At 32.4% G+C, this 54,925-nt stretch overlaps 1 protein-coding gene and 1 long non-coding RNA gene across 2 annotated transcripts; one reads left to right on the top strand and one right to left on the bottom strand.

Moving 5' to 3' along the window:
• Positions 1-7,954: 7,954 nt before the first annotated feature.
• Positions 7,955-11,823, top strand: LOC143075043 (uncharacterized). The gene is made up of 3 exons (XR_012978218.1): positions 7,955-7,978; positions 8,350-8,442; positions 10,352-11,823. It is a non-coding gene; the product is annotated as an uncharacterized LOC143075043 (long non-coding RNA).
• Positions 11,824-12,485: 662 nt separating this feature from the next.
• LOC143075042 (uncharacterized) lies at positions 12,486-50,125 on the bottom strand. The gene is made up of 20 exons (XM_076250280.1): positions 50,083-50,125; positions 49,028-49,066; positions 44,814-45,083; positions 39,784-39,909; positions 39,010-39,132; positions 31,577-31,846; positions 30,782-30,905; positions 29,158-30,325; positions 27,534-28,734; positions 24,730-26,108; positions 23,593-24,256; positions 23,035-23,151; positions 21,721-22,025; positions 20,620-20,745; positions 19,798-19,954; positions 19,463-19,646; positions 16,235-17,814; positions 14,224-15,489; positions 13,351-13,857; positions 12,486-12,877 (listed from the first exon to the last, which is right to left on the bottom strand). Exons 1-20 carry the CDS (start codon positions 50,114-50,116, stop codon positions 12,630-12,632), a joined length of 9,888 nt encoding a protein of 3,295 aa, XP_076106395.1. The 5' UTR covers positions 50,117-50,125; the 3' UTR covers positions 12,486-12,629.
• Positions 50,126-54,925: the final 4,800 nt, after the last annotated feature.

Genomic DNA, 54,925 nt, shown 5'->3' with positions numbered 1-54,925 from the left:
AGACCCAGCAATATACCGTTGGTTGTAAGGACACTTATGTAGTTTAGGTATCCAATACGGTGATAGAAGATCAAGTTCGGCATCTTTGTTTGCATTAAATCATTGAATATGATAAAAAGTCTGTGAATAATAATATATGAAAAAGGTGACCTTGTATGATTTCCAATGAGAGAACTATCCAAATTATGCAATTATATGAAACAGTATTTGTAGCACTATTAAACTCAATGGGTAATTTAGAAAGAATTTTGTTTACGATAGGTACTTAATTTTAGAAAGCCCAAAGCCAAAAATCATATTATTCTAAATAGTGACCATTACTTTTGGTCCCATACACTTAACGGTAGGTTAATTAAAGCAAACCTTTTATGTGTTACATATTTGTTTGTCGTTAATTTTTTTTACATAAATAAGGCCGTTAGTTTTCTCGTTTGAATTGTTTTACATTGTCTTATCTGGGCCTATTATAGCTGACTATGCGGTATGGGCTTTGCTCATTGTTGAAGGCCGTATGGTGTCCTATAGTTGTTAATGTCTGTGTCATTTTGGTCTTTTGTGGATAGTTGTCTCATTGGCAATCATACCACATCTTCTTTTTTATACTATTTATTAAAGTTAAATTGCCACAACACGATGACCACCTGTGACCCAAAATGTGGCACTATTAAACTCAATGGCTAGGAGGAACTGTTTTATTCAGTGTCTTATTACAATCTGAACTATCTTTTAAAGAACAGTTCTTTTTTATAGAACTACGAACGTGATTTTAGTTTAGAAAGAATTTTGTTTATGATAGGTACTTTATTTTACAAAGCACAAAGCTACAAATCAAATTATTCTAAATAGTGACCATTACTTTTGGTCCCATATACTTAATGTTAGGTTAATTAAAGCAATAAAATTGAGAATGGAAATGGGGAATGTGCCAAAGAGACAACAACCCGACCATAGAAAAAACAACAGCAGAAGGTCACCAACAGGTCTTCAATGTAGCGAGAAATTCCCGCACCCGGAGCCGTCCTTCAGCTGCCCCCTAAACAAATATATACTAGTTCAGTGATAATGAACGCCATACTAATTTCCAAATTGTGCACAAGAAACTAAAATTAAAATAATACAAGACTAACAAAGGCCAGAGGCGCCTGACTTGGGACAGGCGCAAAAAAGCGGCGGGGTTAAACATGTTTGTAAATCTCAACCCTCCCCCTATACCTCTAGCCAATTTAGAAAAGTAAACCTATTAAAGTTAAATTAACTGGTCACAACACGATGACCACCTGTGACCCAAAATGTGGCACTATTTAACTCAATGGCTAGGAGGAACTGTTTTATTCAGTGTCTAATTACAATCTGGACTGTCTTTTAAGGAACAGTTCTTTTTATGTAACTACGAACGTGACTTTAATTTAGAAAGAAATTCGTTTATGATAGGTACTTTATTTTACAAATCCAAAAGCCACAAATAAAATTGTTCTAAATAGTGACCTCTGGTCACATATACCTAAAGTTAGGTTAATCAAAGCAAACCTATTAAAGTTAAATTAACTGGCCACAACACGATGACCACCTGTAACTGAATGAAAAAGCAATTGTTATAAATTTGAACATCCCTAAAGCCAAAACATGTACATATAGGAAGTCACGTTTTACATTGTTATTTCGAGGCATTTTATAGCTGACTTTGCAGTAAGGGCTTTGTCCATTGTTGAAGGCCGTAAAGTGACCTATAGTTTTAAGGACATTGACTGGCTATACAGCCCTTGCACGGTCGGTAATTCATTTAAAATGTTCATGTCGGAGTCTTTTATAACCTACAATACGGTATAGAATTTTTTCATTATTGAAGGCAATATGTAACACTTTGCAGTGATCGAAAGAATTGCAATTATTATTGTGTCATTTTGGTGTCTTGTGGAGAGTTGTCTCATTGGAAATCATACCACGTCTTCTTTTTATATTTGTAGATAAACAATAATACATACTTTGATTTTATGATTATAAATAAACTTTACCAGATATATTTAATAATTGAAATTCTTTCGATCACTGCATAGTGTTACATATTGCCTTCAATAATGAAAAAATTCTATACCGTATTGTAGGTTATAAAAGACTCCGACATGAACATTTTAAATGAATTACCGACCGTGCAAGGGCTGTATAGCCAGTCAATGTCCTTAAAAACTTCCATTTGTTGTTTTAAATGTAACAGATGAGAAACTAACGCCCTAATATTAACAAAATCAATTTACGAAAACCAAATACAACAGACAGGAACAACGACAACCATTAACATGTAAGCTCCTGAATTTGAACGGTTACTTAAAGAATATCGCGAAGTTTAATAAGTAAAACGACGCCAATTCTTTTCATAACTTGGGACAATGGTGCAAGACTAAAACAAAACAAAAAAAAACACACAAAACAATAAAGAAAAAGAACCAACAATAAACGATCACTACTAAATTATCCTGCCTAAGAACAGGCACATGAAAAATGGGGCAGAGTTAAACATACTCTAAGCCGCCATTGCTCCCCCCTCCCTAATTCGAACCTGGGGATAGTGGTTTAACAGTACACTACAAGAATAAACTATGAAAATCGGGTGAAAAGGACTGAACTCAAATTATCAATAAAAATCAGAAAAAAACATCATTAAAACACGCACCGAATGTGGCATGTAACAAATTAATACAAAAATAAGAAAATGCCTGTATCTATTCAGGAATATGACAGTTGTAATTCATTCATTTGATGTGTTAAGCTTTTTTTTTGCTATTTGAATACGGAGTTCGGTATTTTTATTGTAATATTACTTTTTTGCAAGTAAATTACATGGTTTGTTCTAAACTAGTTCTTTTGTTTGACACTCTAGAGTTTAATTTAAAAAAGAAGATGTGATATAATTGCAATTAAGACAACTCTCCACAAAAGACCAGATGACACAGAAATTAATAAATATAGTTCAACTTCAACTTCGTACTGTATTTGACCTTTTTAACTTTTTTAAATTCGAATACACTTAATCCCCTTTTCTGGATGTTTAATACAGATAACAATATAGATGAATAACTATCCACCAATGTTAAAATAAAGTTAATTTTAGTAGTTATAGTTAACCGTGCTTCCATATTTTTCTTGAAGCTACGTCTGCACTCCGAAATCGTATTGTGTTAAAATATTGCTAGATATGTGCTTGTATAATTATACCGTTGGGTTTCCCGTTTGAATGGTTTTACACTCGTAATTTTGGGGCCCTTTATAGCTTATTGTTCGGTGTGAGCCAAGGCTCCGTGTTGATTGTTATTTGGATTGAGAGTTGTTTCATTGGCACTCACACCACATCTTCCTATATCTATTGATTAGAAATTAATTAATAGTTTGTTTTGGAGTTTTTATACTTACAAGACGATTTTAGAAATGCACGAGTTCTAGTTTTATTTCTAGAATTCTTATAGATTTCTGAAAAATTAAATTAACCCCGTAAAGCCTTTTCTGCAAGTTTTGCTTATCTTTGTTGAGCATGTGTCATGAGTGGTAAGACCTTGCGAATATAGATTCTGTTTGTATTTGTTAAGTTTATTTACAATTTTGTTTAAAAATGTATGGTTAGGAGCTAGCTTTCTTTTTTAATCTTTAAATTGTGTATTTTATGTTATATAAAAAAATGAAAAAAGTTGCAGAAAACAATTTTTTAAAAGGACCATTTGGTGTATTTTGTTCGTTTTTGTTGATTATTTGCTACGTACAATGTAGCTATTAGTTCAACTAACATGTAATATAAATATTTCCCCTGCGAAAAACGCAATGGAGCAGGTATTTTTATTTAAATTTGCACCACTAGCTCTCAAGATACTTGCTTAAAATCTGATCAAAATATACATGTACGAAATTAAAATCTGATAAAACATACAGGTATTTTAGTACATGAATGAAATAATAATTAGATTTGTATCAGGGCAGAAATCTTCCAACATATGTAAAACGTAATGGATTGCCAAATAAAGGCTCAGAAAAATTAAAACATTAAACGATGACATCGATAAAACATGGATATATGCAAAATCTTTACGTATACTGTACATTCAGAAACTATTGCGTATATTTCATTATTGTGATTTTGCCTTTTAACAGACTAAACTGCGATTTTGATTTTTGAGATTTTGAGAACAATCCTTTTTAATTCATATAATAAATTTAAAAATGCGACTTAAAATTATAACGATTATATTGGGTGAAAAAACAAAACATTCAGAATTTCACCAATAGAGTAGGTCCAGTAAGACCCCTTTTTGGCCCCAAAATATAGCAGTTTTACAAAATTGTTAAAATGTTAACTTTCACTTATGTATTGGAAAGTAGAATGCTTCTGCCACATGAATATGGGCTGTTTTTGAAAAGACAATGCACATATATCGGGAACTAGCATCATTAACTCATGCTAAATTACTGAAATCTTTACAATTGTAGCATTTTAGCTAAATTTTAGACGGTTTCCGTCTAAAATGAAAGTGGCCGCATTCGTGTTCATTCTTAATATTGAAATGATGTATTTGATGATAATACATAACATATATAAAGGTTGAGGATGAACACGGATGCGGCGACTTTCATTTTTGACAAAAACCATCTGAAAAGTGACTTTTTTTGGCATATTTGATAGATTTTTCATATTTAAGCTTGAATCGGAGCGTTTTTAATGACAAAATCAGTTAACATCTTTCACATAGATTAATTGAATCAACTGAAATAGACACTTCTTTGGTTAATCTAAGAGATTTTTTGAAATTAGCTCTAATATGAAGTTTTATAATTATTTCATGAAGATTGGAAAATCCTGGGCCTTAAATATGATGATTCAGCATAAGTATACAGTTGACAGTATGCAGTTTACTTCATGTCCTGAATGCAAAATAAATTCATAGTATATGGATATTTGAAATTTATATTCATTACAACATGTACAAGTGCTGATATTTACTCTTTAATCGCACTGATTGAAACTCATAAATTCTTCCTGAGTATTCTATGTGTTATGATTTTGTACTTTCCATAACCCAAAAGTAATCCGTATCACTTTTTGGGAGCACGGCGTAAAAAGACACAAACTGGAAATACAATAAAAACGTCAATAAAACCTCAATAAAACTTACAATAGTGTGTTCTATCCTAAATATGTACTAAATATTCCATATTGAAACAGCATAATAATAAAGGAAATTTGAGGCCCAGGGGCAACAAACAAATGAAAAATGCCTACCCGCTAGGTCATAAAAAAATAATTAAACTTGTAAATGCTATGATTTTATTATCTTAATCTTTCGTATAACAAAAATAATAGCTGTGCTAGGAAGTCATGCACAAATCAGTGGTTAACAGACATTTCTCTAAAACTTTTAGAGAATGCACACTTTAAACTAGTATCTTTATACATGGAAATATGGTTGGTTTATACACTTTCAGTTCATTTATCAGTTAAATTGTGTTAAGAATATGACTAGAGATGAGACTGTTGTGACAAGATATCTGAACGGACTTTTCAGGCAGAGATTGTGAACAGCTGAAGGACTCCTCCGGGTGCGGGAGTTTCTCGCTACATTGAAGACCCATTGGTGGCCTTCGGCTGTTGTCTGCATTATGGTCGGGTTCTTGTCTCTTTGACACATTTCCCATTTCCAATCTCAATTTTATTTCATAGGCGTACAGTAACATGAGTAAGATGTTGACTAGAGACAGAGGCAGGATTGGTTACTTTACATAATCTTGAATGTTGAAATGATTCACTGCTAAATATTACATTTATAGTATTCTAAAATGCTTTCAATTTGTTATCAGAACAACATGCACATAGAGTAAGCCGGAAATGATTGAAGTCTTGTTTTCAAATTCTTAAAAAAAAAAAAAAAAACAGGGTTGGGGGTATAAAATGTACTGTACAAGAAAACTTATTATCTAGTATATGCAGTGATTTCTTTAAGGCTATAATCTAAAATATGTATATGTCGGGTACATAGGAAAAAACCGGAGACATCAGAAATACATGTTCCATTCTTTAAAATAGTGTGCTTTTAAAGAATGAATTAAGCTTCTAAACCATTTAAGATTGGAACAGTCCGTGAAACAAATTTCTGTGATGGATTGCAGCTGATGCTGATGTTACCTCTTTGTATGTTGGTATTTCATATGTGTATGTTTATATCTTTCGTGTAGTGTGGGTATTGTTTGTGTGAATTGTCTCGTACTTTTTATGAAGTCGACTAAAAACTCTGCAGAACTTGCCATTTTGTACGGACGCTGCTTTGTGTCAGGATTGAATTTTATTTTTAATTCGTTATAACGTCTCAGCTGACTTGTTATAACGACTAAGCTTATCTAACGTCTTATCAAAAGTAAGCTAACTCGTAATTACGACTTATATGACTCGTTTAAACAACTAAACTAACTTGTTTAAACATCTTAACTAACTCGTTTAAACAACTAAGCTAACTCGATAAAATGACCCGGCTAACACGTTTAAGTGACTAAGTTAATTCGTTATAACGACTCAGCTCATCTAACCTAAAATAAGAAATCAATCAGACCTAGAAAAATCCAGTTGCACGAGTTAGATATTTATTTATATAGATGTTTATATTTAAAACGGGTTGTATAAAAGTGGGTTGGCTTCGGAAGGTCACAATGCTGGTTAATTAGATGGCGTCTAGACTAAAATACTCACGACATCTTAATACATAACGTCGAGTGTATGCCTCGTAAACTGTTTTTTTTAGACTTTTTATTTATTTGGTTATACATTTTAGTATGTTATAAGTCGATTATGAGAATTTGAGTCAAATAGGTTTACATGAGTTTGACAGCTAGTGCCCCTTTAAACTAATGATAATAATTTTAATTATGGGGCAGTGTTTTCGAGAGCGACTATCTGGAAGGCTTACATGTAAGTGATAAGCGTGCGTATATATGATTGACATTCCTAGGCTACAGAATGTACTTGATAAACGACCAAGATACAATATAGCACATGATATATCGGTGCGATAATCTTGACCATATGTACGGTCAGTTTTCTATTGCTTACCATCTGTTTCATTTACTATAAAACCGTATAGTTGTAAAATAGAATATCATTTACCTAGAACCATGTTGATGTACATTCTACTCATCGTTGTTTCTGTTATTGAAATTCAGTTGATTTTAACTATTATTCCAAAATTTAATTCTTTGAAGATAATGATGATGTGTGTTGTTTTTTCTTTTACTTTTTTTTCTTTGTGTATTGTTTTGTTTGAGTTTTTTGTTGTATTTTTGTTGTTGTATTTTTTTTGTGGATGGGGATCCTTGTTGTTTTCATTCACTGGTAATATTTAGATAAATATGGCCGAATCAGCATGAATCTATTTAGAATCATACTAGTCACCACCTCATGCTAGTAATGTCAATAAGCGCTATATGAGTCGTTGGACTTATTTCAGTTTATGAATAGTAGTATCTTTGGTCGGTTTGTTGTCTCTTAGACACATTCCCCATTTCTATTCTCAATTTCGTTTATTTTTCTATTAATCTGGGGACATGTGTAGGGACTTTGTCTTTATTGTTATGTTATGACAGATGCTTTTAAATTAAAATAACAGAGGTGGAAGATTGAAAAGGAAAGATATAATGCTAACCCGAAATTTTATCGAAATTACAAATATAGACTCAATTTTCTTTTCTTCAGATACAAATTAATTATGATACTGTGTGATATCCTTCGAATGAAATGTTTTAGAAGAAGATGTGAAATTTGAAATATTTTATCGAACGTGCAATACGGGGTCTGCGATACGGGTTTAGCCATGCGATACAGGGTAGGTGATACAGACTGGGGAAAAGAACCTTTATTAGATATAATAATAGATATTGCTGTAATTTGTACTAAACATAGAATAAAATATCTTATTTTTTTTCTTCCATTTTTAGGCTAAGTCAACACCAATGAGTAAGTAAAATTATATGTATAGAGATTAAATCGGGTCTTCATTGATGCATATTCTTAACTTACTAGCTGACTTTTTTTACATACGACTAGAAATACACATATACTTATTCGAGATATGATGAGGTGATTGAATCTGTTAATTTCCTCCTTGAAAGTATTTATGTACGTTTCGACAACAATGTTTATCGACATGTTGTAGGTAATCATATGGCTACTAATTGCGCCTCTTTAATAACACAAAAAAACAAATAAATACTGAACCCCGACGAAAATTCAAAACGGAATGTACCTAATCATATATCAAATGCAAAAAATACAAATTGGATGTTTAATTGTAAGAAAACTAAGAAATATATGCTTTATCGTTGCAGCCAAAGGTCCTGATTTGGTTTGCAATAAAAAATGTAAATATGGGTTCAAAGTTCGTGCTGATGGATGTGAGAAATGTAAATGCAACAAAAAACGTGAGTCTGTACTAAAATTAAAGTGATGGGATGACACATCTTCATTTTTATGGAGATGTTGTTTACCAAGCACGTGCACGGAAATTTAGAAACGATCGTGGTAAAGTTTATCGATCCGTTACAATGATTGATAATTTAGCTTATTTATTAGTTGTTATTGGCTTTTAACTTGCTGTTAACTACTGCGAGTACTCCCAGATCTGTACTTAGTGTCTTCATGCGATGTACAAGTACTCGGCCACGTCCACCCTCATGTGTTTGATAGATGTATTTCTAATTGTATCCATCGGAGGAGTTGAACCTTTCTATTTTTTTTATTTCGTTCTTGTGTTTTACTGTTACACAACTATCCAATTGAAGGGAGGGTTGGGATCCCGCTAACACGTTTGACACCGACAAATTATTTACGTATGTGCCTGTCCCAAGTCAGAAGTCTTTAATTTAGTGGTTGTTATTTGTTTCTGTGCTACATAGTTGTTTTTCGTTCATTTTTATGTACAAAAAATAGGTCGTTAGTTTTATCGCTTGAATAGTTTTACATTTGTTATTTCGGGGACTGTTGGAGCTGACTATCCAGTGTGGGGTTTACTCATTGTTGAAAGCAGTATAGTGACCTATAGTTGTTAATTTTTGTGTGATTTGGTCACTTGTGAAGAGTTTCCTTATTGGCAATCATACTCATCTTCTTTTTTATATATACATGCTATAAATTGTGCAGCTAAAGACATGTGTGAGTATCTTTCTTAATTTCTTCAATATTTAATTTTTAAATTAACCCTTTAACGCAATATTATATGCAGCATTAAATATCAAAATATCATTAAACTGAAGGTTCTACAATGTCCACTTAAGAATGTAAAATAATGTATAATATAATTTGAGATCTAAACTATTAGAATACAATATACCTAACAGGTACACTCAAGACTAACAATAATGTTAATATTATCGTAATATAAATGAGTTGTTGCATATTCAACGGTGTCATGCGGGTAATGCAAATTTTGTCATTTATTATAAGATGTGTCTTTACATCAATTTGACCTAAATTAGTAATCATTTAACAATCACAGTTCCCTAGTTCCACATGATTATTACACAAGTAAGTCGTGCGAGCAGCTGAAATCTTGTTTATTGTTGGTTTTAATGTAGTGACTGAACTTGAACATCGATTGACAAGATGTACATAATAAAATGTCATTTTGTTATTTTGTGTCCAATGTTAGGGAAGGTTCGGCATCAACACACTTTTTTAACAGAACATATCATAGTTGTAAGCCGTAAGTTTTCTCTTTTAAAATGTTTAACAATATTGATTTCTCGGACTTTTATAGCTGTGTGGTGAGGGTGTTGTACTGCAAGTCTGTGTAATGGAAGGTTAACATTTGTTTAAATATCGTCTAATAATCATTAGAGAAACAGATATCACACTTTATATCGTGTGTCACGATTATTCTCCACTCAATATTTAAAATGATCGGTAAACTTTGCGTTTCAAATTTTAAAGTCAAATAGTATCGATTGGAGAAATATCGTAAAATATTTGAAGGGTTTGTGAAATATTATTCTACGTTTGAACTTTCTATCCTTATGATTCTTTATAATCGTATCATGTAAGATACAGGTATATACTTTTTAAAAGTATTTTCAATTCCGTACCATTTTGGGATTTTTTTATCCTATATACAAATTTAACTCAAAAAGATACTTTTAATTTATGCGTGCATGCAACTGCAAACCGATTTGCCATTTATAAATGAGTTTGATTGCATTGTTTATTCGCAAATTTTCTCGAAATTATTTTTGCAATATGCATTTTCACAATATCTTTCTATCCTTTTCGAATTAACGTATGTATACATATATTAATACTTTGGTGGTGTCTTTTTACTGCGACATTCTGTTTCAGCTCCAGTTGACTACTGGTCCAAACGAACATAAGCAAGATCTGCAGCAACTGCCAACCTATACCTGCGGAATTTTTTTTCCAAAAAATCTTAATTAACCGTTAACATTCCTACTCGTATGAGTTGTCTACCTTTTTCAATATATTTAGTTATGTTTATATTGTGTTTTCGGTTGAAAATTGTGTTCTGTCTTATCGTTTCTTGTATGAATTCTGTATTTTCGGTTAATTCTAATTATGTTTTATTTGTAACTATTTTAAAGATATTTTCATTTTTCGTGGATAAAGAATTGTGTTAGTTCAAGTAATTGTGACGACGTTACACCATTATTTTAAAATCGCCTTTCGAGACCGACATAGTCATGATAATTATTTGGATTCCTTTTGTAAAAATAAATGTTAATGTCTGAATCTCATTTCTCATAAAGGTATCCATTTCAGGATAATATATACGTCACAAAAATACGTCGCTGTTTGTTGTGTTCTGTTGTTAAAGGAAGATGACCGTTGCTACTCTGCGGTTTACATGTTGAATTATAAAAATATATTATTTAATTATGCGATTATCTGTGCTGAGTGTTCTTGTGTGTGTTGTTTCTATGTATAAAATTGAGAATAGAAATGGGGAATGTGCCAAAGAGACAACAACCCGACCATAGAAAAAAACAACAGCAGAAGGTCACCAACAGGTCTTCAATGTAGCAGAAATTCCCGCACCCGGAGGCGGCCTTCAACTGGCCCCTAAACAAATATATATATGCTTGCGTTGTTTCTGTTGTTCCGTCTTTTCCTCTTATAGTTGATGTGTTTCCCTCGGTTTAAGCTTGTAACTCGGACTTTTTCCTCTCAATCAATTGATGACTTTTGAACAGTGGTACATGTATACTAGCGTTAATTTTATTCATACGCAACACAAGCTGTAACACATAAAAAAGAAATGTGTTCATGCGTCAACGAACTAGTATAACAAAAATAACAAAAAACCGAGCTCCAAGGCTAATTCAAAAAAAGGAGAAGCACATACAAACGGACAAAATCAAACCCTCTCAATCAACGGATCAAGTAATGAGCAAATGACAAAAAGAAGTAAAAAATTAACACGTCATCATAAACTTTATCAACTGCTACTGATGGGCTATTAGTCCCCGATTGTAACATCAGCCTATCCTTCGCTCATACTTCTTTACTAACATTGTTTCTATGATGTTTTTTTTTCTTATATTCCTTATTGACCAATAAAAACATTGTGAATGTAGATTAGGCTATTCTTTCAGGTCTCAATTGATTATATAATAGTAGCTCCTCATGTATTTAAAAATGTATCAAATTTGGCTTTTGGTATCTATTATCTAAACTGGTCCTCATAAAGGTAAATAAAATATATTTTGGGACGCACCAAAGTCATTCATTTATTGTTAAATAAAAATTGTTAAAACAAAGCAGAATATTGTAAAATATAGTTAACATATCAGAAAAAGCACTGCACACAACACAAAACAAAATTGCGAGTCTACAGTATATACAATGTGACGCAGATAACACAGTGGAGAGCTGTTAGAAACTAAAACACAAGAAAAAATTATAAAAATAAGTTGAAAAGGGTTCCATTCATTAGATCGATTTAAAGTAGAAAAACACAGACCAGACGTGGGAGGTTATTTATACAACCTTAAAAAACAAAACAGACAAATAACAAAATGAATAACACAAGTTTCAGATAAACTACTCAAGACTACAACAAAAAAAACATCAGATTCGGACTTCTCTTGAACTGAATTTTAATGTGCATATTGTTATGCGTTTACTTTTCTACATTGGCTAGAGGTAAGGGGGAGGGTTGAGATCTCATAAACATGTTCAACCCCGCCGCATGTTTGAGCCTGTCCCAAGTCAGGAGCCTCTAGCTGGCTTTTGTTAGTCTTGTATTTTTTTTTTTTATTTTAGTTTCTTGTGTACAATTTGGAGTTTAGTATGGCGTTTATTATCACTTAACTAGTAAATATATTTGTTTAGGGGCCAGCTGAAGGACGCACCAGGGTGCGGGAATTTCTCGCAGCATTGAAAACCGTTTCTGAAACAATAGTATTTCATCACAACAAAGAAAAACACACTATAAAATATCAATTGGAAAGCTTAACTCAATAAATAACCTGTTTATTGCATAAGCGAATGGACGGAACTATGAACTACATCAAATGTTAAGCAACAAATTGTTCATTAACCATAAGCACTAATTTGTATGTGAATGGGTTATTCTAAACCTGTTCATTTGTTTGACTTTCTAGAGTTTAATAATTTGTGTATATGTGGTTGACATTCCAGTGATCGATGTGGCAGTCACAACAGCAATTATTTCATGATATTCTCGCGGTATATCAATGGTGATTCTGGGTCTGGTCGTTGTAGTTGGCATAATTATATCAGTCATTCCTTTTGAAGAGCCTATTGCCACCTGGAACGAACTGATATCTGTTGACGTAAACACCTCTCTCCAGTCTATATAGTTGACGCCATGGTCAAACCTTTTCCCTGCAATGAAAAATATATATAAGCCTATATTCCAACAGTATCAAACAAAATTGTGCAACTTTCTTAGTTTATATTAGTCATAGGTAGCTGCAATTTTTGTTTCATCTTCAATTTACTATATGAACAACAAATTAAGACTATGGTATCATTTAAATAAGGTAGCATACGCTTATCTAACGGATTTTACTCTTTCGACTGATAAGGTACCAGCAATCGTTATTCGTCAGCGATCCTAAATGCACGTAAACATATTTTTCTCCTATGCTTTTTTTTTTTTGGTATGACTGCCAATGAGACAACTCTTAACCGAAGTTGAAATGAAGTGGATGTAAGCTCTTCATCTTTTTTATCGTTTTTTTTTATTCTAAAAGATGTTTGCCTCGAGAATCACAGCAGATACATTTTTTTTACATGCTCATCTCGTGCAAGAAAATTGGTACCGTTGATGTCATTTACATATTCATATGCCTTACCTGATAATGATGGTTTAGTATAATCACATCTAACTGATGCGTGTTTGGCCTTGCTAGATATATTTCCAACATTTGTTCCTATGACGTCCACTTTGTATGTCTCCTTGTTTTTTGAGTGAAGATTTTTAATTCGAATGTAATTCTTGTTAGGGATTTGAATGTCCGAGACCAGAGTATTGTTGGTTGACACTCGAGGGAAATACGACTTCATCCCTGAAAGATCATTAAAATAATCCCATCGGAAAGCTAGTGTGCTCAGGTCTCCCGTGACATTATTGATTCCAGTGTCAGTTAGAAACTGTATTTTTGAACCAATGTTTTCTGGTGAATTGTAAGAGACCACTAACGGCCCGCTGTGGGTATATCCACATAGTTGAACACCATTGATACAGCGAAGTTGAAGGAATATTCTGCTTCCATGTTGGACTCTAAAATGATTTGACTGAGATACTGATAACGACGATGTAGCTGTCCAACCTATGATATCGCACGATGATTCTGAAAAGCCTGAAATTAAAAAGGAAAAAAAAATGTCAGAAATGCAGTACAGTTTAAGCATTATATGAATATGACCAAATTTCATTGTTTTAAACACTGCATTCTCTACCGACAAAAATTATTATCATATTTTATCGTAAAGATGCACTGCTGACTGAGATATAAGTCATACGTTTGTATTATTCAGAAAAAAAGGACGAGAGTATCTTTCAAAACAAGAATACATAAATCCTTTCTGTCATGTAGACAACTCAAAATTAGTAGCTTATTCATATAAATATAAATATTTATTATTTCATTAACGGTCTCTCTTGTAATATAACAGTGAACAGTTAAATTGTCTGGCAATTTACATTATATCAATTAATTACGTACCAATACAATATTCACAAAACTTAACATCACTTTCGTCGTCAATAACTTGCCATCTGGAATGTACACTGGTGGTTGTGTCATTCTGGACATCAGGTACATACAAAAGTGACGACTCTAAACTTTGAATTATTGGAGGAGTATGATCGACAACGAATGGATGCGACGTGAATTCAGATTGTAATCCCGCATGGTTTATAATCACAGTTCGAACATAAACACGTTCACCATGTGTCAGGTTGGCCTCTACAATATCATGCAAACGATGTGATGATGACACTGCTGACTTCATTGCTTGTAGTTCGAAACCCCCGTTGACGCTTCCGATTCCTATGGTGACTTGCTTAATGCCACTGTCTAGATCAATAGCTCGGACACAAACGGACATTCCATTTGATGAAATTTGTTGGGTACTAACGGTATTATTATCCTGTGCTTCTGTATTTATTGCGGAACATCTTGATACACTTATCAACATTGCTGTTGATTGTAAAGCTCCATAAATATCCAAGGAAAAATGTTTTAATGCCGTTTCAAATGAAAAGAAGTTGTACTCTGTTACCAAAGAACCATCTGAATTACGAGCGAAAGGTAGAACCATTGACATATCATCAACTGCCAGTAAAGCTTTAAAGTCAAATGTCACATCTGTTACAGAGACTTTAATCTTATAAACACTGTTTTTATGACATGTTCTTTGTTCTAACCACCTAGCTTTGCCCGTTATGTGTTTTTCATATATTTTCTCAAAATGTGTACAGTCAAATGATTGAGGCGGTGTATTGTCAATCAATAATGGTAATGACATCACAATAGGACTTTCATGGCCAGCCTTGTCAATAGCCTTTACCATGGCTGCAATCGTGTCTCCGTGGTTGAGATTCCCATTGTAAACTATGTGGTCGTGAATATCTATCTTTTTAAAACTAAAGGAATCATTAGCCAATGAACCTTCGCCATTAAAAATAAATCCTACGTAATATGAATCAATGAAAGAATGTTCGTCCGCAAATCCATGCCAGGAAAACTGAACTGGTTGATTAATAGATTGGTAGATGGCGTCCCTGTGGTGTCTAGTATTGTAAACTATTCCAGTAATGGGTGCGATATCATCAATCAGAAACCCATCGGAGCATAGTTCGGTTTGTAGACCAATTTTATTGATTGCTCTAACAGTCGTGAAATATCTAGTTCCAGGTTCAAAAGAAAGGCCTGTCCAGTCTGATCTTGTCTTGTGACCAACATCATGCATGCGCACTATATCATCCGCTGAGAAAAAACAAATGGTGTTTATAAATTTTATAACCTTTCTAAAAATGATTAATACAAAATAAAATAAACGAAATTAAAGAAAATAATAATAATAATAATAATAATAATAATAATAATAATAATAATAATAATAATAGAAAAAAAAATAATAAAAATCATAATAATAATAAAAAAAATAGTAATAATAATAATAAAAATAATAGTAATAATAATAATAAAAATAATAGTAATAATAATAATAAAATTGAGAATGGAAATGGGGAATGTGTCAAAGAGACAACAACCCTACCAAATAAAAAACAACAGCAGAGGGTCACCAACAGGTCTTCAATGTAGCGAGAAACTCCCGCACCCGGAGGCGTCCCTCAGCCGGCCCGCAAACAAATATACACCAGTTCAGTGACAATGAACGGCATACTAATTTCCAAATTGTACACAAGAAACTAAAATTAAAATAATACAAGACTAACAAAGGCCAGAGGCTCCTGACTTGGGACAGGCGCAAAAATGCGGCGGGGTTAAACATGTTTGTGAGATCTCAACCCTCCCCCTATACCTCTAACCAATGTAGAAAAGTAAACGCATAACAATACGCACATTAAAATTCAGTTCAAGAGAAGTGCGAGTCTGATGTCAGAAGATGTAACCAAAGAAAAATATCTTTATTTAGAGAGTGATAATTTGAATAACATCAATTTTCAAATATCTTTCTCAAAAAAAAAGAAATGAAATATAAACTTACCATACGGAGAAGTTCCAACTGATACCATGAAACTTTCGATTCCACTTTCGTCATCATAAAATACACCATCCCAACAGGATAATACAGAATCTGTTGATAGAATATAATCCGCATCCTCCTCACAGTTTGATATGGAATCGATAACAAAATATCGCTTGTGTATATCCGGTGACATGTGATCGACCAGGACTGGTTCCGATTGGAATATCTTATATAATGTAAACGAGTACCATGCTTTGACGTATGCAACATAGTTCGTTTTATGTTCCAGTTGATGTTTTGGAGACAAACAATGAAGGGCTTTTGTCTCCTTTCCGACATCTCGCCAAGGGTTTTCATTTGCTAAATCAAAAATACCACTACCTGCCTCACTGTCCTGTATACCAAATGTGTATTCAAAACGCCATATTGTTACGTTTAGGTTGTCTGTCCATTCAGACCTTAGGCATGACGAAGATCCGACTATAGATATATCGGTGTTCGGCACAATCATTCGTACCCGTATGGAACTTTTATCATTGTTTTCAAATTTACTTAAACACTTCTGTTGTGAATCGGCTTTACATTTATGTCCAACAACAGCACACGTGCAGTCGTTATTGCAGTATTCCGCGACACAAGAATGTTTCTGTATAACGAGGTTTCCCTTGGTATGATTCCGGTTAAAACTTACTACATCAGTTGTTATTTTGCTCTGAGAACTTAAAATACCAGCATAATTTTCTGCCCAGATAGTAAAAACTAGCTTTTCAGGAAGATTTTTGGTAGTATCGATGTTTATGGTTGTATGTTGCATACGTCCCTCGTCTTGATGAGTGGGTTTAACTTTATACGCACCAACGATGTCAATGCCACTGTAATCATAGCCTATTGATATATAATAAGTTTTAATTTTGGACTCTACATCACTAAATCCATACCATGATAGATCAAATCTTATAAAGTTAGAAGCCCCAGGAATCACTTCCCAACTTAAAGGCGGCATAAATCCTCCGATTTGAGGAGGAGAATAATCGAGCATAACTTCCTCGCTATATGCAGTGCTACAAAGTAATGCGGCGTTGCAAGCTGTCACCTTAATAACATAAATGTCTCCTAAACGAAGTTGATTATCTTTAACCAATTTCACAGTAAAGACAATTTCATTTGATATAACAGTGTCCGACATTGGAATATGGGTGTCTAACATGCTTTGGATTGCAATAGTAGTTTTTACAATAGGACTTCGATCATCTTCAAATCTCCACAAGATTTTGAAAAAAGATGGGTCTGATATTATCTGTCGGAAAACACTTTCTATATGCGGTTTGGTCAATAATACCGGTGGAGTGTTATCTATTATAAAACTGGGCGAAGATCTTTCTACACAAAGTTTCACTTTATTACAGGCTCTAACAGTCACATACATAGGTAAATCATTTCTAAGTTCGAGTTGACTTTTTACAAAGGCAGACGACAAAGAGACATTCCAGCGGTTCATAATATCGCATAACAATGGTACTGTACCTATGCATACTTCAAAATGGTCGATTCCGGATTGTGGGTCTTCAAATCCAATCCACCTGGCATGCAGTGACGAGCTAGAATGATGGTAATAATTCATTTATCTATTAAAACACATAATAAGAAAAATAGTTAACCCAAACAAATGTCTGCAAGTGCCTGTCCCAAGTACGAAGCAAGAAGCAAGTTATTCAGGAGTTGTCGTCAATGTCTGTCATAATAAGTTTAAGTTTAGTGTTTTGAACATAAATCAGACCGTCCATTTGTACATTTGTTCTGGTTGATGCCTTATCAAGCTTACTCTATATACGGTATGGATTTAATTTTTCTCAGTATTTAAAGCCGTCCGTTGACCTATAGTAATGCATATCTTCATCATTTACATAGTATATAGAAAGATTATTTTCCTATTGGAATTCGTGACATTCCTCATATTTTTATATAAGATGAATTCTTGACCGATGATAAAACATTTCTGTATTTTTATGATGTAACTACATCTTTTTTATGTTTATGTACGTCAAAATATCTATTAAAAAATCATATATGGTATATAATTTAACGTAGAAAAGCGTGTATTTTCACTTTATCTATCGCGCTTTAATCAGTATCAAGCTACTGGTTGTCTTCAGTCGTACAAGGTGAAAAAGGTCTAGCGATGTTCATATTAACTCAAACAAGACATATCAAGGTTACAAAAAAAATTAGGGAATCTCGTGAAATCCAAAGGAAGACAAACTGAATATTCGTCTTTTGCTATGGGTTTGTCAGTCTTTTCATGTCTACTATATGTTTTGTTAAAAAGGAAAATACAAAATGTATTTTGTACTTTGTGATAAAAAATTTATACAGTCGGGCGATTCAAATTTTGTTACAGATCGTATGCAAACCTGCCTCTTTTACGGTTGCTATTCCGTTTAAGGTAGCACAATACAAAGATTTTTTTACTTCCAATCACTAACCTTTGAAATGCTATAACTTTCTTATGAATGCATAGAAAAAAATAAAAGAGGTATATATAGATAGATAAAAGATTAATCTTTTAAATGAATGCAATATTTTTATTATGCAATCATTATGTAATCAATTATTATGTAATTAGTGGCAAAATCTGGGTACGTTCACTTGAATGAATTTAGTTCTATCATCTCTTTAACTATACAGAAAATTTTAACGAAATCTTAATCAACACATCATGGGCTTCAAAAAGTGTCTCAGATTGTCTCTATGGTATTCCATTCTCTCATAAATCTCTAATTAGTGTAAACATCCTAACCACATAAAAGAAGATAATGTTTAATTAGGTGTAAAATTTATTCTATACATTCTATCTGAAATCTGAGACACCCTTTTGTAGATAATGGCCATAGAAACAACATATAATAAAATCAACCCTCTATGGATTCCTATGCAAAAGCTAATTTCATTTAAAAGTGGAAATTTGGTGAAAAATATTTTAGACACAGTTAACATTATAATTGGTTACATAATTGTTGCATAATACTAACATTGCATTAATCTGAAAGAGTAATCTGTTAGCTATCCAAAACTACCACTTTTATAAATTTTCAAGCATTATTAAGAAAGTTACAACATTTTAAAATTTGGGAGTTGGAGTTATAAAATCTTTGTATTGTGCTACCTTAAGTGTCATATTTATTTTGTAATAATGTTAGTAAGTATACACTTATTTATAATAATAATTGTCTTTACATCAATACTTACTTATCAGACTCGTATCTTGAATGCATTCCAGGTTCCCCAACAACTACTAAACCTGGTATAGGAGCAGAGTTGTCAATTATTACACCATTAGAGGACCCATGACTACAAAGTCTTGCTCCGTTACAGGCTTTTATTATACAGTAATATCTCACTCCTTGTACAAAATTTGATGACCACGTCTTCACTGAAAAACAAACGTGTTAATGCTACCCTTGATATTTGTTCCTAACATTCAAAACGAATACATTATAAATTATATGATAAATGTAGCGACATATATATTGTCCAGAATTCCTTGATACCTTAAAAATTAAAAAATAATAATCTGTTCTTACCGTTTCTCAAGCCGACGTTTGTCAATGGTTCTATATCGTCATTCGCAGCTGTTAATCCAAGTCCAACATGATAACTTTCAATTTTTGAATGTGGATCGTGAAATCCTCTCCACTTACAAGATATGCTTGTAGTATTTCTCTGGTAGTCTATATCAATCTACAAAATGTTTTATAGTTTTTAAATTACACGGTTTACATATCAATCTACAATATGTTTTATAGTTTTTAAATTACACGGTATACATATCAAATTATTGTACCTCTACATCATTGAAATAACAAACTACAATAAAACTGAAAGTTTAACTGACTACATGTTTTCCTTTAAATAGTGTAGTGAATAAAGCCCATATCTAAGAAAGACTAGAAGTTATTATTTAAAAGAATATATATGTCAACACTGACGTTCATAAAACCTGAGATGTTAACAGAGTCATTTATAATTTAAAAAGTATATACCAAATCTAATTAATATAAAGCTATCACTACTTTGTAAAATTAGAAACAATATAGATTTATAAAATGTTGTAACAACCTTCTTGGATGTTCACTTCAGATTCCCGTTCATGATATGTTCCAACGATTTTATATATCTAACGATTGGTTTTGATAAATTCGATGATGGTTATTTCAGAACAACTAGTGATGTGCAATAAGTTCCGTATTATCCAATTATATTACTCAAAACAGATATAATAATGCATTATTGCAATTAAAAGTGACAATAATACCAAATACAATGTTCTAGATATATTATTGAAACAACTTCTATTACATTAGAATTCTCAGAACGAATATGTTGTTTCCTATCTGTATACTCACAGCATCTGTTTGAACTTGCATGTTTGCAGGAGAAATGTCTATGACGTGGCCTTTCAGTGGGGCTGTACTATCAACTAGGAACGGCGTAGACACAGAAAATGAGTAAAGACCAGCTCCGTTTGTCGCCTAAAAAGAAATCGAAAGTGTTGAACATATGTGCGTGTGAGTGGTGCTTCCCTTTATAATATCTCTTGACAAATTAGTACTTTAGTTAAAGGTTGTCTTGGTGTATAGAAAACGAAAAGTAGGATAATAGTTATCAAAGGTACCATGATTATAATTTAATATGCTAGACGCGCGTTTAGTCTACATAAGACTCATCAGTGACGCTCAGATCAAAATAGTTATAAAGCCAAACAAGTACAAAGTTGAAGAGCATTAAGAATACAAAATTCCAAAAAGTTGTGCCAAATACGGCTAATACCGTGACCAAAGACATTTTTCAAGAAAATGTTATCAAAATGTTACTGTTCCCTTTAGTCGATTCATTTGAATCAAAACGTCGTAATCGATTCTTCTAATCTTTTTTTATTATTTGAAAATTCTACAAAATTTGTTCAATTAAAAATATTGATTGAAAAGAGCAAAAACGCTTTTAATGAATTGAAGAACATTTTGTTTTCCTTTTCTCCAACTCCAAAAACAATTTTAAATGTAATGTACATTGTATTACGAACTAAGACAAGCCCTTTTAATCAAATATGTTTTCTGCAAATGGTTGAATGATTTCTGAATAATCAATACACACGATCAATGTTATTGACTGCGGAATAGAATGTTCCTATCAAAACTTGCACATATCATTCAAATATACACTCAAAATATACATTAAACGAAGGAGAAACACTTAATATCTATATCTCTTTTACTTCAAATACGAGTTGTTTTACATACGAACATATCTTTACGCACACTAAACATGTGCGTTTATTAACAATAGTTTCAACATTGATTATTATTAATATGATGTTTATCTATTTGAATTTACACTATTAATATTCACTCACATAATTATCACTTATGTCAAAATAGTACAGAATGTTAAAATATAAATTATTTTACGTAATACTGTACTTTCTTCCCATTCATCAAGTAATATACCTTTACGATAGCATAATACTGATGTCCATCAATCAATCGACTGTTCCCATTTATTTCTGCAAATGTTTCAGCTTTGTGGAATGGAACGATATCTGCAGAGTTGTTTGTAGAACCTATTCCAATTTCAAACTGAACTATGCCACTCTCCTTGTCCTCAATTCCAAACCAGTGGACCGAAATTTGATGACTTTTTACGATATAACTAAGTTCGCCTTCAACTTGTGTAGTGCCAGTTGAAGGTGGAGTGTTGTCGTAAATTACGCCTTCTGAATGTCTTTCAACAGATCGATTCAAATGATCAAAAGCTAAAAATATTTCAATAATTCAGAAATCAAAATGTCTTTGATAACGGAACTATTTTCTCCTGATTTATTATTGACCTCTTTGGATGCTGTGTATTTCAGACACCTTCTTAAGTTCTTTATGATAAAAATAAATCCAGAAAAGGGATTTAGGCACACCCAAATATAGAGTGTTTGTAAAGCTAAAAATGTTATGTTTATATTGTAAATCCAAAAATATAACCGACCTTAATTTAGCTACAGCAATCTACAGCACATAGTTTTTATCACTATCATGCGTGCTTCGTAAATATTCGCTCAATATTGAGTGTAGTGTTACAAAGTATCGAACGGTTCGGATATAATCTCTTGTCGGCGCGATCAAATGAAACATACAAAATAATATGGGAAATTTGAAAGTAAAAACTTCAGTACCTTCCACTAATTTTGTAAATGTTATGATATCAGTATCAAATAGGCGACCATTTTGATATAAGGCAATCATTGGACTTTGTTTATGAATATAATGCTGTATAATTATTAGACCCAAATGACTTTACAAACTTCTGGTCGCAAGCGTACGAAAGACAGGTGTTATGAACATGTTAAACATGTAAATTATTCTTGAAATTAAATAATCGTTCTTTAAATGTGAGAAATTTCCTCATTGCAAGAAACCGAAATTGCATTTCAATATATTAGAAGCATTATTGCTTTTTTCTAAAGCAACTTATTCAAGAAATGTTGCAAACCATTTGAGCCATAACAAAATGATGTACTGAAGAAGCTCTGTGTTATGCTCTCCATTGAACAATTTTAATTTCAAGCCTTTACTTTGGATAATTTTGTTATGTTTCAATGAATGAACACCACTTAAAAATCAAAGAAGATAGTACTGAAGTCTGACAGCTTGCTTGTATATAATATTTGGTTCTTGTCCATTTCACTACTAGTTTGCCCCAATATAATTGATTGATTGCATTAAGCTATAATTACTTTAAGACATGTTTCATGTTTATGGTGTAATTCTTACCTCGTACAGAAGCATAATATACTTGTCCTGATTGTAAATGCAAGTCTGTTACTACAACAAGGTCTGTATGACCAGCTGTTGTAAAAGGTTGAACATCATGTCCACCAATACTAGTACCTGTATGTGCATAAAACAAAGATATGATTTATAATAGTTATATAAGGAGGCGGAGGACCACAATGATGTAAATAATTATCTTTATTATAATTGTATAGTTTATTAACATAAAACAGAGCGGAATGTACCATGTGAAATGGAAATTCAAAACCTTTAAGTCGAAGAGATGGTCAAATTATAAAAAAATGATCAAAAGACAAAGAATTCATCATAACACTTCTTAGGAAGCCTATATTAAAGCAAAGCCAACCAATCACTAATGATTCTCTTGGTTCTGGTCACGTGTTACACATGTCATGTGTACAATAAGTTAAAATAACTTAGTTAGTTATATCTTTGAATTCAGTTTAAATATTTTTGTACTTATTTTGTTCAACTATTGTCAAATCACGTCCTCCGATAAACAAAACTTCCTCGATAATCACACGATATCGTTCTTACCTATGGCGTATTGGTAATATGCAATCGAATTTGGATATCCGAGATCTACTCCTTTTGAATTTCCATAAAATCCTGACCACTGAATATTCATTGATGAGCCTTCAATTACATAACCCTTTCTTGACGGTATAGAAACTTTTCCACCATTTGGTATGTCATCATCAACGAGGAATCCATCACTACAACCTTGAAACGAATCTGTTAAAGCGCATATATACAGTATTCCATTTTCCTTTAAAAATGGGTTATCAAAATTTACGAAACCAGTTGTTGTATTTGTTAAAAACAAGCACGACGAATCATGTGAGCAATCAATAGACGGAATTTGACTATTCTTCATAAGAAACCATCGGACAGAAACGTCGAATACTCCAAGAATGAAGCCTGCTATTTTTACATTCCGTTCGGCAAAATCTAATTCATTGTCGTGAAGAACTGTCAAATATTTTCCAATGTTAGAACTATGTTTTAATTCTGATATGCGCATTATAGCAGGATTATTCAGATTTAGATCGTAAACTATCTTTTTATCATAGATGTTAGGATCGTCTATCACAGTAGATCTACTGCAACCTCGTTTGATATCGCCTGATGGGCAGAATGCTTCTATACAAACATATATTTCATGGTGAAGATAAACTGGTATATTAAGGCAGGCGGAGTCCTGTAACATATGGACAGATAAAGATATTGTTTTTGGCAGACAATTTAATGTTAAACATTTGAAAAAATAAAGCATTATTTTGCATGCAATTGAAAGTTATCGATGACGTTGAACCTAAATAGCTAAGGTAAAAGATAAAATAATATGGCCAAACAAAGTTCACACGGCCATCGATATAAAAACTTATTGCTCTCAATAAGTAACGTATCTTAAATTGATAACATGTTAATGGTCTAATTCTTGACTAAGTAATAAAAAATTGATAAAAGAACAACTGCTGCTACGACCTACATAACCTGTACCAAGATGTTTCTTTGCTTATCGATGACAATAAGTATAAATGTAGCCACATACATTTCTAGTAGATATTAGTTTTGACCATTAGAACCTTATATTGCGACAACAACTATGTGCCACAGAATGATTCTTTCGGGTAACCGTTTTTAGAATTCATATATCACAGAACATCTTACCGTAAAATGTGTTTTATTTGTAAAATCTTCTTTTCCTATGACGGACTCCCAGTCTGTTAGCATTTTATTGCTTTTATCTTTAAATAATGACCACCGGTAACCAACTGTAAAAGTGTCTTTGTACAATACGGTGCAGGGTGATTTCCACCATTTTACAGTTGTATTTATACAATGATCAGCAGCTTGAAGCGAGGCCTGAATTTTCAAGTCTAGGGATTTTACTCTTTCAACTATAATTTCATTAGAAATCGAAGGTGAAAGACAATTAAATCCGAAACATGGTTTAACAAACACCTTATAAGCTCCTTCCCTTAAATTACCAAGAAAATATTTAAATCTGTCCTTCCCAACCGATTCATACAATACCGTGTTTTCACAATTAGTATTGTCCGACATTTTGCATATTCCTATCTCATAATTTGATAAATATTGTACGTATTGTTCATCAATTGACCAGTACACAGGTAATAATGATGTAGAAGACTGTATTCCCATACCCGGATCGCACTGATGGAGATGTAATGTGATGTAGGACGAGAGATTCGAATGGTTACTTTGTACATCAATGAAAACGCTGGAGACGGAAACTACTGGCATGAATGTTACAATCATTTGATCGGAGTGTTTCCTCTGATATTTAATAAGAACATTCGTATTTGTAATTGCAAATGAGGCAAAATCTGCTATCAACGAATAAGTGACACCATATTGAAGAGATTGAATAAGTGTAAGTTCTGACTCCTTTGACGAAATATTCCAGCTTCTCAGTTCGTTTTCTTTGCGACAACGAATGCCATGAGAAATTGTCATAGAGGAGGTCACAGTGGAACTGTTTAATATCACAAACCCATCGGACGATACTCTGTATATTTCATGATTTTTATAAGATGCCCTAATAGTCACATAATATTGTTTCTCGGTTTTAAGTTTGCCTATAGATTCGCACATTATTTCTTCATTGGTTGCGTTAAACACGTGAAAAGTTATTGAATCATCTGATTTGTTAACAGTATCGACTCCTACATCAAATTGTATCTCCTCATTTGTAAAACCTTTCATTATAAAACAGTAAACTTTAGCGTCATATATAACATCAACATCTTGGTAGGGTCGTTTGCTTCCAGGATAAACATCTAAAACTATTCCGTATCTAGGTGGAACTATATTTGGTAGTTTGAAAGAAGGCGTATTTATACTGCAATAATGTCCAGCGTAGTTGTACACGTGCATTTGAATATGGAAGGCTAAGCTTTTCTTTGAATCATACATTTGTAATTTGTTCACAGGGTATTTAATGCATTGGTGATGTATATCACACTGACCACCGTGTGATTTGATATTCCACTCTAGAAAAGGTGTTATGTACGTATTGTCTATGCCTGCAATGATAGTATAAATGTTATGTATTTAAATAATATAAACATTTCTGACTTTAAGATTTTGAAAACACACTAAAGCACTGTTGCAACTGTTTGTTAAATTTTTTTTTTAATTTATTTGACAATCAACTAACTATTTGTCAGAGTCTTCAGCATGAAAACTTTTGACAACATTTCGTGTCCAGTGTTTTGATGTAAGAACTATGTATACTGATAAGGAATACACTTTGAAATGCGGTTTATTAAAACAATCTTTTAAGTATGAAGAGCATTTGATATGCTTTATTACCACTTATGCATTCTCAGTATTTTTATTATACTGCAAGCTGTCACACATAATAAAAACCCGGTATTCAAGGTTTTTATACTGGTAAATTTTACTTTTGAGTAAACAACAGAGTTGTATTAAATGTGTTTAATAAGTCGCACATTCTTTCAACTGTTGATTTTCGTCGTCTCCCTAATTTTTTAGATGGTTGCTCGATAGTTTTGGATATTAACTGGCATCTGTTTTGATTCGGACACTACTGTTGTAAATATAGGGGTTTTTTTTAATTAAAATGTTTGGCACGCAAGTAATTTTAATATATAAGTCTGAATACCCTTGTTTTGTAGATCGATAATGTCCAATGATGATGTTTTTGAAACTTTATTTTAACAATTATAGCCGATCCTTCAACGTTCCACCCTCACTCTTTTATTAAAACGATATATTATGCACTCGTTCTATTTGCACAGTCAAAATGCGTTGACTGTATATTTCTATGGCATATACAGTCACTGACCCGATATCACTTTTCTTCATGAATATTAAAATAGAAGTTGTCGAAACTACATTTAATTACTCATACGACCTCTTCAACCTGTTCTTGTTTCAAATGTATACAACGACTCAAACTTGTTTCTTTTACAATTTTTGGGAAAATATTTTCACCTGTTATTATTTTAAGTTGAAATCTATAAATCATTATGTTTTATGCTTATTGTTGATATTATAGTCATACTAAAACCAATTTTTTCGTCATCAATTGCTGGCTGCAACGGGTAATGTACATTTCATAGTGTTGTATATTTCTCCACCTGAGGCCTTTATAAAGGGGGACTTTTCTCCCAATATTTTAATCAAATAAATAATATTAACACATTACACAACAATTGGATTTTACTTTACATATCAAACATATAAGGATTTGGCCCGAAACGGGGAAAAAGCTCGACAGGGCCTCAGATGTCTCCGTTTCTAAACCTCATCTTATGTCGTTGATATGTCAAGTAAATGCACTATTATTGTCTATATAATGTTTATGTGTGTTTGTTTTATGTCATACAATACTTTTGACCTCTATGATTAATCTATTTGACACATTACTTATTTTATGTTCAGTGTTTGCTTGTTATCAAGGATTTCCCGCTTTTCTAACTTACCAACACGAAACATTACTGATCCTATTTCTTCTGTTTGTTCAGTGTCATAAAAGTTTCCCTTGTCCCACTCAGCAATCACATAACCATTATCAATAACGGGCTTTGGAATATCCTGACAGACTGGTGGTGTTTCATCGGCTAATATTGGTCCGAACCAAATCTTCTGGTCTAGACCTGCTCTGTTTTGCACTTTTATGAATATGTATATTTGTTTCTCTCCTATAAGACCTGGGTGATGCTGGACATAGCTTGTTAGATGATGCGTTTTAGTGTAACCAAATACAGTTGGACTATCAATTTCGGATATATCCCTGCCAAACCCTACAAAGGCATTGACAATCTGACTGTGATCTTCACGAACGTCCCACGAGATATGAAAGAGATCTGTTGGCGTGTAGATATAGTTTAGTTTATAATGTTTAAGAATGCGACACAAAAATGATGATACGGCATTGCTCTCGTTCATAGTTTTTAATGTAGTTGGCAGTAGAGTAAAAATGTCGTCGTTGCTCTTGTTTGTACATACGTTACTACATTCATCCCCAAATAGTTTAACTTTTGACAGATTCTCCTTCATAAGCCAAGGAACGCCGTTGAGGCAACCGATTGATTCCACAGTCTGAGCATGTTTAATGCTAACGTTGACTATTTCAGGAACACTTGTATCGAATGTTATTCCGTCAGAACAAGCACTCCTTGAAGGGCTCATTGCATTATTAAAAGCTATAACAGTCACATAGTATTTACCCTGACCATCTGGAAAGACTAGTTTTGTAGATGTGTGAGTAGTTTCTAGTACAATAGAACCGTTAATATTACCGATAATCATGTCTTGCAAATGTGTAATGCAGTCTCTACCGATGGCTACTCTATAAAATTTGATACCACTTTCATGGTCAATAAATCCATGCCAGTGTACAGTGAATACATCTTTACTTGTATAGTCTATATCGGGACTGCCTACTGGACCTTCCAAAACCACGCCTACTTCCGGAGGAGACTCATCAACTAGTATGTCAATATGGTCGAAGGCGACAAGAAAGGCCTTGTTTGTTGCTGTAATGGTGAAGAAATATCTCCTGTTATGGTTTCCGTTATGTTTGTTACATGTTTTCAGCTTCTTTAGTTCTGCAACATACGTTGTTGTTGTACACTCACCCATCATCGGACAGTAACATGACGTTGTACTGTTGCATGAACTCTAATGAAAAAAAGAAATTTTAGACTTGGTTATACTGGTACATCTAAATAAGAAGTAAATATCACTTTATACCATGTTACTGTGAAAGTATGGTGTTCAATATTTATAAAATGTTCTTGTCATGGCAAGATCTATCATGTCTAATATATCTAGAAATAAAACTGTATTCAATTTCTAACTTGACTTATAGATACTGATTTACTGAAAATATTACTCTACGGATGCTTTATATCGCGTTTAGTTATTTTAAATACATTCAAAGCATTTAACCAACCTTTTAAACGTATGTTGGTAAACCTATCGAAATTTCGGCGTACAACATTTTAGACCTGGTATTTTTTATGAGTTTATAAACATTTTAAAATTTCTTAAGTATTCTTTATTTCTATTTTATAACCATGATGGTTTAATTCGAGTGCTTACCGAATTGTTGGTTTCTTCCACAGCTATTGCTTTTTCTATCAAAACTGTGTTGTTTTCGTAGATACCAAACGCCCATTTGATTTCCCTTATTCCACTATGTAAATCGAATGCCTTAAACTCTAAATAAATGGTAGACAAGTCTGAACTATGATGAACATACAATTGTTTCTTTCCGTTTCGAATTAACCATATATCCGCTATTTCCGGTACAGATCGGTCGATATGAACTTGTATACTATCATTGAGTGTATGGTTCATGATATCTCTGGCTTGGAGACGGAGTAAGAATGTGTCACCATCGTTAATACTAGGATTGAGACAAATGGACTGGGAGGAAAAATTCATCACTCTTCCAGAACCTACAACAGTTCCGGCATTGCGTATTAAAGCGTAGAAAAAATCAGTCAAACCGTTGACATTTTTCATACCGGTCACAGGTAAAATACCAGACATTTGATCATAAATGCCTTCTATTGCGTTGTGCGGTTCTGTCTTGATTGGACGAAATGGGTTGTTCTTTTTGTAATAATTATTAAAATATCTATTTTTCCATGAAAAACAAATATTTGCATGGTTTATTTGCCATGTGAAGTTTGTTTTATTAGATGCTGATTCAACCCTAAAAGGAATCAATTTGTTCTTCAAAATCTCAGATGAGTTGTCGTACAAAACAAAACGTCGGGCTTGCCTTACATTGTCTGCCCGGTCTTTCACTTCAAGTAAAATGGCATATAACATGGGAATGTTTTTGTCTGGTAATAGTATGTCAACCTCTGTCTCATCTTTTGTACAGTTGTATGGACCCGCAACTTTTTTTGTATCTCTCATTAACGTTGTTTTAGAAGATTCTTTGACTTCGTACACGTTTATTTCATAGGATTCAATTCCGGATGCCAATGATGCAGTGCCATGATTAGGGTACGGATCAAACCATCCATCAAAATACGCTTTAATTTGATTCGAGGTTGTTAACCTTTTTGACAATATGAGTGGTTTAGTTAAACAGAGATTGGTTCTATGACAGACAGATGGCCGCCTTTTGTCGTAGATGTAACAGAGCTGACGAGACATTTCAGATTTCTGATATGTTACGTTTTTTTTTATGTGAGTTATCACGTCTTTCGATACCAAGTATCCACCAGCTTTTACATTAAATGTCAAACATAATCTGAAATCACCAATTATCAAATCATATCATACAAAACATAAGAAATAAATAATACTTATCATCGATCTAGTAATTCCCACTTTGTATTTATACATGTAATTTAAAACATTTTTAATGTGATAACGAATAGGCAAGATCCTGTCAGATAGAGACAACAGAAAAATAAATCTACCAATGACGATCAAATAAGTCATTAATGAATCCATGCAAAGAGATTTCTTATTATTTTCAAATTGTTCAGGCTCAATAACTTTTTGAATGTCAGCAGTTCTTGATGACAATAACCATGATAGGAATCATAAGCCATAGAATATCAAACTGAAGATAAAATGCCCATGTGTAAATATTTTTGGAATATTGCTACATGGAAATATGAACATTACAAAGTCAAAATTAATATCCTGTCTTGTAGTGAAGTTTTTATTCAAACATATTCCAATTTACAAAGATACATACCTTTCACCATCTGCTAATATTTCATTGGTATTGACAGTAATGTTTTCCGCTGCAAAGTTATCTTTCGGATCCTCTGAATTTGGATCCGATTTAACAGATTGCTTGCTAACAATGTTGTTGTGATCTATAATATAATTTTTTAAGCAAAAAGAGAAAAAGAATTATATTATAAATTCCACTAGACTTAAATAATGGTGTAAATTTATTCAGATATCCCTAGTTAATATTTTATTATCAAACTCGTATATCACAATCTCCTCACACTCTTTCTAGTTTTTCTTCACAAACACGATACGGAAAAATTATTTATTAGAAGGAAAAAAATGAAATTAATAATGTTTAATTGTTTTAATGTAAGTATGTTGCATCATAATGATAGGGAAACTAAAACCAGAAACCAATGTGATATCAATTGGTTAACTGCAGTGATTCGAAATTGATGTTCGCATGTTTATTTTACGTGTTTAACTTTAAGGCACCGGTACTGTAAATTAGAGATGTTGAAATTCATTACCTTTTACGAAAATACAAATTAGGTTTAAAAGCAAAAAAACAGAGGGAATCCCATGAAATCCAAATAGGAGCGGGACCAGCTTGCGGAACAATACTCAGTCAAAAGCATATATAAAACAAAACGGTAAATTCACAAATCAGCATGCTTTGCTTGCAAAAAGAATCTAAGTCTAGGAAACCATGCCACTAATGTATTAATTTCAAATTTCTGTTACACTATTTGAAAGAAAAATGACTAACAGTTTGCATTTGATGATGTGTTTTAATAGAAGTCATGCTTACTTGTAACTGACAGTTTATTCACGGTTACATCGACATCCGTTATCCCAAACTCCTCTTCTGGTGCAAAATTTGGTCTGGAGGTATTATATGGATATCCAATAGCAATATTGAAATATGCATTAAGATTGATTTTGAAATGTTCCACTTGGAAATTGCCGTACATATCCTTTTGTAGAGAACATTTTGACGGGCCCGTATTCGAAATTACCGTTTTCCCTTTACTTGAAACTGCAAATGACTGACAACTAGCTATGGAGGGTTGTTTTATTGCTAAAAAAAAGAATGTATATTAAATCTCTTGAAACAACATTCTGCTTGGAATTATTATACTACTTGTCAAGCTATATAGATCTTGCTACAATCAAGAGTTACTGATGATTCATAATTTTTCTCGAACTTTTTTTTAATCTATTTAATATCCTTTAATATCCATATAAATATATATTGATGTTTAATGATTTAATATACAAATCACAATTTTGAAATTATAGATTAGAGAAAAAGATCTGACGAAAGCACTAACACGGGTTCTGAATTATTCGTGATTTCACTATTTTACCTTTATTTTGTTTAACCTTGCCGACGTACCTGTCTTAAACGCTACGCAGTTTCGTTCTATATCTTTCTTTTTTTATATAAGGAGGCGTTTGTTGATCCTTTCAGGTCATGCTTTTTTTAAATGTTTCAGATTCGAGTGTAAATAAAGAGTTATTTATTCACATTTTAAGCCTAGTATTTATCTATCGGTAATTAATAAGTCAATAATGTTAAACTGAATTTGTCTTTGTGAATAATGCTATCATATTCATGAATTTAAGCCAGCTTATTCACATGAAGAAGTGGATCCACCTCATGTTTGTTAATGGGGGTTCTATGGAACGCCGGAACTGTCTTATAGTGTAAATATTTAATGCGTTTTGTCGCGTTGCCTTTACGTCCTGACATTTCTTCTTTGTGCAGGTGCCTTTATTTCCTGATACTGCATCTCTGTGTTATGTCAAATTTGTTATTTGTTTGGACAAACAATTGTATGATATGTCATTGCTGAACTTTGTTGTGTGCAATAGGCATTACATTATGCTGTACCTACTATATATTCTGTGAATACCTCCAAACTTTATGATCAACCACCTGTACATTCTTTCATATGTTATCTATGTTGTGTCTATTCTTCCTTCACTTAGTCAGTTAATAATTGCGTCCTGTCTCAAATGTGATTGATATGCTGAATATTCTAATAAAGGTAACAGTAGTATACCGCTGTTCAAACTCATAAATCCATGGACAAAACAAAATCGGGGTAACAAACTAAAACTGATGGAAACGCATTAAATATAAGAGGAGAACAACGACACAACACTACAGTGTAACACACACAGAAACGGACCAAGCATCAGAAAAAATCCCACGAGAATAACAAATATAACATCAAAACCAAATACATGAATTTGGGATAGGCAAGTACCGTGACACGTCTTATCGCAATGTCAATTTACACTAAAAAATAAGAGAAAAAAAACGACGCAACGTTAAATTGTAACACACACAGAAACAAACTATAATATAACAATGGCCATATTCCTGACTTGGTACAGGACATTTTTAAAGGGAAAAATGGTGGGTTGAACCTGGTTTTATGGCATGCCAAACCTCCCCTTTTATAGCCATGTGAAATATAACATTAAAATGACAACTCAACACCACAGGACTACAATATAAATAAATTGGAGAACACAATTGACAAAGAAACACACGAACAACAGCCAACAAAAGGCAACAAGTTCAAAATTTTAATACGCCTGAGGTGCATTTTGTCCACACAAGATCTAATAGTGACGCCCAGATACAAAAGTTTGAAAGCCGAAACAAGCACGAAGTCGAACAGCATCGAGCACCAAAAGATAAAAAAAGTTGTGCCAAAAACGGCCAGGGTTTTCTATTAAGCATCCCTATTATTTAGAATAATTTATACTTTTGCAAACAGTAAATTTATAAAATTACTATACAAAAGATGTACATGATGAAACTGAAGTATTAACTAATTACAGGAAACAACTGAAATACATTACATAACCAGACATTTGCAACACAAAATGTAGACACATCCGATTAAGTTTAAACCTAAACGCCAAGTGACGTCATATTTGAAATTGTAAAAATTGACAAAAAAAAAATGACATCATTTGAATTTGTAAATAGATAAACGTTTTGTTTTGATACATCTTTGTTCTATGAAAACATCATGAAATATAGTCTAACGGCTTTTATTGTGTTTATACATATGTCTCTCCAGTACAAAACCTACTACATCATGGTATAGTTCATATACGTTTTACCGAACAACTGATACTCTCTGTTAGCATTCATTACGTCATGTGCACATGCCTTTTACATTATGTACAAACACAATGCATTATATGCAAACACTTTTAACATGATGTGCAAACAGCTTATACGTTTTGTGCAAACATCGTTAACGTTATGTGCAAACACCTATTACGTCATGTGCAAATGCCTATTACATTTTGTGCAAATGCCTATTACATTTTGTGCAAACACCTATTACGTTATGTATAACACCTATTTCATTATGTGCAAGTTTGAGCTTTCTAAAAAGCTATTGATTGCTTTGCTGTTAATATGTGTGCATCGGATTGTTGATTTAGTATTGGAAATGTGGCATTTGAGATATTGATTGATATAAAAATGCTATATAAATATGTTGTTCTACTTTGTGTTACTCACACATGCAATTTTGTTCACTTCACTTGTTGAAAATTAACACATTTAGATATACAGACATAACTCCAAGAAATGCAACCGAAAGGAACAATACAATATAAAAAAGAAGATGTGGTATGAATGCTAATGTGACAATACAACTCTTCACAAGAGCCCACATGACGCAGAAATTAAAAACGACAGGTCACCGTACGGTCTACACCAATGAGCAAAAGACTAGAGGCCTAATTAAAGTACAAAATTGAACTAAAAACAAATAAGTAACACAACAACAAACGACAACCACTTTATTACGGGCTCCTGATTTGGGACAATTTCATACAGAATGTGGCGGGGTTAAACATTTTAAAAATGGGAGGCGAACCCGCCCCTGAACATGGGACAGTACACCATTAGAACAAACTATAAATACTAGTTGAAAAAGGCTTAAGGATGTTTGCTTGTCATATTTTGGATTTTTTGTCAGATTTTCGAAATCCTCTGGTTTTATCCACTTGAATGCCTTAAAAAAAATTTGCCCATGAACCCCCATTTTTCTTTTTATAAATCTTTTACATGTATTATTATAAGTCATTTGTAAAAGCCTTATAAAATCTTATTTATTTTTTCATAGTTTTTGAGAACTTTAACTGGTCAATGATAAAGCAATGAAAAATCAAGAGAGAACATTTTCCCGCCAAAATTATAAGGGCTAATATCTCGAAAACAAGTACATTGACCCCTATATTTTTTTTTGCTTTTTTGTTTCTCAATTAATCCCCTATCAATATATACTAGTTTTATGGAAAGTTATTTATTTTGAAACTCAGCAGCAAACTTCCTTAACTCATGAGTTGAATTCACATAGAAATACATCTAGCAAAAACATAGAGTGGACCTGGCCCAGTAATTGTATGTCTCTTCGAAAAAGCAAACTATGCACAGATCTGAGAGTACTCGCAGTTATAAACAGCCATTAGTTCAAAGATCTCATTGTTTCTCACGACTGCAACCTCGAACTAGAAATATAACGGGTGTCAGGGTGATTTGTTATTACCCTCCTAGTAGGCTATTCTTGCGAGAAACGTGTACCAGTTTAAAGCTACCAACGAAATGAAGTATCCCACGATTTATGTACCAGCTAAGGAATCCATCATTTTCAGATTTTCAGATTTGTGTATTTAAGTGTCGTTCTTTTCCCACAAAAGAGGCGCGAAAGAAAGCAAAGGGACAGATAAACTCATAGATCAAAATAAACTGACAATGCCATGGCTGAAAAATAAAAAGACAAGCAGGCAAATAATAGTGCACAAGCCCCAACATAGAAAACTAAATAATAAGCAACACGAACCCGGCCAAAATTAGGGCTGATCTCAGGTAATTCGGAAGGGTATGCAGATCCTGCTCCACATGTGGCACCCATCGTATTGCTTATGTTATTACAAACCCGATACATAATCTAATTCGGTAGTTCACATTCGTGGTGAAAAGGGAAGTGTATTGTAATTACGACATTAGGTAACATATATGGCATCATCTGTGAAATGATTATACAATAACGGTAAACCAACTCGTGATGGCGTTTGTAAAATTTACAATGGATGGTTTCAATTTCACCATTTGGAACTCGTAAAAGTCGTGTATTTTATTCTGAATGACCTTCTTAAGACTTACTACTTTCTCCGTCCCTGACAAGGCATGTTGATACGAGGGGTGTCTATAGGGGGAGGGGTGGTCAGGTGGCCCGCCCCTCTTATCTGAAAGTATTTAAAAACTAACAGAGATTAGGTACGATTATCTACCCCCTTTCCCTCTCGTTATTTGCAAAACAAGTTTGTTTCAATTGTGCATGATCTGATCTTTTCACCCCAAAACGGAGTAATTTAACTTCTTAAAAAAACAATGATTTCTGTCTTTCGCATATACGTCACTAGATACAATTCATACATGCAGTTATTTATTGAATGATTCTAAGATGGTTTACATATCTGCAAATGCCCAAATGTAACTTAAATTGTCATTTCAGAGTTTTCGGTTGCCTGATATCTAAAATGTGTGAACATTTACTCGATTTCACTTTCATATGTGTATGCATGTATGGGGTAACATATAAAAGTAATCAAAAGTTTCTAAGAAAGTAATCAGCACCTTGCCCCGATAGAACTAACATGTGTCATGTGATTCAACTTAATGTGAGCACAACTTAATTCGGTGTAAGGTAAACTACTGAACCGAAGACTATTACTGTAGATAATACTAACTTTGCGCTTTTATATTGCTATGTTCTGTGCACCATCAAATTAGGTGGGGTGTCTAAATTCTATAATTTGGAAGATCTCATCGTAAATAATTTGTATTATAAGTTTCAAATAGATGTGACAAAACTTCATGGTTAAATTATACCTTGATCCCAAATTGTAACTTGATACAAAGCAAACTAATTGACGGGAGGATGAATGCACGCCCTTTACATCTGTACCTGGACCGGAAAAAAAATAATAGTTGAGAATTACTAGAAAAGAAATTATTGATGCATTAACTTGCCTGCTGACTTTCAAACTTTGCATAAATAAAAGATATCATTAAAAAATATCATGGATTATCAAGTGCATTATTCATCATAAAGTCACTTCTTTTTTAATTAGAAGAAAGATTCTAAAACAGAAAAAGTGAAAAGAAATAAATTTGTCACAGTAAAGATAATATTTAAAATTCCTGTTTTCATAACTAAAACTTCCATCATATTGTATTGTCAATATTTTGCATGTAAAAGCTGATCAACTTATATCCGCGTCTTATAGAATGCATTAATTGAGGGGGGATAGAAGGGTCCCGAGGTCCCGAATTTAAAGAAATTCTAATCCCGACATCCCGAAATTCGAAAAAAAAACAATTCCCGGATCCCGATATCAGTCCCGAAGTCCCGAGCTTAAAAACGTCCAATTCCGGAGTCCCGTTGAAGGTCATATTCCTCTCAATTTTAATGAATGAAGCTTGATTATGCTTTGACTTTTTTTTTAATCTTTATGCTTATGCTTTGAATCGTAGGAACTTGAAAGTCGGACTTCTGTATGTACTTGTCCCAAGTCAGGAGCGCATAATTCATTGGTTGTCGTTTGTTGTTGTGTTACTTATTTGTATTTAGTTCATTTTTAGGTACATAAATTAGGCCGCTAGTTTTTTTTTGTTTTTTAATAGATGACTGTGTGGTACGAGCTTTGCTTATTTGCAACATATTTATATAGCATTTTTATAGCAATCAATATCTAAAAATGCCACATTTCGAATACTAAATTATTAATCCGATGCACTTATATTTAAAGCGAAGTAGTCAACAGCTTTTTAGAAAGCTCAAACTTGTAACTTTCTTAATTTTCAAAGTGAATTTCATTGATGCGTTTTGTTTTGATCTGTGTCAAAAAAGCGTTTACTAGAACGTAATAGGAGTTTGCACATAACGTAATAGATGTTTGGACATAATGTAATAGGCATTTGCACTTAACGTAATAGGTGTTTTGCACATAATGTAATAGGTATATGCACATAACGTAATAGGTGTTTGCACATAATGAAATAGGTGTTATACATAACGTTATAGGTATTTGCATAAAATGTAATTGGCATTTGCACATGACGTTAACGATGTTTGCACAAAACGTATAAGCTGTTTGCACATCACGTTAAAACTGTTTGCATATAATGCATTGCGTTTGAACATAATGTAAAAGACATGTGCACATGACGTAATGAATGCTTACAGAGAGTATCAGTTGTTTGGCAAAACGTATATGAACTATACCATGATGTATTAGGTTTTTTACTGGAGAGACATATGTATAAACACAACATAAAGCCGTTAGACTATAATATCATGATGTTTTCACAGAACAAAGATGTATCAAAACAAATGTTAAGAACATTCAGCATAACAATCACATTTGAGACAGGACGCAATTATTAACTGACTTACGTCAAGGGAAAAAAGGACAGAACATACAGAAAATATGAAAGAATGTACAGGTGGTTGATCATAAAGTTTGGAGGTATTCGCAGAATGTATAGTAGTTACAGCATAAAGTAATGCCTATTGCACACAACAAAGTTCAGCAATGACATATCATACAATTGTTTGACCAAACAAATAACAAATTTGACATAACACAGAGATGTAGTATCAGAAAATAAAGGCATCTGTACATAACATAAAGAAGAAATGACAGGACGTAAAGGCAAAGCGACAAAACATATTACATATTTACACTATAAGACAGTTCCGGCGTTCCATAGGGTTCTGTTGCTCAGTCTTTAGTTTTCGTAGTTTTCCTTTTTGACGTTTTCGTTGTCCGTTTCTCTTTGAAGAATGATTTTTTATAACGTTTCCTTGATATATGTTGGCTCTTTTTATAAAGACATTTGCACTTGATAAATCAAAAATAGATCTTAGTTTCATTGTCGTATGTATTTTATCCTGCATTGCCTTCTTTTAGTTTGATATTAAATACGTGAAAAATCATACATTTGTCAGGACGTCTATGAAAAAAATGACTGCCTAGAATTAACCCATAGGATTTTATTTCAAATCATCTAAATAGTACATAACAAGGAAATAATGAAAAAAATTAAGCATATTAGAACATCACCAACACGTGTCTGACACATGTTGGTGATGTCAGTCTATACTTTTTAAAACATTATTTTTCATTTATACTTACGTTGACATTGAGCTGTGTTTCCATCTATGACGGTTTTGAATCCTGTCATGCAGTGACAATTAGATGCCAGTTCATTTCCACAGCTTCCAGGCCAGCACCATCGATTTCGTGAGGAACATTTGTCTAAAAAGAGGAAAACTTATAACTTAATCTGATAATTTTAGATACGTACTGACTACTCAAAGGTGAAAACCTCTAAATGAAGAGAACATTTTCTAAACAAACGTGCACACGTTCCATTAAAACTAAAAATACAATCAATTAATCTGCTATCAATTTAGATTATGTTTTACTTATCATGACTTTCATATTAGTTGTTATACAAAAAGGACGTTCGAATTAATGCATAAATTATGATATAATTACTCAGGAGCATATAATGCCAATTCTTATTTGCATTTACACGTCATACGTATGTGGTTTTAATTAGCTAATTCTTTTAACGTACTTAATGCATTATTACTTGGTAGACTATTGCTTGTAGCTAACAAACATAAAGTATATGTTGTAAAAGTATCCCACCATTATGCCAATAAACTTACATTTATTAAAGACATGTTAATACAAATTACATATGGGTATATCATTTCCTCGTTTAGCGAAAAGGGTATATGTAGGAGTATATGTTTTTACAAAGTACAATGTACAATACTATCAACTATGTGATGGATTCATACGTGCAGCAGTAAGGTATTATTGATAAATATTGTCCCCTACATTTTAACTATATTTGACACATATGCACGATAATGCAATACACACAAATAACTTTACCTTTGCAATCCTGTCCAATCAATTTGTAATATGTTTTTTCCGCACATTTAACACACCATTTATTGCTTCTAGTTGTACAATCAATTTCTGCACACTTCGGGGGATAAGGGTGTAAAGTACTGCAATCTGTAAAACGAATAGGGGTACAGAATCATACATGAAACACCAACTGTACAGCATTCATTGTTTAGATATTTTATTCAGTTTATTTAAGGAACCTATACTGTCTTATCACTTACATTATTCAGTATCAATAACCTAAACTTCTTGTCATATTTATTTTATTACAAGTACAGAGGAAATTAACTAAATCAACAGAAATTCTGATATGGAAACTATATCATATATATTGTTAACTAGTAAAATGACAGGATATATACTTTAAATGCAAACGCATTTACATTTTATATACAAAATTGAATGTTCCTAGATATGCCCACCATATGTATACGACAATGTAGAGTTAATTTGAGACACGACGTTTTACGTAGACCAAGTTTTAAATATAAAACGGGTATCTCTGTCAAATTCAATATACACAAATCAGTCTATTTCATTTATTATTTCAGTGCAATATGTCAGTGTAATATGTCATAAAACAATATTCTGCAAAGTTGATGTTTTATCGTCGTTTGCAACAAAACAATGTTTTTTTTTTTTTTAATATTATAATGTTGCAAGATGGTCCTCGATTATATTATTTTTGGCGTTACAAACAATTTGTCATCCATTAGTTATTTCTGAATGTATCGCTCAGTACTTCGTCTACAAATGATAAATAAATACCCAGACTTGAAGGCAATTGCTTTTAAAGTATCGAAAGCATTTGCTTCATCAGATTATGATTTTATTCTTGGAACTTATATTGGTTTAAATGGATCGTTTTATGGGTTAAAAATATGCTCACAGACTTGTGGCATGAACCATGGGCGATTTGTTTGTTTTGGCCGTTTGAATTATTGATCTTTTTTTTAAGTTGAGAAAGAGCAAATAATTTAAGAGAATCACTGTTAAATAAGATAGGGGCAGTCACAGCATTACGATTTTTTTTATTAGCAGATGACACAACATTATTTTGTATAAACAGAAACTATGGAATATCTGCAATGAAAATAATAGAAATCGTTTTCAGATTAGTTGATCAATTGCAATAAAAATGAGGGTGGTGAATAAAGAAATTGAAGTCACGTAAAGATAAAATTGTCGGGATTAATTGCAGCGAGAGAAATATTAAAGATTAGGTTGTAATTCACATGATAGTATAGAATGCAAAAAAATAAACTGGGATTGTTAACTAGAAAAAATCATAAAAATGTTCAAAACATAAAATCAAAAAATTCAGTCAATGTTTAGGAAAGTAGTAAGTTTATACATTATTGGGAATCGTTTGCTTAAGCTGGGGTCACACATTCACGAATTTTACTGCCGTCCTTGACAGGACCATTCCCGATTAAAATTTGTCAAACGTCTGGTCAAGATCCTGTGAATCGTTGATGGAAATTCAATAGTTATCAAAGGTACCAGGATTATAATTTAGTACGCCAGACGCGCGTTTCGTCTACATTAGACTCATCAGTGACGCTCATATCAAAACATTTATAAAGCCAAACAAGTACAAAGTTGAAGAGCATTGAGGATCCAAAATTCCAAAAATGTTGTGCCAAATACGGCTAAGGTAATCTATGCCTGGGATGAAAAAATCCTTAGTTTTTCGAAAAATTCAAAGTTTTGTAAACAGGAAATTCATAAAAATGATCACATTATTGATATTCATGTCAACACCGAAGTGTTGACTACTGGGCTGGCAATACGCGAAACGTCCACCAGTAGTGGCATCGACCCAGTGGTGTAAATAGTTATCAAAGGTACCAGGATTATAATTTAGTACGCCAGACGCGCGTTTCGTCCACATTAGACTCATCAGTGACGCTCATATCAAAATATTTATAAATCCAAACAAGTACAACTTTTAATTAAAATTTGTAAAAAAATAAAAAATAATCACGACAACAATCAGATATAGTTCAGGAAGCGTCGATATTCAACCGTTTCCGAGCGAATTCTCCCGATCATCCCGTTCTCAATCCGCTTCTTATCCGATTTGTATCTTTCGCATGGTAATATTCGACCGATTATGTCACGACTGCGTCCCGATTCTGACGAATGTAATCCGATAGTGATCAGACAGTGACCAAACAGTGAACAGACGCTGACGGAAGTTATCCGTTCGAAAACTGTCGTCATACTTGGTATGATCATGTACTGACGGAACATAATCCTATCAAGGTCCGCTCTATCGTATTGCAAACGGCTTTATCGGGTCTCAGTCGTATTGTATTCTGTAATTGTTGGCATTCTGACGTGGGTATCATTGACGAATTTTGTATTTATAACGGGACTGTTCCGGAACGCTTTCGGCAAAGACGGTTCGCAATCGACAAGATCTTGATGCAATCTGGGACTCAATCGGCAGAAAAACAGCAATGAAAATTTCTCCAGATCATTCCCGTTCCACCGGACACCGTTCAGAAAACAGGATTTTAATCCGATACATCAGAGTTTTCACGACATAGTCACGCTTGTCATCCAACTAGACAAAATCGGCTGAGTTTCCCCGAATGTTACGGAATGCACCTAACTGTCGGGGTGCTTCGCCGAACTATCCGTACCATTCCCGATCCGTAGGAATCTGTTACGAACTTAAACGACTACGTACATACAATGATAGGACATTCCAGATAATTGAGGATAGTAATCCGACTTTTACACTTTTCGTGTCTTATCGCTGTCTGATATCAAACGGGGGCAATAATCGGCGATGTGTGAACCCCGCATAACTTCCTTAAAGTTAACTCAAAAACTTGAAACATGAAGCTTTAATCATATTTTGGATTGAAAGCTTGACAAATTAAATGGAAACCTGAAAATAAGTCCATTTAAAAACAGTGGCTTACAAATGGTCGATTTTAAAAGTATTTTATGTCGCTTAAGGTATCAAGGTTATATAGACTAAGTTTGTGTTAATGGTAAACCTGCCAACTGGAAGCTAATACCTTTAAAATATCTAAAGGTGTATAAAAATGTTTTGTTCGTATGCAACATGAATTTAAATGATATATAACATTCAAACATGTGTTTCATAATTTCTTAGAGAAATAATAAAGGCCTGCATTTGGACGTGGGTATGCAAACAAAGCAACCAATTGTTATTATGTGGTGGATACAATTATTTCATTTTCAGAAATAAACTAATTACCTTGAAAACTGGATTAAAGGTAATATTATATACATAATTGACATTCGTCTGGTTGACACTATGTCATTAGGAGAACATAATGTTTGAAAAATAATGAAATGTTAGTATGAATCAAAAATTGCCAATAAGACAACTCTCCATGCAAACTGGATTGCTGTATGTCATGTTTTGGATCAAAATATTCAAATAGCTAGAAAAAAAAATATGTTCAAATTACAGTAAATGTCATTAGAATCAGGATAACATGGATAGATTGTTATTTTGATAAAATTTGAAATGGGGAATGTGTCAATCAGACAACAACTGTACCAAAGGGCAGAAATTTAATAAAGGCAACAGTAGTATACCGCTGTTCGAAATTCATAAATCGATTGAGAGATAAATAATCATGGTAACAAACTAACACTGAGGTAAACACATCAATTACAAGAAGAAAGCAACGAAAAACCAGAAACGACGAGGTGCAAAAAAAAAAATTCAACTTGCTCAGAAACAAACATAATGATAAGATAACAACTGCCATTGTCCTGACTTGATACAGGACATTTTAATAAAAATAAAAAATGGTGGGTTAATGTTATATTATTCACTCTAGATCTATAGATAGTGGTGAATAAAAAAAAATCGTCAAGGTGATTTAAAGTTGTATCGATGAAAGATGATCCAAATAAAAATTCACTATATAACTGTATTGTTAAAGGGGAACTAGCTGTCAAATTCATGTTCACCGATTTTAACCAAATTCTCATATTTGATTTATAACGTAGGACGTTGATACAAACTATTAAAAGTCTTAAATAAACATTTAACAGGACACGGGTTTGAAAATACGTAGCTTCGTTTCGTGTTTATTTAAGTCTATACCCCATCTAATTAACTATCGAGTTGACCTGTAAAGTCATCCGATGACCATATAAGCGATGTAAACATAAATATCGATATCAATAGATTAATCTAACTCGTGCTGTTGGATTTTTGTAGGTCTATTTAATTTCATATTATAAATGCGAAAATAATGTTTATCATAGTTTTTACCTGTATAATATGATTTGAAGGACGTCATATTAGAATATGATTTTTGTGTTGATCAAATCAGTCAATCAAACGATGACCTTTGTTTCACTTTCAATGTTGACATTCTTTTCCTTTAGATAACTTTACACATACAATTCACGTGTTATCCATCTCAAGCTAAGGGGTTAAATTGAAGTTCACATGAATACAGATTCAATAAGGTCGAATTATTCACTTGCAAGTGAAAAAATCATAATCAATGTTTTTAAGCTTATTTTGACAAAATTAATCCATATTGGCTGCTAAAATGGAAATATAATTTCACTATTTGCATTTCATTAATGATAGATGTGTAATATGTCTCGTAACTAGTGCCCCTTTAAAACTGAAAATGAATAAAAAAAATCTTCATAATACACGAAAATATCCTACAACAATTTGTGTAGCCTAGAAGAAAATTATGATGCTCATTATCTTTTTAATTGTTCTTATTTGACAAGATTTTTGAAAAAATTACACTATCTCTGAAGCAAAAATGTATTGTCATCAAATATATCAGCTGATTAAATATCTCGGTAGCAGGGTATGTCAAGAAAAGTTTGAAATCTGGATGGTTTCTGTAATAAGCAATATTCGGTGATAAAAAATATAATGTTGATAAAAAATAAAAAATATAACTATTCTAAAAAATGAAAGAAATAGTGAATATTTAAATGTCAACATTAAGCTCCAAAATAGCATTTTGTTTTACGTTACAAACCTTCAATACATTCATATGACACATGAAGATATTTTTTTATTTCATAACAGGGATCTCCAAACATGTCATTTGATGCTGCGATCGAACATTTCTGGCCTCTACATCTGGATTGTATAGTTGATCTTACATCATATCCACAGCTTCTTTTATTCTTTGAACATGAGCTATATGAGGATGAACCATAAAAAGCACTTGTGACAGATATTCTTCCACGACGACAATTCAAATCCACTACATCATGTTCGCAAATCTGTCCTGTTGAATGGTTGTCTGTTGAAAGTGAATGTCAGTAAACAAAACATTATTTTTTTTATTTTAAACAAAATGCGCATGCAAAAAATGAGGGTTATCTGATAGAAACGACGTTATGGATTTTGTCTTTGTAAAAAAAAAATGATAATATTAAATAAGACGTTCATATCATAGAGTTTAAACACTCAACTCAATTGCATGCACAGTGTTTGATATATATCAGCGATTCAATTTTTTTTTGCTTTTTGATAGGAAAACAAATACATTGACAGAACTATTTTAGTATCAGATCAAATAGTTCAGTGTATATATGCGAATCAAGTAAGTTCATTTTCACTGTCGTATGCGTGCATGTCTATTGTAAAATAAAGGATGAAGGGGAAAACTGCGCTTGTTTACTTTTTTAAAGTTCAAAATAATTGATTTATATGTAGGTTTTAACACAATTTCATCAGAATATAACCTTTTAATGCATGATTACAATGTATAAGTCTTAAAAAGTGTATTTAAAGGAGCTGAATCTATAATATTGTTTACTGAATTGCGACTTATTTTAACTATAAATGGCATGACTCATCACTGTAAGTTCGATCATTTCTGATGAAGAATTTGTAATTTGTCATGAATTTACATTGTTGTTTTATATCATTATTTGACATACTTACTAAAAATAGTCTTTCAGTGACTTTCATATTGATGTTATTAACATTTGAAATGCAAGCTATTCGTAGATGCTTATTTGAATATATACTGGTATAAAAACTTATGGTTGATTCAGGACTTTGTGCGTTAGGTACCATTCGTCGATTTTGTTTTCGGTATGGTCGTTGTGTGTTTTTGGTATAGTTCTATACCTTTAATTAGTAAAACATTGAGAACATAATTTGCTTTTTTTATTGAAATACCGATCTTTTATGTTTTGTTAGCAAGAATTTGCAACTACTAAAACTATTTCACATTTCTAACATTTTCTATTATACTAAATAGATATAGGAAGATGTGGTATGAGTGGCAATGAGACAACTCTCCATCCAAGTACAAATTTATAAAAGTAAACCATTATAGGTCTAGGTACGGCCTTCAACACGGAGCCCCGGCTCACACCGAACAGCAAGCTATTAAGGGCTTCAGAAATTACAAGACGTGTAAAACCATTCAAACGGGAAAACCAACGGTCTAATCTATATAAAAGCGAGAAACGAGAAACACGTATGAACTACATAAACAGACGATAACTACTGTACATCGGATTCCTGACTTAGGACTGATGTCCTACGTATATAAACAACATGAATATTGTATTTGTTTGACGTGAAACGGAACTAACTAGAGCAAGAGAAGCCAACTCACCAATTGCGCGATTGCAATTAAGTCTTTAAGAAATCAAGTATTTTGATCTTTACGTCAAATATCAAGCTCACATGAAGGTCGGGGTGTTATGAGTCACATCGTTCGAATGCGATACACATGCATATCATGTATATTCAAATAATTTGTTTGAGTTTGTTACTAGTGTGTCATATACGAAAAGATGTAGTACTCGCTTGAAAATGCTTTGAAAGTTTGTCACGCTGTTTCATACACTTTTCTACCATGTCAATATGTTTTCGCAAACCAAACAGTACTGTAATTTACAACAAACGGTACTAAAGAAATCAAACAAACTAAAATGATAATGAATCGTGCAGTGCCAAAATGTTAAGGTCAGTGTTTTGTTTGAATGTCTGGAAATAAAATAAAACAACGGGTTTTTTATTTGCATTATGTACTTATAATCAAAAACAAATCACAAAATACACGGTCGTATTTAGTGTAAGAGCCAACCAATTTTGCTTTCTTTGTAGTTTAATCAAGTTTGAGTTACACAGAAAGTTTATTTTGCAAAGTTTACAAGTAATTCACATACCTGTCTATTAAAAATAGTCATAATGTGTTCATGTAATATGAATGATATACAATGCTGTTAGAAGCAAAACTTTCTTTTCATAAACATTGAATACTTAACTGAACAGTACGTCAATATGTCTTTAGTGAAAATATTAAGACGCAATTTAAGCCCGGAATCAATTGTACGACGGTTATACCAGTTGCATATATTACTAAAATATGTAACAATTAAATTTATTTAACATGGTCTTGTATTCTTACAACTTCGTATTTGATTATTGATAACAGCATTTTGAAAGAAATTAAAACATGAATTTATGTGACTGGATGGTTGCTCGAACTTTCTTTACTGCAAAAGATTTTAACACACTGGCATGTAAAATCTCAAATATTTAGTCTTCCAACCATCAATTGTATTTTGAACGCTCTGTGTTATCTATGATGCATCCATTAGAGCTATTTTCCAAATGCTTGTAATTTACAGATTGACAAAGACAATATTTAAGCAAACACTATTGTAAACGAAGCAAGCAAACCAGCGACACTTTTATACTACTAACGTTAGGACAAAAGCTCTAATGTTTTCTTAATTTGTGATGTAGACCATAACCAAAACTTTACTTTTTCAGTGACGTTCATTGGCTTTATTGAACAAACTATATGTATTCAATGATGGCGTGTCGTATGAATGGATAAAATCTCATTTATAAGGAATTAAGGAATTAAAAATATGAATGAATGCAATAAATGCTACTTTTACGGAATGTATTGATATATTACCTCAGACTTTCACTCACAAAGTATGCATATATAATCAGTCCTTCTGACAAGAGACTTTCCTAAATGAATTTTCCTCGGAATTTGTTTTTTTCATACATTTTGTCCAAGAGTCGGCTGAATTAAGACTTTATACGATGAAAATTAATTAATTCCCTTCTGATAAAATGCATCACACATACAAATGAATCGCACTTCAGTGAAAATGAAATACAAGAATTATTCTTCTACAGTAAACATGAATCGCACCCACAAAAACACCATAGTGGAATTTGATTCAATATCAACAAGATGGACGACATATCCTGTTTTAAAAGAGGGACGAAAGATACCATAGGTCAAACTCATAATTCGAAAATAAACTGACAACGCCATGGCTAAAAAAGAAAAGGACAAATAGACAAACAATAGTACACAGGACACAACATAGAAAACTAAAAAATAAACAACACGAACCCCATCAACAACTAGTGGTGATCTCAGGTGCTCCGGAAGGGTAAGAAGATCCTTCTCCACATGTGGCATCCGTCGTGTTGCTTATGAGATGACAAATCCGGTAAATAGTCTAATTCAGTAGGTCACATTTATGAAAGGGAAGGGGATTGTAGTTATGACGTAAGGAACATATCCGATATCATTTGTGAAACGGTTATTCCATAACGATCCACCAACTCGTGATGGCGTCCGTAAAATTTAAGAAGAGATGATTTCAACTTCACCATTTGGAACTTTTGATTTAATAGCTTCCTTGTGAGCAACAACCCTCTATCAAGAAAATCATGATAGGAAATGCAAGCACGGGAATATCGTATCAATTGGGAGATATATACACCGTATGCAGGTGCTGCTGGAATGTTGCTACTTAGAAATCGACAGTTCACAATTGGAAAGCTGAATTTTAAGTTATACAACTTTAATCATTATGTTAAAGGGTACATTTTTGTACAAATGAAACTTAACGGTAGCTTTTCAAACTTTTTTTGCACGCTCTTTTCGTGAACTATTCTTAATATTTATATATTGGTTTATCAATTTAACTCCAGGATGGCTGTCGGCGCAATGAAAACCTATTTGCATCTCTTACCTTTATCATGAATTTATAAAAAAAAGTACATATTATATTTCATTTCTTATTTTATTCAAAATCATGAATTTGTCGTCTATTTAATTATCATTCTACATCAGAAATTCAGTGCTTATACAGTGAAAATGGTATTTCGGGATACGCACATTATATACACTGATATTTGGTTATTTCGAACACCATTGATTCAATTAAATTGCAAATTCGTATTTACCTATCACATACGTTGAGCATAAGCATGACACCACAAAACCTGAAAAAAAGAAATATAATATATTGGTTGTATAGATAATGCTGTCTCTCATATTCATTTCTCTTTTATTGTTTAGTAATAATTTGTGCCGTTGGTTTTATAGTTTGAATCTCTCTAAGTTGATCATTCACTATAATTATAGCTGATTACACGCATGTGTTTTATTCACGATTGAAGGCCGCACAATGACCTATAGTTGCTTGCAACTATGTCGTTTGCAATCCATTTATGTCACTTTAATATTTTCTCAACGCCAACCATTTTGAAAGCAGGTATATTTGTTTTCGTTGTTTTTTGGTCTGATAAACATATACCTCGCAACTGTCTTTGATAACAGATATTTTAAGACTAGATGAACAAATCTAGGTTCAATTCAGTCCTAGTGGTATCTAATTAAGCATCTCGTTTATAATTTGAAGTACGCATCTTATGATTTGGTACTTGTATTTTCGTTTCAATTTTTAAAACAATTATGATTTTTAAAAATGTCTTCCTCTTTTTCAATTTGCAATCTTCCATGTTTGCAGATCTGAACCTAGATATTCAAATGATAAGTCTTGCTTTTATTTAAAGTATATTTCTAATTTAGCAGAAATAAACCGGCTCAAATCCATTTTACAACATTTACTATGAGTGTATTTTTTCATTAAGATTACAAAATAGAAATTTTATTTCAGTATGTTAATATATTACTTAGAGCGGACGAGGATAATCATTAACTGTTACCTATTTTTAATTAAATTTTAATCTCATTTCAGACAATTCCGCTAATTATGGCCGTAGTGGTAAAGGTTAGGGGTAGTATATCTCTATCTGACAGTTTCTATATAGATAATACACGATAGCTGCATCACAAAAGCTAGGTGTTCAAAACTGTAATAAAATCCGCCATGTTTTCTATGCGTATTTCATTTCTGCATACATTCCCATTTATACTATGAAATACAAAAATGAAAGCCGTAACATTGTGTGAAAAAAGAGACACATAGTTAGTGTCTTATTGTTATTTAACTTACTATATAGAATGATTAGCACTAAAGTTCCATCCATGCCTTTTTCATAGCTGAAATTCAATAATGTAAACAGTATGAAGGTTGATATACTGTGAAAGTACTTTTATTCGTGGGGTACCAATTTTCGTGGTTTTCGTGGATGACTTTATCCACGAATTTAAGTGTCCAACGAAATAAAACAACCATTGTCCAAATCAAGACATGGAAAAATCCCCATCGGAAGTTTTGACCACTGATATTATCTAGAGAATATATTGATAAACGCCAAATCTGAGAATACTATAATAGCAGTCACAGAACTACAAGCGTATGCAGGATTATACCCATTTAATCTTTAATAACCTAAACTGTACAACTTTTGATCCTTTAATTCTCATAAAAAATATTTTTGATCGATGAAAGTCAGATTTCCGGTATTGATATGCTAGTATGATAATAATTTCATGCTGGGCTTGATTTTGATAAGAATTATTTGACAATTCAAGATACGTTTAAAGCATTTGTTTATGTAACAATTTTCAATAGGTGACATGTTTATGGCCTAATTAACACCTTTGATGGTCTTTAATCTGTTGATCACTTTATCATGGGTTAATAAGTGTTATCACTATGATTTACACGGGTCAATGTTTACTTTGCAATTTCCTTCAATCCTGACTATTTGTAACCTTCGTTTCTAAAAGCTTTAATTTTGCAATTTTTTTTTAGAAAACTAAAATCCACGAATTTAAAAACCCACGAACATGTAAATATTGCTCAATCCACGAAAATTGATACCCACGAATTAAAGTACTTTCACAGTAAACAATAACATTAAACAAAATTCAAAACTTAATGAAATAAATCATATTTAGATATTCTTTATCGATAAGTAAAATATATTTCATAATCCCATGTAATCACGTAACATGAAAGCAGACGAAACGTGTCTAACAATTAGAAAAATGGTCACTATTTCTTGGCATATCGTAGACGGGTGTTTGTTTGTTTGTCTTTTGTTCGTTTTATTTATCCATAATAATGATTATGGGTTTTGAAAATTCTGACAGTAACCACGCCTTTTGTATGTGAAATATTATTTTACTTTTGAATCTATCAACATATTTTATAGCTTTAATACGTATGTGTTTTATCTGTTGAATCCATTTATTCATTTTTATATTTTAAATTGTACACGTCTTGAAAATTAAAGTATAAATAAATTAAACATCCTTTTTATAGATCTGATATAGCTGCTACTTACTTTTCAAATTCTTTAAAATAAAATAAGCCACTCACAACTGTATTGTGATTTCCTTAAGCATGTTTAGTTGCTTGACTTATCTTTTTAAAGTTTTAAGATAAAACTTTGTTGACATTAAGATTGATGTGAAGGTGAATTGTTTTAAAATAGTCTTTACAGTTAATACAATGAACACTGATAACACAAAATCAAAATAAATCCAGATTGAGTGGTAATAAATCACATATATGGTATTGTTACGGCTGTATATGCATATCCGTAAAATTAACGAAGGGTTGATTTCAACTTCAAGAAATATATTGGTTTTTTTTTATTTAATAGCTTCTTTGTGAGCAGCAACCCTCTATCGAGGAATACATGATAAGAAAAAATAGTCATAGAATATCGTATCAACTGGGAGATATACTCTGTATGTAGGCGTTGCTAATATGTTGTTTCACAGAAATGAAAAGTTCACAATTGGGAAGCTTAAATCCTTTCTTTCGTTATAAAGTTTTGTTTTAAACATACCTTCATTGTCATTTTCTATATGTAGGTCAAGATATGAGGCACACTTTACTATGTGTGTTGTATCTTTTATCTCAAGTTCGATGGTTTAGATGCATTCAACATAGTCACCAAATTTTTAATCATTTAGTGAGAGAACATCATCTATATGTTACAGTGAATTTGTATAATCAGGGATTATGTAGAATCCCTGATTTTTCAGGGAATATGTAGAATCACTGAAATCATTAGTAATTATATATAATCCCTGAAAATTACCAGTGATTTTACATAATCACTGAACATTTTAATAATTAATCTACAAATTCTCTATAATAATTTCAGGGATTATGAATAATTTAAGAATCCTTTGTTTATTAAAAAAAAATATAGACAAATTATCATTTTTACTTTCATATTCTTGCCAGATGAAATAATTTTGCTTTTAAACACCCAGGGTTTCGAGATAAAGTTGAAGACTTCAAAATTAATAACATCAAGATCCAATATTTGGATTTTACACCAATAAAATTATTTGATTTGATTTAATTTGATTTGATTTGATTTGATTTGTTTTGATCGATTTGTAAATCCACAGAGCATGTTATTTGTGGTACATGTAAAACAAATGGTGAAGAAGATTTTGGAATATCTGCTTTTTTGTTTTATTGTTTTTGTTCAAATTAACAAGAAATTCAAAACAGAAAGATCTTACGTATCTAAATGTATAGAAAAACTAAGGATTGAAAATTAGAACAAAATTTTAGATGAAGCTGGCATTTGGTGTAATATTCTCATAGCAATTCCACAGGGTAAAAAAGGAAAGGGCATCCCTAAAATACATAATGGTAATTGTTCACCAAAAGTTAAAAAAAAGGATATCGCCTGGCCAAAAAAACATGGTAACTTGTCTTAAAATCTAATTCGATGTGTGAAAGAAAATGTTTTCTAAAATGTGGGTATTGCAGCATATTATTTTAATATATTGTTTAACATTTTAATTTATTGTGCCTAACATTTAAAAAAAAGGGAATATCATTTTGATATTTTGTGCTTAACATTTTACAATTTATGTTTATATAATGTAATGCTGTTTTAATATGATTTTATAGCATAAATTATTTGGCTTTTATTTATTTTCTTTAATAAATAAAACTGTTTCTTCATTTCAGATATTATGTATAATCCCTGGCGTTTTTTTTTCTAGTGATTATACATAATCCCTGAAAATTTTAGTGATTATATATAATCCCTAAACTGGCCAGTGATTCTACATAATCCCTGAAAATTTCAGGGATTCTACATAATCCCTGATTATACAAATTCACTGTAACATATATACCCGGAAAGTAAATTAAAGGATACTGCTAACGTCCTGTTTTTCTTCCTATGAAATTTCTGTATGAAGTCAGCCTCATATGAATACAAGAATAGGTCGACGAGCAGAAGAGCAGAGTTGGTTCTCATAGGTACGACGATTGTTTGCTGTAAAACACATCCTTCAAACGCAACAAATATGTTGTAAATCAAGAAATAAAACATTGTGATAATGTCAGTTTCAGCGAATTGTTTGATTGAATTAGAGAAATTCTGGACAAAGTATAATAATCCCTCCAAAACAAGCAGGACCAAATTTTTAATTTGTCTTTTAGTTTGGAATGGGAAATACGCTTGTATCATATAAAATAGTCACATTGTGTAATACTATTGCAAGCTGATAAGATATGAAGCGAGGTTTATGTCAAGAAGACAAAATTCAACAACACAAAAATTTAAACAGACACCAAGAGGTATTCACCTAATGCGTATACTGGTATTAAATCGCATAGGTTTGGGAAAACTATTCAAAGATATACCAGGTATATAATTTAGAACCCTAAACCCATATGTTGTCTACATAAGAATCGACATTAATTTTTCTGATGCCATTTTTGATATTGTTATGACAGCATTGTAACATCAAAAAAGACCTTTCTGCACTAAAGACACAAGAGTGCACACGCTGAAATGTCTCGCCTTCTTTACTAACCATTGATAGTATAATGATAGTCCTAAATAGAAAACTTTACTACAACTAAAAGTCTATCACATTAACTTAACATGATCCAAGAAAATGAGGTCAAAGTCAAATAAACTAAATGAGAAATACAAGCACGCCTTACAATCATTCAATACACTAAATATAGTTGACCTGTTGCTAAGAGTTTCTAAGAAACAGACCTAACCATGAAAACTAAACATTGATCAATGAACCATGAAAATGAGTTCAATGTCAGATGAACCATGCCAGACAGACATGTACAGCTTACAATCCTTCCATATAACAAATAATGTTGACCTATTACTTACAGTTTAAGAAAAACAGACAAAAACTATAAAAATTTAACACTGAGCAATGGACCGTGAAAATTAGGTCAAGGTAAAGTAAAACCCTGGAGATTGAAAAATATACTATACTAATTGCTTATAGTATCCGAGATATGGACTTGACCCCCAAAACTTAACCTTGTTTACTGATCCATAAAATAAGGTCGAGGTCAAGTGAATGCTGGTTGACTGGCATGAGGACCTTGTAAGGTACGCACATACTAAATATAGTTATCCTATTACTCATACGAGAGAAATTAACATTACAAAAAATCTTTACTTTTTTTCAAGTCATCCCTGAACCAAAAAAATGTCTCGCCTTCTTTAGAAACCATTCATATTATAATGATAGTCCTAAATATAAAGCTTTACTTTAACTATCACATAAACGTTACACGATTGATGGTCCCGATTTCAGGGTCACCTGGTCCAACTATAGGTTATGGCGTCTGTGTCCCGATTTCAGGGTCAAATATGGCATCCGCGTCTATATTTCAGATTCACTTTAAGATTTGGCGTCAATCGGCGTCCAAATTTCAGAGTCAAATATGGCGTCCGGGTTTCAGTGTCGACTGGTCAAATATTAAGATATGGCGTCCGATTCCAGGGTTAAAGGATTATACGCCACATCCTACAGTACTCGTATGATGCTCAGGCGTATTACGCCCGTTTCATCTGCGCAAGAGTCATCACAATGTAAGAAAATATTTTACAATATGTATATCGAACTTTATCAGAGGCCTTATTGAG

Source organism: Mytilus galloprovincialis, chromosome 5, assembly GCF_965363235.1.
Source record: "Mytilus galloprovincialis chromosome 5, xbMytGall1.hap1.1, whole genome shotgun sequence".
NCBI classification, from domain to species: Eukaryota; Metazoa; Mollusca; class Bivalvia; order Mytilida; family Mytilidae; genus Mytilus; species Mytilus galloprovincialis.
Note: the sequence above shows the minus strand (reverse complement) of the source record. Positions and strands in the feature narration are given on the sequence as shown.

Excerpts from the sequence above, each read along its gene's own strand:
- LOC143075042 (XM_076250280.1), bottom strand. The coding sequence starts at position 50,116 with ATGGATGGAACTTTAGTGCTAATCATTCTATATA. Across the intron at positions 26,109-27,533 it reads ATCAGTAATGTTTCGTGTTG|GCATAGACAATACGTACATA; the intron begins GTAAGTTAGAAA and ends CTATCATTGCAG. Across the intron at positions 23,152-23,592 it reads ATATTACCAATACGCCATAG|GTACTAGTATTGGTGGACAT; the intron begins GTAAGAACGATA and ends ATGCACATACAG.